This window comes from Parasteatoda tepidariorum, chromosome 7, assembly GCF_982258835.1.
Source record: "Parasteatoda tepidariorum strain Cologne lab strain chromosome 7, Ptep-v5.0, whole genome shotgun sequence".
NCBI lineage: Eukaryota > Metazoa > Arthropoda > Arachnida > Araneae > Theridiidae > Parasteatoda > Parasteatoda tepidariorum.
In genome coordinates, this window is record NC_141761.1 from 48,921,717 (window position 1) to 48,993,805 (window position 72,089).

A 72,089-nucleotide genomic window follows, 5' to 3' on the forward strand; every position below is an offset into this window, starting at 1 on the left:
TTAATATTGAATAATAGTCAAATTCTGTAACAAATGGAAAACAGCACAGATAATAACATAATATGAAGAAGTGGTGATCAATGAATATTACAGACAAATGCATAAAAATAAGGTATATATAAATGATCATATCTTTGTGTATTAATGATCATATTAAAAGATTTCCAAAGGTATTTATTATGTGCCATAACGTTTTAATGATTCTCATAAGCTACTGAAACACCATCAAATCAACATGTTTTGTTAAATAAGTTTCATATATAGTTAGATTTGTTGCCGTCAAGGCTTTTTTAGAATATTTATCCAACCCTAAACACTCTTTGCGATTATGGGGTGTGTAAAAATGACTTTGAAACAGTGTTGCGAAATTTAGATTACGATAAGCAAAAGTCTTTATTTTCGAAAAAGATTTTAACAGAATGAAAAACATTAATGATTTTTAAGTTAAGTTCCAGCATAATATTCAATTACTTTCTAATACATCAAATAAACAAATTTTTATTGTTTTAACATTTAATATTGAATAATAGTCAAATTCTGTAACAAATGGAAAACAGCACAGATAATAACATAATATGAAGAAGTGGTGATCAATGAATATTACAGACAAATGCATAAAAATAAGGTATATATAAATGATCATATCTTTGTGTATTAATGATCATATTAAAAGATTTCCAAAGATATTTATTATGTGCCGTAACGTTTTAATGATTCTCATAAGCTACTGAAACACCATCAAATCAACATGTTTTGTTAAATAAGTTTCATATATAGTTAGATTTGTTGCCGTCAAGACTTTTTTAGAATATTTATCCAACCTTAAACACTCTTTGCGATTATGGGGTGTGTAAAAATGACTTTGAAACAGTGTTGCGAAATTTAGATTACGATAAGCAAAAGTCCTTATTTTCGAAAACGATTTTAACAAAATAAAAAAACATTAATGATTTTTAAGTTAAGTTCCAGCATCTCATTTAAAAGAAGGAAACATGTTGCCACTCGAGGATCGGAATCTCAAAAACGATCGACTTAAAACGGAGAAAGAAATATTGACTTCACTTTTGCCTTTCTTTGAAACGCTAGTCTCGTTTGTAATTTGGTTTTAGTTCATGTTTCCAATTTCTATTGGCTCCTTTCAATCAGAGCCTTAAATGAAAAGAAAAAAAAAATATTCACAGATGGAATTGAGAAAGAAAAAGCTGAATCAAATACTTTCAGCTCTTCCTCAATCCTTTGGCAATCAGCCAAGCCCCAGCATGAAAGGAACAGAAAGTGTGACTTTCAAACTTTACAGTTTTAAGTATCTCGCATTGGTTTTTCTTTAGAAGGCATTTTGAAAAGTCAGCGATTTTTTGAATCAATAACTTTGAAATAGAATAAAATATCGAGAAGTTGATTTTTCTGGAAATTAACTAGTTTAATTTTCAAGTCTTCTGTTGGATGAAATTTCCTATATTAAAATTAATGATAGGAGAAAGAGCAAAAGGAAATTTATTCCTTAGGGTAAAGCAGAATCTCCGAAATATATTGCCAAATAAAATAAAAGTTTCGATAAAAGTTTCCTTAAATTAGTGTTGGTTTTCTCATGAAATGTACTGGAATTTTCCTCTGCCTAACCAAAAGATATAGGGGAGAGTCGGGTAGCCCCGCCCACTTAAGGAGTATTGCTTATATTTCTGTATAATATTGAGTAATAATCAATATTTTTGTATGTTTTCATTGTTTTATCATCTAATTAAATAATGCAAAAGAAATAAACCAAAAAAAAATAGTTTAGCTTAAAAAAAATAGAAATTTAAAAAAACATGTTTTTCAGCTCTTTTCAAAATGTGTCGGGTAGCCCCGCCCAGTTACAAAAATTATGTTTTTTTACTGTTTTTTCAGGCGTAAATGAAAATGACCAATGTATTGACAATAGATAAACCTCATTTATTATTTTTATCACAAAATTATTTTATTTATTACATATTTATATACTTTTAGTGAATTCTATCATTTAATAACAATCATTTAATAACAACAATATTTGTTGTTAAAAATGCATATGATATTCAAATTTGAAGCAAACAAAATAATAATCTTTGCAACCGTACATTTATCGACGAAATAAAATTGGGCGGTGATACCCGACATTCATGTGAGCGGGGCTAGCCGAAATCCAATTTTTTTGTAAATTTGTAATTACTCGAACAATTTTTCACTTATAAACTTCTTTCTTTGTGCAAATTAAACTTAAGACTACATACTTTCATGCTGTTTGTATAGAAAAAATTATTTTTTTAGTATTAAAATGAAGTTTAATCGAAACATTCAACCAATTTTTCTTAATTTCATGACTACTGTAATCAACATATTTTCAAAACTATTGTTTACCATGTTAACAGCTGCATTTTGAAAATAATCTTTTTTTAATATAACAATTAATGTCCGATGGCCCATTGACTTAAAAAACTATTCTATACATATGAAATTGACAGTAGGCAGGGGTACCCGCTGGGCGGGGCTATCCGACTCTTCCCTAAATACTAATTAATAAAGTGTCTTAGTGGGAGCAATTATGGGTGCTGATGATTTCAACTGATAAACCAAGAACATGAATACTAATTAATAAATAATCTTAATGGGTTCAGTGTGAAAAAAAACGGACCACCTAGGGTAACTTTTGAACTAATAATCAGGTCTTCACGTACTAGGACTAAATTTCAATGGTTCGAGAGGATGACCTCAAAAATACTAATTAATTAGCATAGACGATATTTTACTTTGCGAAATCAAACACAAAAAAGCAATTTTTCTGAATTAACATACTTTTTTTGTTGCTGACTGATTGGAGTTGATATTTTCAACTCACGGACTGAAATGGTTCCTAAGAAATTGAATTCCGAAAATAAATTTTATTTAAAAATTCGATTTCTCAGAAACTTGATGTGACAAAATTTGGCGTGTTTCTTAACGGATATTCCTAAATGAAGTTTCTCTCGAAGAATTGTTAATTGGAAGAAAAGAAATTGATTGCTAGAAAAAAGCATCATATAGAACATAATATAATAAGTTTTAAATTTGTTAGTTTATAACGATAAAATATTCGAAAAGAAAATCTAATTAGATAAAAGAGTTTACAACACTTACCTTCATTCTAAATTTATCTCACGAATAAAGAATGCATTTAAATATGTATTTAACACTTTGAAACGTAGCTGCCATATTTGTTTGTTTACGACGGTATCAGACGGAAAATATGCCATGTTTCAGAAATGATAGTTTTGTTTTCAGAAAACATTTACATATTCGAAATGAGTATATCCGTTTACCCTTTTTTGAGAACTTCATTTTTAACAACGTATATTTAGCTAAAATCTATTCTATATCTTTATTTTAACTACGACTTTATTCATGATGATTTATTATGATTTTTTTACTGAAAAAGTTAAACCAGGTAGCTTTTCCTCATAAATTTATGATATTTCTGTTACCCAATCAGTTTCCATTGTTGAAATTAGTCATTTTAAGAAATTCAGAAGATCGCTCTTTCCTATCAAACTTTGTCTGTGGAAAGGGGTTGGCAAAAGTAAAAGGGGGTTGTTATTTTTTGAGCTCTAATTTTGAGAATTATAGCTTTGCACAAATTGGCTCCATTTAAGTGGTTGCCTTTAAAATAAATTAGAGCTTTCGTTTCTTATGAATACTTTAGTATTTGAGGTAAAAAAAGCGCATGTTAAATATCTCTCGTCAAATATTCTCACCAAAAAGAAATAAAAAATGATTATTGAAATGCAACTAATTATTAGCGAGAAAGTCGAGAATTAAAATACCAAAACCAAGAAACTGAGAGGATGGGGAAAATTACCACTCAAAACATCTTTCAATTTAAACTACTACTGCTTTAACAATATCTGTACCATTCTCAGACATTAAACTTCGACATTCGACAGCTTATCGTGTCCCTTTGGCAAAAACATTGGAATCTTTAACCCTTTCGCGTCGAGTTTTTTTTTCTTTTTTTTTTCTTCTTTTTAACAACAGAAAAATTTTGGTGTCACAATTTGAGTAGGGCACACTAGAATGCTAAAACTAAGATGTTACATTTTCAGGAAGATTTCAAACGCTGATTTAGGGCCGGGACATAAATGTTCCATCAGTCCTGACAACTGGGACATATGTGTCCCAGTAGTCTTCAATGAGTAATTTTGAGAAGAAAACCAATTGTCACATAGGACTGTTGGGATAATGTGTTCCCACAAACCAAGACGAGAGGGACACATATGTCCCGATAATAAAAACGGAAGTGAAACGTTGCCACTTATCAGTTTATTAGCGGTAATCCGCTTCGTGAGTTACTTCTCTAGCCTTATATTTATACATCAATCAAAATTTAATCGAAAATAGGCGGTATTTTCCAAAACAAAACTATTTACCTTAGTACAGTATGGAATGAGCTGCTACAACACTTCAAACACGCAGGAATTGCATTATGTACGGTAGGGACAGATTTGAAATTCTCCCATTAGACAGAAGACAATTATTCCCATTAGACAATTTGAAGCGTTTCTGTTTCAAATTTTTTTTTGAAATTTGCTTGGGATGTACGTATGTGTCCCGTTAGGCGCGAAAGGGTTAAATTCCGAATAAACTTTATGACATCGAACTAGTTCCGAACCCTGTGACAGTATTGTGTCTACATAATGCAGACGTAAAGCTTAATCGTCTCAGAATTGGCCACACTCGACTCTTCCAATTTTATCTGTTGTTCGGAAAGCCTCCTCTCCAATTCTAAAAATTTTAACCAATTGTTCCAGTTTTAACCAACATCGTCTTATCTTTCTAAAAAACATTATTTTATGTATGAAGGATTTGTTAGCGAATATTCATTATCAATTCATTATTTGGCATTTTTGTAGGCTATTGAGGGATTGTATAGTACTGTTTTATCTGATTTTTTTTCACTTTTATTTATTACCAACATGCCGTTTAACTTATTTCGTCTATTTTATGTAATTAATGTATTTTATGTATTTAGCAGATTTTACTGACTTTTAAATATACATGCCTTGTTATTAACAGTTTTATTACATTCATATATATCAAAAATAAAATTGTAGGGATCATTTTTCTTTTTGGTCTGCATTAACGCACTGTTTGGCGCAGCATATTCTCCTTTGGATCTTGTGGCATTAAACTCAACATTCAATTCAGTTCAACTCTTTCGATTTCAACTGGCAAAGAAAAAGGTTTAGGTGATTTTGATTCCACCTTAGTGTGACTCTTGAAGCCCGGTGGCGGAGTGGTAGCGCTTCGCGCTGGCTTGCCACAGGTCCTGGGTTCGATCCTCGGGCCGGGCAAGGTTGACTCATCCTTTCATCCGTTCAGTGGGTCCGTTCAGTGGGTTTCATCCGTTCAGTGGGTAAATGAGTACCGAGCAAGCTTGGGAACTAAACACTGTGGCTTTCGCGCTAGGCTGATCATCTAACCAAAACATCTGCTCCTGCACCCTAAAGTCCAAGGTCAAGAAAACTGGGATGGGCACAAGGCTCTTTGGGCTGTCGTGCCACGGAGTTTCAAATTTAGTGTGACTCTTTGGACTATAATAACACTTTGGTGTTTTGTTAGGATATTATGCAAGTAAATTTACCACAAGAAATTACGTATAAAATAACAGTTTTTTTAAATACGGGTATTTATTAATACTACCAACATTTTTAAAAATGAAACTTATCTGAATCAAGCTTCACGAACCGATTAGAATACCGAAAGCTGATTTAAATATATATTTCCTTTACCAAGAATCGTTAAATCGTTACTTTTTATATTAGAGTACAGTTGTCTTACTCTAATATAAAAAAATTTGACGTTTCAAAATGCTTCGGTAAAATGTTTTTTTAAAGGGAAAGTAATTTTTAGTAAAACATTTTCTCCAACAATGAAGAAAAAAACATAATGATTGGGTACTTTTAATCGAAACCTCAAGAAACGTATAATTTCTCTTCCAATGACTTTATGCTCAGAATTTCTATGATATTTTTAAAACCCAAGAGAAGGACTTAATCTTTAGTTGGAGAATATGTTCGACATTACATTTTTTTTCTTACATTTGCTGTTCAGAATATCCAAAACTTTCTAAAACAGACATTTCCTCACAAAATAAAACGCATCTATATTTATAGAAGCGAAAGTGTTTTTTTTAAGAGATCTAAAATATTCTGAGCATGTCTTTCGGGAAACAATGTCTATAACAATTTTTTCTCAAACTCATTTTTTTATCAACCCGCGTTTGTGTGAGTGACGGGAGAATCTTACAATAAAAAATTCGCCCACTTTTTAAACTATCTAGAACACTCAATTTTTAATTAGAACCTTGAGTCTCATTACAATGCAAATTTCAAACTTTTTCGGATGTTTACAAGTAGAATTTATTGCGATATTTTCACCAAAAAAGAAGTTCTTGTCAAAATTATTTACAATTCCTTTCCGAGTAGTTAAGGCCCTAAAACTTTCATTGGGGCTCTGTCTTAGATGGTAATATAAGTTCAATCTTTTCTCTTAGCACTATACACCGAATTTATAGCAGTTTTATCAACAAATGAAATTTATTTTAAATGAAAATTTTTGATGTTTTCAGAATAACTTCGATTTAATAAAGTATTTTCCCATGTCTTTCAAAAACGATTCATCCGAAAATTTTTCTTCGGTTTTTTCTACTTCGTATTTTTTGATGCATAATAGTTTCTAAAATTTTCATTTAGCTTAATTATTTATATCCCTAAATTATTTAACTAATTAATTTTAAATAGCCAAGAATTGCATTGAATATTTGAAATAATGAACATAAACAGATTGCAGGTCGGATATTATGGAATTTACCAAAAAGAAGAGCCTTTTATTTAGATTTTTTGGTACTATTCCATTTCCGGAGGCCATTAAATGTTATTGGTGGCGCTAATGCTTAATGATTGCACTTTTGGTATTGTGATGAAATGTAATATGTATAATGGTAATAAGTAACAAACAATAAGCAAAACCAACCCGTGAACCTTCCTAAATATGCTGGGTACATTTCTTTTGAATTATTCAAAAATATATGTAACTTATAGATCAAACGAGCTGACAAATTAAGATATCTTTCAGGTTCTTAATGTGAGAAAGATGGGTACATTATGTGGAGGATGAATATGGTGCGTGTAAAAGATGGACACAATTCATCTTACGTACTTGTAACTTTAGTTCTCAGCTTGAAACGAATAAAATAACACATTTGTCGTCTCCTCCACTTTACTTCCAGCTGTCTTTTACTCAAATTTTCTGATCAAAACAAATACCAAGTAGCACTTAGAGATAAGAAGCCTTGTTTATTAAAAGTTTCTCTGTTGAGATAAGTTTCTGGAGTCCAAAGTTATCTTTAATCAACTGTCAAAGTTCGAGATCTATGCCGAAATTTCGAGCTCATTTTTTCTGTTTCTGTCCGATTTTTTCTGTTAATGTCAATTCTCGGATGGCGGTAAAATAATTTGACTCAGCCGTTAAAATTGTTTTTTTGTATTTGTTAAATATGTTGATTATATTAGTGATTTTGGAAGAAAATTGAAGGGTAATTTCGAAATATCAATTTTCATTCAAACTAATTTAAGGTTTTTCCTTTTTATCCAAAAAAATATCTTTCAGGGTGTTTATAGAAATCACTGATAACTCCTGTTAATCCAGGAATTTTATTTCAGCTTTTTTCACTTGAATATATGATGCTGCGATGCGTAACATAAAAACTATATCGGGTAAGACTGGCACTTTTAAACTAATAGTGACTGCACTCTGATTTTCTTAACCAAACAATACTTTTGAATAAGTTGCGTCATAAATGGCTAACTACAAATGCGTAATTGCTAACAATTATCTACAATTTGACTTTGATCCCCACCTGACTTATCAGCATTTCGAACATCGAACAACACATTCCTTTTTACCTTTTCTAACGCTATTAAAATTTACTAAAGTGAATAAAACAAGCTTTTTCCTTTCAGTTTCGTATTTTTATACTGTTCTGTTGCTTTTTTTAATGGCTTTCTTTACGCTGACGTGCCCTTCAACCCACCCTATAGGTCAAATGAAATTGTGATTTATGCACATCTTCCCCTGACTGAATCTATACTAGTGTAGGTATCTAATACAGATACTCTGATATATCTTGTACCGTTCTATAAACAATACATATAGCCAAATAACTTCATAAAATATTGTTGATAAATACCAGACTTATACTAGTCTTGAACTAAAATTTGTTTTAATGAGAATTATTAATCTAAATGGATTAATATAATTATAAAATACATTAATAAAATAGATTGTCAATTAAGTATTTTCTTTAGATTATATTCTCATTAAAATTAAATTGTCATTGAATAAATATGTGCATAAATAATAAAAATCCCTTTATTAAACCCAATGCGTAATGCATAATTAAATAAAGGAAATAAAATTCGCTTCACAGCGAAAATTATGTCCTTGCAACAAAAGCTGATTTTGTTTAATGATTTATTCTTTAAAACACGCATCACTTGAATTGCAGTATTCGAAGTAATAATGTAGATTTTTTGAATAATTAATTCGTTTTCCCTAATTATTACCTGATGTATTTTCATTTAATGAATTAAGTTTTTCAGATGAATTTTAATAATGTGCTCGACAGTTAAACCGAAAGTGAAGCAAGTATAATCATTTGCACAAAGTTATGTAACTTGAAAATAATTTATTTTATCGAAATTTGTTTTAAGAAAATACGGCGATATAGAACTAAAGTGAATTGGAATAAAAGAAAATTTTTTTAAAAATAAAATGAATAGTTTTATCTTATTAGATTGGAAAATTTTTTGCCTATAATTCTTTCACTCTTTTTAAGAGGGGACTTTCCTGTTTGGTAAGAAATGGCAATTTCATGCTTGCTTGAATATAAATTGTCCTAATAGTGTTTTGGTACTTTTTCTTGAAATTTCCAATATTCATAATTGGAAAGAAATACAGACAAAGCATGTTTGCGTGTTTATACTGTAAAAATTTAAGCTTGTTAGTATTTAAATAAAATATACTTATATTAAATTTAAGCCCGTTAGACTAGTGAATAAACATAATGATGCAATGTCAATCCCTTTTTTCATTAAATAATTGACTTAAGTTAACTTATTATTTGTTTTTCATTTTGTATAAAGAAATATAAGCAAATTAAATAGTTTATAAATGCATAAGTTTTCTATTTCAAAAAATTTCTGCACAATAAATTAAGTTAACACAATATTAAGTAATTCCCTTTTAAAAAAAAGCATAAAACCATTTTTTTTGTCTTTCAGAGTATGCAAATTTCATTTTTTTATAGTACTTTCTGTGTGAGGTAAAAATACTTAGACAAAAAGGGTCTCAAATTAATCTTTATAACAGTAATGACAACAATATAAACGTAAGTTTAAAAATATAACAAACCAATATCGAAGTTTAATTACTATGAAAGCTTCACTAAAAATTACAGAATCTGCATGATTGCCAAATAAAGCTTAAAAGTGGTTCTGTGATCAACTTTACGTCACTTTTAAGTTTTTTTCAGCAGTATATGCTTATAATATTTTTAATATTATAAAGAGTTTTAACGTTTTAACAGCTTTTGCTTTTATCGTTCTTGAGATTTATTCCTTAAAGTTTAAGAAACGTTTCTCGGTTTTGTGTTACATTGCAACTTATAACCACAAATGGTTTTATAAATATTTATATGAAAAAGTTGATTGGGAAAAACTTTGCAAGCACAAATGTCATAGCTTCAAAGCTTTACGATTTAGCTAAAAATATTTTTCAGAGATCACTGAAGTTACAATAGTTTAAACGCGTAAAAACCTGATAATAAGTAAATATTAACGTAGATAAAATCTAGTGAAACTAAAGTTTTTGATATATTAAGAGCAAATGACAGTAGTTTGCCATTATCTGGAAAAATATATGCAAAAACGAAAATTCTAAAATAATATAGGAGTTTCTTTAGATGATCATATATTACTCCTGACTATTAAATACTTTGAAGTAAACCGGCTTTTAATGAGCGTTACTTCCTTTTAAAACCATTTAAAAACCCTTTCAAACTTCCATTAGTTTAACGCAAGAATAAATGAGAATAAACTTCTAAACCACATCTCATGCTCGAAAGGGCATCCGTTCTGTATTTAATAGTTAACATGGTTTTTGAAGCTCTTACGCCAAGGAAAATAAAGAATTTCAAAGTTTAAGAACCTTACACTTGTAGCAACGCTATAATTTAAGCTATCTATACCATATGATCTTTAGAAAGGACAAATGACTTAAATGTTTTAGAAGTTATTAATTTTGTTTCAAAATCTCAATTAGGCAACATTTTTACGCTTAAATTAAAACGATCAAACTCAATTTCTTATTCCATTTTTCTTCTTCAAATTTTTAAGAGTCCGGGTAATGCAGCAAAAGTAAATTTTTAAATATTATAAAATTAGACGACAAATGTTTTTCATTTTGCCAAAACTGTGGCTTTCCTCAATAATGACGTTTCGCGCTATTTTCAGAATAATCACAGAGGGTGCTGGTTAAAGAGAGGCTAAGTTGACCACACAGCCATGAGTGACTGTTTTTATCTCAAAGCAGTTATGAAAATAACGTATTATTTGCACAAATATATAACTTCGTGCGACAAAAGAGCCTTCGAAGAACAGTCTTAAATGTATACAGGATGTTTTGTGACCAAATACAAAATTCAGTGAGGGAGAGAAAAGGCATCACGTGGCTGAAAACTTACCTTAGAACATGGGAATCGCAAACCAGGTAGAGAATGTGAAAATCGCGAAAAACCCATTGAGGCTTTAACGTCAAGTGTGAAAAACTTTAGTCCTACGAAATTGAAGTGGTACTATACACTTGATAATGTAAACACTTCTTAAATTGAAAAAGTGGAGAAGTCCACGGTCTTAAGGGCTCGTATGACTCACCAAACGAGAATCAATCTGGACGAGCACGAAGAAAAAAAAAACGCTGATAAAATTATCGCACTGTAAAATTATCGATACAATTATCGTACTGCATGGTAAAGAGTTTACTAGTAAAAGAAATAAAGTTAGGACTGGTATTCATTTAAAAAAAATTTTGTTCATATTTTTACGGTTTACAGAAAATTCTGATCTTAAGAAAATATAATACTTAATACAACATATTTAGTAAAAATTAAAAACTACAAAGCAAATTTAACCGAATAAAGGGTTTTTATGCAATGCTTTAAATTATCATGATAAAACTACCATATTTAACCAAATTTTATCGCGTATTTTAAAATTATATTTTATTGTTCATTTTACCAAAATCATTATTAAAGCGCTTCGGTAAACATTACCGAAATTTTTTATGTTCCCATGGAGTCAGAAACATGGTAAATTTCACCATAGTCAGGAGGTTTTCACTTAATTTTTACCTAAGTTTCAATAATTCACGCCTGAAAAGTATTGAGAATCAGTTCTAATTTTTGAGTGTTTGACACGTGTAGATTTTTATAATTTAACTCTCCGTATTTATAATTAAACTAGCTGATGAGGTGTTTACATTATCATGTATAGCTACAAAATATACTGTAAACACGCTAACTACAAAAATGATTTATCTGATTATTTACAATAAAAGTTGTTTGAACTGACTCTTGCTGACATTGTTGCACAGTTTACAACGACTCAAAAAGTGCGTATTTAGCTTGAACCCTGCCATCACAAAATCCTACAAAACGTAGCGCACACAAGTGCTTAATCCCTTCCTTCTCGCTCCCGTGAAAATGACGGGGTGAGGTTTCACCTTCTATTTCTCGCTCCCGTGATGTTTCCAGGTTAGAGTGTTCAGTAGTAACGCGCCAATAAGAGTAAAACTAATTCAATTTTTTTGCCCGGAAAACATTTTATTTCTCATTTTACACACCAGATGGCAGTACCAGGTTATTTTTAAGGTTATTGTAGATAGTTAGTTTGTTTTTAATTAGATGTCAGCACTAATCAAATACGTAATACAAATACAAAGGCCAAAATAATGGGCACTTTTATGATCGTTTTCTTGAAAATTAACCGATGGTTAAGGGGTTAATATAGGTAAGACAAACCTTTGACTTATCTTCCGTTTTCTCTACTTTAGAGTATGCGCGGTATTTCCGTGATTTTCAACTACTCAACCTGGCTAGCGACAGCACGTTTCATTTAATGTGTTCATCCTCTTGATGTCTCTTATCAATCTGAATTTGGCGGTTGAATTGCGAAAAACCCTGTCTAACACGCATATCCAATCCACAATCTTTTATAATCAACTTATCCAATTAGACTTATTGCTGTGCTTTGAACCACCATATTGCTCAATCTATCGCTAAAAGCCTCGATGAAGCATATCATTCGCGTCATGTATGTGTTAACGGCAAAGTATGAAACGCCGGCAATGTATAGAATGATAGGCATTGTATATAATGCCGGATGCTTTTAGGCAAAGTATGAAATATGAGAAGTATTACATACTTTTCCTAGGCATTGTATATAATAACTAGACATTCTATTGAATGACAAATGCCATTTAGGCAAAGTATAAAAAAACGACCTGATGAGGTTATTGTATATATGCATTTATGAAAATTAAAATATTATTCTGAAAAAATAATGAAAGTGCCATTAAAAAAATTTATTCAAAATGTGTAAAGAGAAATGAAAGTTGTACAAAACATAGTTTATGCCTTTCTTGTTAAGGGAAACAAAATTTTTATATAAGAAAATAAGAAATCGACCTACTTGTTGCAACATGGAAGGCTTGACCGACGTTCTGAATTTGACATTTTGGAGTGACGTTTTGACGAATCAGAAATGCATTTTATACTTTGCCGGTTTCTCATTTGGCATTCTTTAGAATGTTTAAGAAATGTGTGGAATATAAATCATTTCGTACTTTGCCGGCTAGTTTTAGGCATTATGTACTATGCCTAGGAATTCTATAGAATGACAGATTTCAAACTTTGCTGGTAACATATGCAATATATTACATAATCCACAGACTCCAATTAGAGCAATTATTCCACATTGAATCGGGTCATTGCTCTATCTTTATCCAATTGTCATATCACTCACATAATTCTTTTTTTAATCATATTTCTTTTTTTAATTTGTAACTAATTTGGTGAGGTTAAAGTTTATATTTTGTCTAGAACTGAATAGACGAGCACTTCTTCTAAAAATCAATATTTTTATGAATTAATTTTTAATGGGATAAAATGAATTATCAACTGGTTAGTGAAAAGTTTTTTTAATTTTGTTATTTGCAAAATTGTTTGATGCAATTCGTTTTAAAACTATTTAAATGTAAAATTATCGAATTTAAAACATCTAGTCTAACTCCTCTTATTTTGAAAGAATTATGTTTCTTTTCTTATAGTTTAAGAATCAAAATCAAACTTATACAAACAATTTTTTAAATAGTTTTTTTCGCTGCATAAAATAGACAGGCAAAATGATGTCAACTATTTAACCTATAAAAACTTTTCTAATTTTTCCAGGGACGGAAATACTTTATTGAAAGTAAAAAGTATAAAAGAAATTGAAAACGTAAACGCAACAAATTCGCAATTTCCTTTCTTTCTCTTGATTTGATGCTTTTCAAAGACTACGAAATAATTCAAACTCTTTGATTTCTCTCTTTCTCTTCTTCTTTATTTTATTCGATTGTATAAATTTTCTTCTTTTTAGAGGACCCGATTCAAAGGAGCCAACAGAAATTGGAAACATGACCCAAAACCAAATTACAAACGACTTTAACTCGGTTGAGAAAGAAAAGAAGTGAAGCCAATACTTTTTCTTTTCTTTTTGCGTTTACTTGATCGTATGAAGCTGCAACTCTCAAGTGACGTTATTTCATCCTAGGACTTGCGATACATTCGCTTCGCTGAAACTAAATTATTTATTTTCTATTTTGGATTTTGAGAATTGCTATCTTTTCAAACTTTTTCAGTTTTTCAAACTAATATAGATTTTCAGTCTAAATTGGGCTCAATATTTTGTGCAAAAGATATCCACTTTAATATTTATTTTAAATAGATATTATATTAAATAGATAAAATTAAGAAAAAATTCTTAAGGAATTACCTTACCTAAAGTAATAGCTGAAAACCATTAACTTATAAAAAAAAGTGTATTTGACCTTTATCGCTAAAGGAAGTTAAAAAGATTAGCTAAATGACTTCCAAAAATAGAAAAAAAATATTTATAAAACATGCTGATTTCGGCAGAGATCTATATTTTTCAAAAGTTATTACAAAATATTTAACAATTTTAATTAAAACTTATGTGATATAGTTGCAAAAAAGATTCATGATGTATTTTTTTATTTGTTGCTTTTAGATTGCGATTATTTGATATGATATTTGGGGATTAAAAGTAGGTTAAAATATCTCCTTTTAAAACTCTATTGATCTCCATTTTGTCATTTTTTTATGTTTGGTGATAATATTCAATTGAATATTGATTGGAAAATACTTTGGACAAAATATGTGTAACTCAGTTTCTTATATATTCTCCAAGTTTTAGGATAGTGAAATTAATTCATGTTGTTTGATTAATTCAATGCATTTAAAAAGTATAAAAAGTAATTTTCTCTTTAAAAAGGGCATTTTTAGCATACAGTTAGTTAATATATATATATATATATATATATATATATATATATATATATATATATATATATATATATATATATATATATATATATATATATATATGAAATTTCTTAGTGTCAAATGTGATAATAATTTAATAATGTAATATATATACAATATAGCATGTGTTAAGTTATAATTTCTACTTATCCCTCTGATGTGGAATTATCCTGGAGGAATTCACACATATTATAATTTATTATTTTTTATTTGCAATACAAAAAGATTCTTTTATATGTTTAGGAAGACGCTAAGATCTAAACTTTCTAAGATTAATTTTCTAAATTAAAAATGAATTGAATATTAAAAGTTTGGTTTGGTTTTAGGTCGCTGAGAAATCTCGGGTTGAGTTAAGAGAAGAGAATCCTAGAATTTAAAAAAAAAAAAAGAAAAATAACCTGCAGTCTGAATATTTTGTAATAGAAAAAGTATATCTGTAGTAATATTTCCACCAGAGTAAAGAATACTCGCGGCATACTTCCGGTTTGAATTTAATGGATATATTCCAAAAAGACGTGGCAAGAAAACATACGAGTTTTAGATGACTGTGGGATGTGTTTTCAAGAAAAGGACATTTGTCAACTTAATGCTATTCTGACAGCTTGAAAATACAAGACTGCGGCAGAAAATGAATACTCAGAATTCCTTCAAGATCGATTTTATTTTGTACAATGACCAACTATGTACAGTTTTACGTGCGATTTCATAAGATATTAAGATAATATGCTTTAACATCTTCTGAAAATTTAATTAAAAAAATAAATAGATTGTATAAAAATATACATAGAAACGAAGGTTATATAACTAAATTTAAAAAATAAATTGTATGATGATAAATGAATTAGTTTGATCCGCTTGAAAAAAAATCAATTACTTTAGTCATAAATTTAACTAAAAAATCGATTTTACTAAGATCGATTTATTGAAGATCGATCTTATTTCGCACAATGACCAACTATGTACTGCTTTACGTACGATTTCATAAGATATCAAGATAATATGCTTTAACATTTTATGAAAATTTAATTAAGAAAATAAATAGATTACACAAAAAATATACATAGAAACGAAGATTATATAACAAAATTTTCAAAATAAATTTTATGATAATAATAGAATTAATTTGATCCGCTTGATAAAAAATCGATTACTTTAGTCATAAATTTGACTAAAAATCGATTTTATTAAGATCGAATTATTAAAAATCGATTTTATTTCGTACAATGACGAACTATATACTGTTTTACGTGTGATTTCATAAGATATCAAGATAATATGCTTTAACATTTTATGAACATTTAATTAAAAAAATAAATAGATTATATAAAAATATACATAGAAACGAAGGTTATATAACAAAATTTTTAAAATAAATTTTATGATAATAATAGAATTAGTTTGATCCGCTTGATAAAAAATCAATTACTTTAGTCATAAATTTGACTAAAAAAATCGATTATATTAAGATCGATTTATTAAAGATCGATTTTATTTCGTACAATGACGAACTATATACTGTTTTACGTGCGATTTCATAAGATATCAAGATAATATGCTTTAACATCTTCCTGAAATTTAATTAAAAGAATTAATATATTAGATGAAAAGATACATACAAACGAAGGTTATGTAACAAAATTTTAAAAATAAATTTTATGATGATAATAGAATTAGTTTGATCCCGCTTGAAAAAAAATCAATCACTTCAGTCGTGAATTTAACTAAAAAATCAATAGCTCATAACTGACTAGTACTAATTAAGTTACAGCTATGTATAGTTTCGTATTTAATGAAAAACATGAAATAATTAATTTTCTATTATATTTTGCTAAAAATAAATAATTAGATTAAAAAATTAAGAAGTTTCATATTTCAGTTTAGATTTTAATTATCGACTCTGCAATCAAATTGTTTGCATTAAATATCTGAAAAAATTAATTTAATTAAATATTAAAAAATAAATATTTGAATTTGATTCAAAAATATACATAAATGAAATTCTTTAAGCTTAAAGCGTCATATGAAGAAAAAATATTTTTCCTTCGTCAAAATTCACGTATATTTTTAGGAATAATTTTTCTCTGAAGTAATTACTTTAAAATTTAAACTTGCTCTTTGTGTGTGATTTTTTAAAAATAAATTAGATTTAACAATATAGGTAAACTCATCCGTTTTTAATTCAAACATGAAATAATGATTAAAAAAAACCTACTTCAACAGGAGTGTTCCCGCACTCTGTTACATTTACTTTTCAACTTTTATTTAAAAAAATATTTAATTTTTTTAACATTTTCAAAGATGGTTTCGTAAGATTATGTAATTAAATTTTCAACGAACAAGGGGAAACTAAATAAATAAAAGGAAACAACCTCGCAATACAGGTACCATTTTCTACTTCAGCGCTCAGTAATTACCTAGTTTTTTGCTTAAAATTCCCATCAGTATATGAATAGGTTAAATTAGTAGTTCCTTTCAAAATGTTTTAAAGGTAACATGTTAATTAAGCTTTTTTTTTACTTTAAATTCCACCAAATTGGTTATTTTGTTTAATCTCAAACCTCTTTCATAAAAAAGCATCGTCAGTAACGTACTTCTTGGTAACTTAATTAAAAACTAATTATATCCCATTTAAATTTTATTACAAATATTTGCTTACTGGAAAAAGACCATTGTAGCCATGTTATTCTCTTTCTTTCTCGAACCATATTAAAGTGCCGTCCGTTGCTGATTTTATTCCGTTGCTGATTTTATTCCGTTGCTGATTACAAAGTTACAGTTATGTATGATAATGACATTTCGGGTAAAATAAATCTATAATTCTGGCAATAAAAACCGAAATATATGGCTATTAAACAATTCATTTGGAAAATTTTCTTTAAGTTGGGTAATGGTTTACTATATATTCTGGTGTTTAAAATTATAGTTCTTATAACCAAACATATATGTAGTAAAAAATACAAAACGAAAAAATTAATTTAATCGAATAAATAGTCATTATGCCACGCTCTAAGGTATCATGATAAAATTATCAAAATTTATCACATAGTATAAACCATATTTTAGTGTTAACTTTACCAAAATCATTACCAAAGCTCTTCGATAAAAATTATTGGTCTTTTTGGTAATCATATAGATCCAGAAACACGGCAAATTTTACCATATTATGGTAGTCTTGACCAAATTTTTCCCCAGTTCAAATTAGCGATTTTCTGAATGTTTAAGACATATTTCTTTTCTACTAAAGGATATAAATAGTTGGAAATAAAGCTTGCTTCGGTTTTTTAGCAATCAAATTGTGTCTCGTATATTCATCTTCAAAGGAACTTCCAAGATTTAAGGCCCTCCATCATTATAAAAACAGGTTTGCATAAGGGCAACTATCGTGTAGTAAAGAATTGAACTAGCTATATTGAACTTGACCGAGAATATTGAACTTGGATATTAAACATGAACGAGCTACCTTGAGCCTGAACTTGAATTGAACGAGCTATGTTGAACTTCGAGAATAACACTCGTAGAGTTTATAAAATTCTGCTCTCGAACGGGAATAAATTAATTTCATATTTGTCTGTTCTAACAGAAACTCAAACAAAATATAATATTTTTAATTGACGCAGTTAATTGCCATATTATTGTTTATTATTGTATATGTATATATATAACAAGACGTAAGAAAAAAATAGTGAAGTGAACTGATTGAATATAGTTTTCAAACAGACATTCCGAATTCCTAACTCTCTAGGAAGACAGAATGCATTTTTAGATTCCTAGGAAACTAAAAATATAAAAGTAGAGCTGCAATTTATTCTATTGGAATTTAAAGCATGACAAAAATAAATAAATAAAAAGTAAATATTCAAATTTTTACATGTGCATAATGTAAAATTTCTTCTACGGTAATAAGGAGATGGCTTCTTTACATTATTTAAATATTCGGTCGTCTTGTTTGTAGAACCAGAAGGGCACGAGTACAAAACTTATATATTTTAGATTATCGACGACTGCATTTTCGAAAAGAACACCTGTGTCAACAAGCCCATCCATGGACATCCTGGATTTGTTCTGGTAAAGCAGAAAAGTTGAATTTGAATCTCGATTTACATATCGACTGTTATGCTAATGCAACTTTGGCACTTAGATTGAATATCTTAGAACGTGACATCTTGGTGAACTTTTATGGTATGACCTGATCTCATTTTGAATTCTTTGCAACTTGAAAATAAATATTTAGAAAATATATATTAATATACATAATTTTAATATTTTTATTGTTCTTTAATGAAAACTACTTTTTTGAAAACTGCTTATTTTCTATGTATTCGCATAAGGGTTCTATAACTGAGGAATATTTATTGCTTTTTAAGTTTTCCTAAAAGAACTTCTTCGAAAAATATTAAATATTATTTAATAGTTTTGCAGATTCTTTTGTAAAAGAAATGGATTTTGAACTTTGAGAAAAATAAGTTCTACACATTTCCATACAGTGTTAAAAATTTCTCAGAAAAAATGGTTAAATAACAATTTATTTAATTGTCATTTTACCATATTTAAACATAACAGTGAAATAATCATAAATTAGATGGTGTTCGAAACTGTTAACCGTTAGAAAAGCCGTTTATTAACCGCCCTCACTTATTACGGTGCAACATCCGGAATTTTATCTCACCTATTTCCGTACAACTAGGTTCATATTGAAGCCAAAAGGTCTAATCTGTCAATCTCATAACTGACATAACGGAGATTTTGAGTTCCCGCGTTGATACCACGATGTTTTCACCATTCCCTTAGACTCATGAAGAGTTTCAAGTGTTCTGCAATCCCCATTTTTGATCCTGGTCTAATAGAATACGATACTCTCCGTCACGCATAGATGGCAGCACCATAAAGCTGCTTAACAAAAATAGCTAGTATTTCCCAACTCTTACGATAGGTGAAACAACCTGATAAGACAATTAAACCACATACCATGGTTCATTTGATAAAACACAACTCAACCACAACCAATTTAAAATGCCCACTACCTAATGAAAAGTCTAGGTACAATATTCAAATAATTTTTTTACGGTTTTGAAGTCATGTTAGTTGCAAATGGTTAAAGAACAATGAATACCAAACTATACGATTTTTTAACCATACCAACGGCTTTCGAACCGTAAAGGTAAAAAACTATTCTTCGCCGTAAACTTTTAGGCTAATTAGGTGGTCAGACTGCTTATAGTTATTTTACCTTAATTTTAGAATGAAAATTCTAGCATTGTATATTTAAAAAAACCTGTTACAGAATGGAAGTTTTACGATATCTCCTATCCTTAGGTGTGAACATATGTTATTTTGGGTTTTGTGAGCATTTTGGAGAACAGATGGGATTAAATATCGAATTTATAACAGCACAAACTAGAATCATAAAAATTTTATTATCATGAAAATAAACAAAATTATGAAAATAAGCAATAATCATGAAAATAAGCAATGAAAATGTCAATTAAGAACATAATCAAAATTAAAATATATTTTAAACTAAGTACCGTGCTTCTGAAAACGCAGTTTAAAAATAAAAGTAACGGAACTGGCCATACCTGATGTGAGGTTTTGAGGAAATCATCATCGGGAGACCGTTTTAAATTTACATCGCTCTGTAACATGTTTTTTTTTCTTTTTTTACTAAACTTTTTAAGCATTAATGTACAAAAACAAACCTTTAAATTTTGCTTAATTTATTATATTATTTTTAAATTTTAGCTTGTATGAGATGTATATAAAATAATTTTTCACATTCAGGAAAAAAATATGAAAAACAAAAACGTCACGGTTTCTGAAGGTTTTGTTTAGTTTAAATTATTTTAATTAATACTTTACAAAATGTTTTGAAATGAAAGTTGGCATTTTAAAAATAAACACTGTTGTGTAAACATATTTACCGTCTTAAGTAACTGGGTAAGGCATTGTCGCATCCCCGTTGTGGGACTGGAGGGTCATGGTGGTTAATGCCCCACAATTTCGTGACTAAAGGCATGATTGAGGTATTATGGACAGTACTGCGCACAAGCTGCCTTTACTTCCCAGACAGATAATACCCATTGATCTGAAGCTGCATGGATTTCTAGCCGCCATTGCGGATCGAATCCTAGTTCTCCGCAATGACATTTTAGTGCCTTAACCACTGAGCTACTGTGGCCAAAAATAGTAAAAAAATTAATTAGTGAATATCAGGTTCAAAGGATCCGTTGAAATTAAAACAAAATTGAAATGCAAAGACTAACACAACTGCTGCAGGTCATTCCAAAGAAAGGACTAAAAAGAGCTTTTTTTTTAAAAAAAGCAAATATTTTCTAAAAACAAGCGAGAAACTATGTTTTTAACAGATTCTTCTTCTTCTTCAGCACGACAGCCCCTTACAGGCCTTGGCTGCCTCAACCACGCGTAGCCTCCAACGCCTCCTATCCATGGCGACTTTTTTCCAGTTGTTAATCTTTATTACTTTGAGATCTTTAGTAGTGTGATCCAGCCATCTAGTTGGAGGTCTTCCTCTGGCCCGAGATCCAGAAGGATTTTTAAAGGTGACTATTCGTACTGCATTTATTCTGGACCTCATATGACCAGATATGGCCAATGGCCAAGCCATCTTAATCCATTGCTTCGGATGACCTGCTCTATCTGTGGTTGTCCATAGAGTCGATATAATTCAAAGTTGTATCTGATTCGCCAACAGCCTCTTTCCTGTACTGGGCCAAAAATATTTCTAAGGATTTTCCTTTTAAAAACACCAAGAATACGCTGAGTGTCTGCGTTTAGTGTCCATGTTTCACTTGCATAGAGCAATACAGATAGAATAAGAGTCTTATAAATTTTAATTTTGGTTTTTTGACTGATTAGGCTTGATCTTAATTACTTTCTTAGTCCAAAGAAACACTTGTTTGCATTTTAATTCGGTTTTCTACCTTTGTTTTTATGCTGATAACAGATAACAAACTAAATAAACAGAACGTTAATAATGATAGTTAATATTAGTCAATAAATAGGGTAATATTATTTTTGGAGTAGGGTAAGGCGTAAATAAATAAAAAGAATACATAAATGTATGGGGCTGAGGGATGGTCTAGAATTATTTATATTTCTTTTCTATATATTCTTTTTTTGTTTCACAAAAAAAAGAATCTTCGTGAGGTTCTACATTTGTTTACGTAGCTTCATTTCCAAGACAAGAATAGCATAAACGTGATTTTTTTTTCTTAATTTTTTATTTCCAAAACTAAAACTTCTATTTTGTTTTTTACAGCTCAAAAAAAGCAAGATCGACTTTTTTTTAGAGCTTTGCAGGGTTTTTTTCTCATAAAGTTGCCCAGAAATGCGAGGCTTTTTAGCACCAGCCTGGTAACTAATGCAGGTCTACTGTTCGCACCTTGGTAGAAAGCCTGCTCTAAAAAAAATTTCTTTTTCAAAAAAGAATATAATTATAATAAATCTCTCAATTATGTTATGTTGCATATTTCCGACATTCTCTCAAGGGTAAGTTTTCTATTCTTAAATGTTTGTCCTCGTGGGAATTTTTTCTTTACCCAAGTGAAACCACACTTTATGTAGGAGAGTTTGGTAATTAAAATTTGTTCTACAATATTCTTTTATTTAATTGTTTTAAAGAAACCGACTAGATGAAACAGTTATTTACGTATTTATGTAAGAAGTTAGAAAAATTTAATGAATAGAAGTTCTGCAGTAATTTCTTTACCAAATAATTGTACAAAAACAACTGCTTGTTAAATTCTATACTCCAAAACGCATTTTCTTAAAAATATATCAGTCCCTGCATTAAAATAACAAACTCTATCTAATTCCACAATGGTTTCCTTTACAAACTTTTTCTTTTTGTAATAGAGTGAATGTATAAATTTTACAATCAAAAAATGGAAGCAAATATGTGTAGAATAATTAGTAAAGCGAATTATACTAATCTTTGGGACAGGAATTTTTCTCATTATGTTTCGGATTTGAATACAAGCATCTATTCATCAAGACTCAATTAACTCTCCGAAATCCTGCGATAAAAAAGAGAAATATTTCTGAACTGAAGTGAAAACAATTCACTGAAGAATAAAGAAGGTGGCAACTCATTGTTATGAAATCTGGAGCTATTTATCTGTCCCTTACTGGGACAAATTTCAAGGAAGGTGAAGAAAACTTCCAGGGAAACAAAAGCTTTAGATATGACAATGATAAATGCATCGCCTCCTTAAAGCCTGACCCCGATTTTTATCTTTGTCGCCTTATACTTCGTCAAAGATTAAAGAAAGCGACAGCCAGGCGACTCCTGTTCCTTCAAGAGTTCAGAAGATTACAGTTTCTTTTCATTAAGCTGAAGTTTTTATTTTTTCAAATTTGGTTTTTAAAAACATTTTTAATGTATTTTGTCATACTTTTAAACAAACTTGTTATGCTGCGTCGCTTTACGTTTTTCCCTTTATCTTTTTATGAAAAGCGTAAAGATTGCTAAGATATACTTTCTTTTTAATTTGTATCTTACGCTAGAACGCTTACTTTTAATAAAACAAAAAATTCAGTGAAATAAATTGAACTAAACTACTGTAACATTTATGTTTAAACGTATGCTTGCATTCGAAATAAATAATTTGCTTTTTTTTAGAATTTGATTAACAAGCATTGTTTTAGCAAATATATAAATAAAAAGTTGTTAAAAGTAATGTACAGTCAAGTAGTATTAAAACTGCATTATTGTTTAATTTCAAATAAATTGCTAACACTGGGGAACAAATTTTTACTGGCATTCATACAAATACTTGATTTTGCCTAATTCGGATGTGGGGATTTCAAATTTGAAATTAATATTGCGCCTTAAGCTACAAATTTTTTTAAATGTCATTTTAGTGTATATTTTATCAAAATATAAGCATTATTTAAAAACATTATTTATATTAAAAACGTTACATAATATACGAGAGGTCATTTAAACTCCGAGACAAACTTATAGAAGAGTTGGAGAGCATCACTAAAGTTAAAATTGCATAGTAACTTATCCCCAGTAGTGTCATCGTTCGTGGGTAGGGGAGCTACCCCTATTACGGACTGTTCAGAAGTACACAAATAAACAGTTAATAATAGGGAAATGCACCTAGCAATGTAGGACGTCATTCCCGGACAACCGTTCTTAAGCAATTTTAATTCTGATGATCTGATGAATTGCCATTTCTTCCTTGAAAGTTTGTAGCATATTTATGTGATATATATACATATGTATCATATGCCTGTTATATTTATAATTTTTAATTTTGTACGTTTCAACAAAATCAGACAGACTAAAATGGTCATTAGAAAACTGTTGCTTGGAGAAAGGAACCAATTGCAGATTTGAAGTCAATGACGGGAAAATATCTAAAATCCGTTAAAAATTCTTATGCAAAATAATAAAAAAATAAAGTTCCCTGGTGTAATTTAATAAAAATTTTGAATTCCATTTTTAACCTAATTATCCTTTTGTTACTCAATGTAAAAACTGTTCACAGAGGAGGGAACTTCTATAAAAAATTTCCAAATACTAAACCCTTTGTCGAATTAAAATTTTTTTGGTGAAAGTGCTTATGTTACACTCATTGTAAAAGAGAGTTATGAATATTATCTTCACTGCTTACTGGTTAAACAACGTGTAATTGTTTTTGCAACATTTTTATAGCTATTGTTTGCAAATGCAGTAATCATTATCTCGCATTGTTGATACTATTTGCCTTAGATAATAAAAAATTTCAGTTACATCACATTCCAAATTATCATGTAAGAATGATTATGAAAGAACTGGAAGAAATGCATCCATTCAAATCAGTTTTAGCATTCTCAATAAAATTATGAGTATATTGAGCCTATCGAATCTACTTGGAAAAAAATTAAAGTAAACTATGTAATTGTCAAACGTACAAACGAAAGTGCATTTTGAATGTTTAGAGATTTTTGCTACATTTAAATTTTATTTTCAAATAGGTAAGATTAACTTTTCTTCTGTTGCAATGCAACAAACTAGTGATGTACTCTTGGTAATGTAAGCCTGATACAGCTACCAGATCTTCTTAAGTTCCATAGTTTTGCCTCTGGTTGCAGTATTCTTCTAAACAGACTACGTAAAACATTCTAAATCAAATTACGTAAAAAAGCATTCAGTGTGCCGGTATTTTTTACCGTAAAATCCATTTTTACCGGAACATGCTGCGGAACAATAAACAGTGAGATTTTCAGCAATAATTACCGTAAAATCACTGAATCACTCTAATTAAATTAATATTACTGTAAAATTTAATACGGTAATTTATATACCGTAAATAATTATATTTATATACGGTAAAATATGATTCTTTGGGTGATGCTCCAAAAATGCTGGCACCTCAATTTGACAGCATATATTATACTGTAGTTATACCGCAATTTTTAGCAACGCAGCGAGCGTAACCGGTTACGGTTACGTATGGCATACCTCCACCACTCGGTTTCGGGTGAGATCTGTCCTTTCTGTGTCTAGGACGATCATCAGTTGTGGAGCTGCACTAAACTGAGGAATGTACCTGATGGCATCTCTGTCAGCTTTTGAGCCACAAACGCAACGGGGCTGGTAGCAACGGACCAACAAAGGATAAGTAAAGATAAATATTTTTTCCCTTTATTGTCTCAAATTCCTTACAAAAACATATGAACAAATATTTAAAAAACTGGAATTATCTTAAAATGTCATGGAAAAGACATTTCAGTGTCGATAAAAAACATTCTCAGTATCGTTTTCTAAATGGACATTTTGTAAATAAGCTACAACAGTAGAAAATTAGAATGCATTTATGCTATGACCATATCAAAAATCGCTTACGAGGTTTATACGGAAGAATGGTGGCGCATTTCAAAAGCTTAAAGCATACAACACAAATCTAAAATTGGACAGACACAATAATAGAGTCACCATTTCTCTGAATGCCCGATGGGATTGTTCTTTATGGGTTTTAAAATTCCACAGAGTCGTTTTATTACCATATTTTTCGAATCTATGCCTTCTAGCATTTTTTTGCCACGTAGACATCTGAAAGGATATCTCACAAAATCGCTGAAAGTGCCATTTCGAGATAGGTCTTGAAATAATGATAAAATTAAAAAAAGAAAGATGGAAATATCTGAATCGATTTTCGTTTTACTTCACTGCGCACAAGAGCTTGCTTCTGGGTGACGAATCAAATTTACTTTTTTCTTTTCCTTTTTTCCCCCTTTTTGCGATTTTTTCTTTCTTCTGAGATTCTTTGCATCCAAGTTACGGGAAAATTCTATTTCTGATTCTTACATAGAAAACGAAGAAATGTGTTGGTATTTTTTAAACATTTCCAACAAGTTTGATTGTTACTTTAAATATGTTACAGTAAATTCTTATATATTGAAGGTGTATGGAACATAATTGTATGATTCTGGTTGCTAAACTTTCATTTTTGATCTCTTGACAAATGTTCGAAACAGTGGAAATAGCGAATTTCTTTAATCGAAGCATAAAATAACCAGTCTTTTTTAAGGTTTTATCCTGAATTACATAGTTGTCATTACATACAATGGATTGAAATTATATTTTGTTGATCCGTCAAAATATTTAGATAAAGAAAAACAGAAATTTAAAATTGCTAAGTTATTTTGTGAGTAAAAATTCTCAGAATTTCGTCAAAGGCAAGGAGTATTAAATTCATGTGTGGCTGAAAAAGTTTTCTATTTTTACCCGCAACTACTTCTACTTGGAGCAACTAAGAAGTAAGTTAGCTTAAAATTATTGGCACAAAGGTCACTTTGCTCGAGAGAGATTTTTAGTTTGCAACTTTAGAATTTTTTTTTGATAATTGGAAAAAGATAACAAATTTGCGTAGGTCGGTTGCTGTTTATGGGCTCAAAAATAGACTATAACTCTTTAAAAGAAAGCAAATGGTAACTGAAATTGCTAAAGGAAACGGTACTGTAAACTATACCTGACTGAAATAAAGACAGAAGAAAAAAACAAGAAAAATCAAAACAGAATCATCTTGTATTTGAAGATCCTGTTTCCAGTGCAAAATCAAATCACCTCTTATTTCTTTGCTCTTTGTGAAGTTTTGATTATGATATGAAGTTTAAAATACCCCATACATTTACAATTAGTGTTATCAGCTTTTATTTCATTTTCCAAAAAAAAGAGAATGAAATGTGATTGCATCACTTTCAAGTTACTAAGAGTAATTTTCTACAAACATTGAAATTCAATTCATGAAAATATGTACAGTAAAGACTTCATAGCATTTGAAATGCAATTTTGTGCCTATTTCTCTTATTAACGATTAAATTAAAAACTCTTCGTAAATTCTGATTTATAATAATTTTTGAAACGATTGTCATTTTTTACAGTTGTCTATGAAACAAACATAATCTATGTTACATGCAAGTTTTTGTAATATAAATTCATTGTTAGTGAATATCTCTAAATTAATTAATAACATCTAAATTTCGAGAATCAAAAAAATCATAATCATCCTTTATATTATACTGGAACCAACTGTCCACACGAAAAAGGACCGTTTAATAAAATTATAAAGGAAACTTAATTTTGACTGTTAGGCAAAGTTTCGAAATACTGCCATTTTAAGAATTAGAAATCGAAAAGAAGTAATTAAAAAAGGAATCCAGGAAGTTCCAAATGAGAGCTATATAGTTCCGTAATTAGTGTAATGGTAATTAAATTTTTTGTAATGTTATTAAGTATTCAAAATATCAGTTGCAATCTAAATGAACTTGGGAATCCATTTATTTGTTCATTAAAATAATAGTGGTTTGACACTTCATTAACTGATAAGAAATTATTAATGATGATTAATATTTAAATTTCATATTGCTTTTTTTAAATGGTCGCTTCGAAGTGCGTTGCATTTCGTTAAAAATTCAGAAATTAAAGCTTTTAAAAATATTAGGGTGGAATAATTAAAAAGAAACTTTTTTTTTAGATTTGAGCATGTTTCTCTCTATAATAAAAAATTGCAAGAGTTACCACTACTGCCATTGTTTCGGGTGTTCTACGCATGTCACATTTAACTATAATGGTCAGAAATGCGAAATTATTATAATAGTTAAAAAATGGTGATATAACTAACTATAATAGTTAGAAACACAAAAAATATAAAAATATAGTAATTAGAAACGGGAAATCAAAGATTAGTAGAAAAATGTACAAAAGTATGAAAGAATAGAAATAAATTACAATCAATATTAAGATATAACAGAGTCTTTAAAGATTGAACGTGCTGCAAAAAATACCATGCGGGCCGCTCTACTTACCGCAGAAATGCATTTACGAAATAGATTAATTTACAGAAAAAGCTATTTTCGTTAATGAACTTAACAGTTCTTTTCTGCATTGTTTCGAAAGATACAGCAATTTTAAGTGCTTTTTCGTATTTTTTTTACTATACATTTTTTTAGCCAAAACTATAAGACATACATATTTGAAATTAAGTATCTACAGTTAGACTTGAGAGTGAAAATTACCACATGGGCCAATTTACAGCCCGTTGAAATGATACTGCAAAAAAGAAATTTGACCATTGAAAGAGTCATTTTGTTTTACTAACTTAAAAAAGTTTTTTTTTTTTTTTTTGTTGATATCTCTATTTGTAGGAAAGTTGTTGCAATTTTAACAACCTCACTTAACCAATATAGGCTATATATGGAATCGTTTAATTCATCCGGTATTTTATAGCCACTATTCAGCCAAAGCTTACCCTATATAGAATTGTCCAATTGATTGGATATTTTATTGCCCATATTTCGCCAATATCGACTCAACACAGACTTGTCAAGTTCACCCGTTATTTTACAGCTACTATTCAGCCTGCGTCGGTTCGTATAAAGTATTATTTAATTGTTATTTTATCATATTCAAGCAAAACAGTCAAATAACCATAAAAAAGATGGTACTGACTGTGAAAAAAATAGTTCATCGATTTTTTTCTTTTAAAACGGTTACACAACCAGGATTTTATCCACAAACTCGTTAAAAAGCCACTTAGTTCCTTGCTTTTCAGTGCATACCCTACCCGAGAGGGATAATAAGCTAATCTCGTGACCGGATGAATGGGGGTTCGAATCCCATTGTTGACACAACAATGTTTCCTCTATTTCTTCACTGTCATCCGTGACTCTAGTCTACTGGAATACGAAACTTTCATTTACGCATAATGGCAGCACCATACAGCTGCTTATTACGAAATTTTCAAGTATTACCCATCTCTCACGATACCATCAAATTAATCAATTACACTATATTACACTGTTCACTTGACAAAATATTACTCAACCCCTAATTCCAATGCTACAATTTCACTTCACTTTTAAAGTTTTGAAACTATGCTTTATAAATTGTTACAAATTCCAATATTTTAAAAATAATGGTTTTTTAATCATATCAGTTGTAAACGGTTTCAAAACCATAAAGGCAATAATTTTCTTAACCATAAACTTTATGATTAGTCAGATGTAGATACTGGTTCTAGTCATTTTACCGTAATTTTAGAATAAAAATGTGGATGCGTTTAGAACATGCGTATACATTTTTTAAAGACCTGAATATTTAGCCTATTGTCAAGTCAACTGGGATTAAACTTTAAAAAAAAGATATTATTAAAAAAGATATTATTATTGTTCAATGATAAATCTTAATACAGTTCAACACACTCCAGAATATCGAAGGAGTTCATAATCTTTCATTTTAAATTATAATTTTTCAGTACATCGTCAACCCTTAGGATGATCTGTTTTGAAAAAAAACTTCGTTCTTTAGCAATGATCGTAAGTGTTTTAAACTGTATTTTGATCAAAATTAAAAAAAAAAGTTTTCTGCACCTCAATAACTTATGTTGTTGTTGTTGTTAATTTACGTCGCACTAGAGCAGCACAATGGGTTATTGGCGACGGTCTGGGAGACATCCCGGAGGATGATCCGAAGACATGCCATCACAATTTTGATCCTCTGCGGAGGGGATGGCACCCTCGCTTCGGTAGCCCAATGATCTGCGCGCGAAGTCGAGCACTTTACGGTAGCACAGTTTAACGAGGACCAATACCGCACACCCTCGGTCCCTACGCAGACTGATCCAAGTGGTCACCCACCCGCACACTGACAGCAGCCAGTGATGCTTGACTTCGGTGATCTGCTGGGAACCGTGTCTTAACGATCAGTCCACTGCGGGACTCAATAACTTATGATATATTGACATATGTATCTAATATTAAGATGTATTCTTAATGATTCGAACTTTAATTTTGTTAAAATATTTGTGCTAACTATGTTTTAAGTTCCGAAATCAGCACCGTACTGCTTAAGTTATTATGACCATTTATTCCAGATTGTAAATACCACCACATTTTGAAGATACGGAATTTAAATTGGACGTTAAAAAGGTTGTTTATTCAGGGAAGGTATTGTTTTTTCTGATTTTGTTTTTACTCCATTAATGATTTAAATTTGATTTTAGTATATGAAAATATAACTCTTTATTCAAAAATTATCCAGGTGTTCTCTTTTTTATTCTGTTCCTTATTCTCATATTTTGAAGAGAAAAAAACAATGTGCAACTTTGTATTTAATATACAGAATTATATTTTGAGTGTTAATTAAACTGTATTAAATAATCTAGCTTATTCCATCTTTACTAAATGTATATGCCCATTTCGTGGTAACTAATCGTTGAAATTCAATTCAACCATAAAAATAATCTTTATTTTTGCTGCACTATTACGATATTCAGAAAAGTGTGATGTTTCTTTTCTTCCTTCTGAAATACTATTTTTTTCAAGATCTTTTTTAAATAAAGAGACTAAAATCGAATTAAGACGCTTAAAATACATTAAAAGTTCTACTATTTAGCATGATTTGTTTCTTGTTTCTATTAATTTTATCACTTCCGCTGACTTTCAGTTTGTGCCCTTATTTTGAACATTTGTCAGAATTTTTCCATTTCATGACATTTAATTAAGTTTATTTTTATTTTTCTGACGCTTTATACGTGACTCTGTTTTTTTTTTAAATTTATTTTTACACATTATTCTACTGGTAAAAACAACACTTCTTAAAAACTGAAGTAACGTATATTTAAAAAATATAATCCCCATAAATTTGCCCTTTTTTTGAAGTCACATATTTTTCTGTCATATATCACGAAAATAAATTAAGTTTCCTAGAAAAATGGTACATAATGACATTCTGGAAAATTCCAGAATATGTTTAAATAAAAATGATCAAAAAGATTTCTTTAATTTATAAGTAATACATATTTTTTTTATATATATTATAAATGTTCCACTTTTATTAAGCAATATAGTTTCAATGCTTTCAGTAAATCAAACTTAAGTCTTTCGAATGTTATTTTTTTTTCGTATAAAAACTTACTATTTTAATGGATAATTTTTCTTTTATATAATTTGCAACATTTTTTTTTTAATTTTAAAGACTTATTTTATAGATACATCAGTTACATTACTTTTAATAGAAAAATAACCGTGACTTTTTTCTTGCCTACTTAATAATGAAATAAAAAGACACTGTGTTTTGAGTCTTCATCTAGTGTAAATTATGAAAACTTATTAAAGACATCCAATAAACATAACTATGATGGTTATCAATTATGATTTTTATACAAATATATATATATATATATATATATATATATATATATATATATATATATATATATATATATATATATATATATATATAGTGAAAAATTTCCGAACAGTGATTTTGAAACTCCCATTTTGAAAAGATAATTGTATAATAAAGGTCAGTAAAAACAGTATCAGAATTTCCGTTACCTTACTCATGTTTAAAAATTGTTTTAAATCTCTCAAAAACGTAAAATGATTTTTTTGCTCCCTCTCGAAAATGTTTTAGTGGTGTGATTTAGAAAACATTACAGCATTACAAAATGTAAAATATTTTCTCAATATTTTCTTTAACATTACTAATATGTATTTAAAGTGTAATCTTTTTGCTGCTAGAAAATAGAAAAATTTAAGACATATTTAATCAGAGTTATGCATGACTTTCCCAATAAGAATATTCTTTATCATATGGCGTAAAACTCATTTGTTTCCTTTAATCTATTAACGCTACAAATTAGAATGACGAAAATACCTACGCAGAGAAAACAAATCTGGTTAAATTACAGTATTATATTGTAATGACATTTCTGGGAAACCGTAATTCTGAAAACTAAAATTTACGGTGATTTAGACTATTAAGTAATACTTGGTAACCGTTTACGTGGTAACGGTTTACAAGAATTTTTAGTTATTATTACACACATTTTGTAAAAATAAAAAAATAAAATGGAAAATGAATTTAACCGAATGAATGGTTTTATATTATGCTTCAAGGTATCATTATAAAATTGCCAACTTTTATCATAGATTATAAAACCACATTTTATTGTTTATTGTATCACAACCATTACCAAGGTCCTTCCCTAAAAATTTGCGAGCTTTCTGGTGTTCCTATAGAGCGAGAAATACAAAAATTTTTACCTTTTTCTGGTAATTTTGATAATATATTTTCTTTCAGTGTACGAAAAGTTAGTTTTGGATGCAAGACTCAAAATTGTTTAAAATACGCCTTGAACAAGGTTTTAAAAGGAAAAGACATAATAAAATTTGAGATTAATTTATAAAAAATAGTTTCTTGAAGTAACAGTAAGTTTTTAAGATCATTTTTGCAGGTTCCAAATTACGAGATCAAAATGAGATATATTTATGATTTTATTAGAAACTCAAAAATTTTATTTCATTGCATTTACTACAGTATAAAAAAGAAAAAATTAATTTTAGTATTTTCAATGATGTCTTAAAATACACAAGGTTTGAAAATTCTTTTCTGTAAATAACTGTTATTTAAAAATATAATCAATCATAAATGTTATGAATTTTATAAAATTTACACACTAAAAATTATAATAAAAGCAAATTTTGCATTATTCCAATCAGCAATTTTTTTCTTTTCTGAATTCCGGATGAGAAGACACCTGATCGTCTCTTTGAAGACATTTCCCACTTACAATCATACAAAGTAAAAAAAACTATTGAGAGAAACTGTTTCTCAGAAGGGATGAGTGGTGATAATAATTTCCGTTTGAAGAAATGAGCTCTTGATGTTGACGATAAGAAGAATTCCTAATGTTCGCCTTGGGGCGAGCTTTGGATTGAGAAGCTGATTTATTTTGAGTGGAATTCGCTTCCAGTCTCAGAAAAGGCTTGATAATCATATAGTCTTTGATACATATTTCATCATTTATAATTTTTTAAATTACTAGCTGAATGCCGTTCTTTCATACGAAGGGAATAAAATAAGGAAACAATCAATAACTCAGTGCTAAACACCACTACGAAATAAAGCACAAAACTAACCGATTAATGAAGCTTAAATAATTTCTAATACTTTATTTTTTTATTATATGTTGCCCTTCCCGGTGGCTTTGCCTTAAATTAATCAAAACAAGTTTTTCATAGTTAATGGCAGCAAAATAGCTATTCATATTAGATTCAGCATCATTTCTTATGCTACTACTTGCAGCCATGATAGTCAAAATTTACCACTATCAAGTAATTTTCTCTCGAACAAATCCCTTTCTAGGGACCGTAAGACAGTTATCCCACAATATCGGTTTTATAACTGTACATTGTTTTGATAATTACCAAATATATCAATATAATACTTTATACCTACATTAGTATATTTGGTATGGTATATAACCCTTCAACTTTAAACTTTTGTGTGAAATACATTTATCAGACCTATCAAACTAAAGCTGAGTATTATAAGACCTTGATAAGGACGTCAATGCATGATCATTTTTCTATCTGATCTTTAATATATTGTTCAAAATATTTATAGATAATGGTAAAAAAAAGCTCTTTCAATTCCAATTTATTGGAATATTAATGCATTATCTCTGTTAACACTGGAAATTTCTTAAACTACGGATAGTCGGTTGCAGAATTTTTATTAAAATTGCCTTAAATACCATTGTAATATGAGTTCGTATCTCAAAATTTGATTAAGCGTCATCTGTGTAAGATGATTTTATACGGTTCTCCTAAGCGAATAAGCACCTACTCTCCCCTAATTTTAGCAAATACCTTATTTTTTTTATTTCAATTAATAAATATTACCATTATCATTTAAGCATTGGTGTCAATAATACACCGATTCTTTCACTGTTCTCCAAAAAGAATAAGGGTTTTTTTCTCCATCAACTTTGCTTTTTTATTTTGCTTTTCTTCTCAAGAAACATGATATAAAAGAATTGCTCTAAAAATTAAGTACGTGATATCAACGAATTTTAGAAATACTTATTTGGTGATGCAGTCTTCTCATACTATCCTATTAACATTGTTTTTCGAATTTATTTGTCACAGCTAGTACGTGCAATGAACTTCTTTTTTTCTTATCCAAATATCTATAAGCAAGCAAATATCACTGATGTTATCTTTAAAATAATCGGAAAAATAGAATTTTCTGTAGCCAAATTTAAAACATTATCTATTATTCAATCAATCAGAAAAGTCCATTTGGTTTTTTGCCCATACAGCATGAAGGTTTCATAGTAGAATATTCAAATATTGATAAAGTGACCATTCCTGAGATTCAAACTATTTGTATGGCAAATTTCATCATCATCATTTTCATGGGCTGCAATAGTGTGCACACCTAGAAAAACACGCGTTTTGGGCTAAGAACAGGTGTGAATATGAAAATACACATTCTTTCAGCAGCAATACTAGCACAACTTAAAAGTAATCTTCGTTTAAGCAAATTAAAGCATTTCTTATGCATTTTCCTTAGCAATGAACAATGAAAATTTTATACCCACTTATCTCAAAACATGATTTTTTGAGTTGTGCGCTAATTCAATTCAGCCCATGATATATATATATATATATATATATATATATATATATATATATATATATATATATATATATATAAAAGTTTTAATTTATGAAAATTTTGTGGGAGTTAAAAGTGAACTCTCCTAAGCTAACAATAATGCTCAGCATTGAGACAACATTTGTATAATTAAAGGATAAAACTAATAAATAATTTCATTGCTATGTTTCTGTTTTTTCGTTTTCAACGAAATCGGTTTCTGAGAAATACTTCGAGCGAAGAATATTTTGCTGTGCAATTGATTATTCGTTACGCAATTGATTTGAAGGAAAACATGAAAAAAATTGACAATTAATGGGCAGCCATTCATTTCTAATGGGTAATCATTCATTCTCACGTTTTGTCTGAAATTCGAACCTTAGAAACCTGATTAATGAGCGAGTACACTAGCTGTAGTTTACCATTCTGACCTGCACTTCAAAAAGTTTTAAATTTGGATAAAAAAGTAGAGGACGCACAGAATGTATAACTGACTAAGTTGTCAAATATTTGAGTGTTCTCGTTTCGTTATTAATAACTTGCTTTTGTGACGAAATGATTGCCAGAAATAACGAAATAAAACTCAGATTTTGCTGAATTTTCAAAACCGAGAGTACACAAGCTTTTGAAAGTGTACAATAAGCTATGAAGATTAGTATGTCACTACATTACATATACTGCAAAATAATATAATAAAATTACATTTTAAACTTATAATAAAATGTATTTTACACCTTTTTAACACTGGATTGCCCAAGGAAGTCATTTTGACTGCTTTTTAATTTCAATTAGAAAAAAAATGATGTATAAAATGACACAATTCCTTAGAATTTTATGACTTTTCTGCAACATATAATTTTTTTATTGTTAATATTTATTAATAACTTGTTATATAACAGGAAATAATATAAAAATATTATAAACTTATTTTAAACAAATTTCTTTACACATTAGTTATTCTTTCGCAATCCAGTCATTTTAACTGTTTTTGCGCAATATACGTATATACTAAGTTTCAGTCTTTCAAGTGTTGAACTTTAACATTTAAAGTAACTCCAAATCAAGAAAAGAAAAGAAAAGAAACGTTTTGTATATATTTAATCAAAAAATAATATTCAGAACATATCTCGTGGATAAATATAAATGTAACATATATAGAATATAAATGTACAGAATATAAATGAAATATATAGAATATAAATGTAATGACAACTGTAGAATATAAATGTAATGACAAATATAGAATATAAATGTAATGACAAATATAGAATATAAATGTGGACAAAATATTCAAAGAATATTTTGTCCACATTTCTTAAATATTTTTTGTTACAAAATGGGTATGAAACTACTTCTGGATTATCATAATACGTGATTCAAGTAAATATACGTTAGATAATAATCAGACAAATTCAAACTTCACTCAAAGTATAAGTTTTATTATTAAATTTTACTCGACAATCATCTTCATCATTCCCGCATAAATATCTTTTGTTTTAAGATAATGTTATCTGAGAAATATTGTCTAATAAGTTATGGTAATATTCGCTATGAAACTTATTTTTTTTGTGTTTCAAATGCGGCAAATTTACTTCGATTTCTGACTGCAGAGTTATCAGATTACGAAGTTGATTGCCCAGAACTCATCAACTACTTCTTGAAAAAAATTTAAAAGAAATATTTAGTTTTGAAAACATATAGGCTAAATTCAGGAAGTTTGCGTAATCCAAAATTTGAATCATATTATAATGATATTTTTAATATTCAAATTTTATGAGAAATTTTAAAAGCCAAACACTAATGTAACATTATTCTAAATATTTAGAAATTGTGCATTATTCAAAATTATATATTCTCTGCAACTCATGAAAAAAGTTGCATCATTTAAACAAAGAAAAACTTCTTATGCATGCATTTTTTTTTAAAGTTCGAAACTCGAATAAGGTATTTAGCAGCCTAGTGTGATAGTTTTCATGAGAAAAAAATTTAAAATTTCCAGTTACTTGAAAAAACACCTGATCAAGGAAAGGCATTTCATCTTGATATCGGGGATTCCAAAAATGGACAGAGATTTTCAAGATCATGTACAAAAAATAAAAGAAAGTGGTATATAATATTCGCGAGTTTTTGCTTAGTAAACAAATAATTTTACCTTCACTAAATTCCAAAATCAGTTCCAACGTTTGTCAACAGTTGCCGCTGGTAGTTCAGAAAACTATGAAACAACGTTCTCTGCTGTATGCCAATTCCAACTAAGACATTACATTGTAAACCATAGCAACTTTGCACGGATGGCTCGCATCGACCAAAGTGCTGACGAAAAATATCCTCAGTGGTCGACGGATTAAGGTTTAAAGTTCCCTTTCCTCTAGACTGATCGTGGGAGGTTTTCTTCTTTTTTCCTCTCCGTGTAACACAAATGAGGGTTAGTTCCATAAATTGTCCTCCACAAAGGCAAATTTCTCCTAATCCGAGAGGTAAGTTCCTTTGTCTTCTGGATTGGGTTCAAAATTACAAGGCTATGGAGTTGAACATTGATAGTCGTAAACTCAAAATTATGTCGGCTGATCAGCGACAGTTATAAAATTAATAAAATAAAACTTTGCATGGATGTGTGCTAATTTTGTTTTTAAATTGTGCTACCTACTGCTACAAATGGGAGTTATTTTGAAAGCTTTTTTTAATAATTTATCTCTGTGAGCAGCATCATTTTATGCAGTTCTTTGTAGCTATAAAATTTCCATAAATTTTAATTGGTTTTCCTAACAGAACGCACCTTACTGCATGCTTCCATCTCTTTTCTTTTTTCGTCAATTGATTTTTCAAAGAAAAAAAAAAGTCATTTTTTGGAACATCCGGTATGAACAAATTTTTACATGAACTCAATTTGCACGATATTGAATAGATCTGATCATGCTCAGTTGGAACAGGATCAATGTTTAAATGCTGAAAATTAAATTGAAAAAACGGGTATCATTATGTTAATGTGATGGTGGTGTATACATTCAATTTTTGATTAAACAGCAGATTGGATAAGCAGATCGAAGCAAAATAAAAATACTATTTACTTAATATATAAGAATAAAGTACTAAAAAATAAGCATATTCTAAAATTCCTCGCAATTTGCATGCACTATATATTACAAGTTTCAATTATATTACTCAGTATCATAAGTTTAACTTTTCTCCTTTTTCAGTAACTGCTTAAAATATCTACAATCTAGGTGTTTTATTTTATAATAACGGAATTTAAAGTTAACAGATGATGAAAATAAATATTTACTCAAAATATAACTTGCAATGGGTTATTACGAAAGCATACTATTTGGGGCTGAAATGGACTACAATTTCTATTTCTACTAGAAAAATGTTTTCTATCAAATAAATATATCTTCAAAAAGAGTTATTATGACAAACAGCTTCTGAAGCAACGTGAAAGTGTAGTTGGATATCATCATCTATAATCTGGAATATCATGTTGACAGGATGATCATATATATTTTTCTCCTAGGAATTCGTCAAATACTTCATGTGCTTATTCCTCAGTAGTTACAAAAATTGTTCTGCTTTTTTGATATATGTTTTCACAAGTTGGGGAGATAAAAGTGTCTACATTATTAGCATTATATTACAATATTTTTTTCTGAAATACTGGAGAAAAATAAAACTTATTGAGATTTGAAGGAATGGATTTTGTATTAAATTAAAACTGTATTACTACAAGAAGTGATTTTAGCATTTTCTCAAATACATTTTCAAAGTAAACATTAAAAAATAATATTAAAAACATTAGAAAAGGCACGATAAAAGATTTTTCCAAGTTCAATGAAAGCAGTTTTAGTTCTTCTAAATATATTTTTGAAATGTTGAAAATTTAATTTCTGGTTTTAAAAAAAGTTAAGTACTTGAAATATTATTTAATGAAGATAAATAGTTTTTGCTCATTTAACTAGTTTCCTTGAGTTAAGTCTCCGCTTTTAGATTTTAAATCCATTAAAAACAAACATTCTAATTATTGCAAACAATTATTTCAGTTACAGCAGTATGCAAAAAAAAATTAAATTTTTCTTAATAAAAACATAATTTTTTCAACGAATTTAGATTCAATAAATTAAAAACACACCCATTGTAAGTTTTTTTTAAAATTTTCTTATTTGTAATAATACTATCATTCGAGATAACTTAATTTTTTTGAGACATTTGCTTGCTCGATAACTTTATTTTAATTCAATTATATATATATATATATATATATATATATATATATATATATATATATATATATATATATATATATATATATATATATATATATATATATATATATATATATATATATATATATATATATATATATATATATATATATATATATATATATATATATATATATAGAGAGAGAGAGAGAGAGAGAGAGCCCGGTGGCTTAATTTACCCCAATATGAAGTGACTTAAGAAATAGGTAAGAATTTTTTCAAAGTCTTTTAAGTAGGCAATAGCGAAATAAAAAAAGAAAAGTAATATACAGTGTGCACAAAAATGGACTATTTTAATAACTTTAGATCTAATAACCTTAAGGGCTTAAAGGGGGACCTCAAATATGCTAATTAATTAATGCAGACGATACCTTAAGTAATGACTTCGTACAAAAAATGGATTCTCTTTGAAATAAATATACCTTTTTTTAGACGGATTTAGGTTTCTGACCCCGAAATATAGGAGGTAGCCGCAATCTGAGTAATGTGGCTTTTCGGCATTTTTTAAAATAATGTAATTCTCAAAACGTATAATTCTAAACTCGTCAAAATTCATTGCTATAATGATGAAAGGCTTTGCTGCTTCCTTCATTATCCGTATCGGGTTGTATAGTGGAATGTATATATGTTCATTTAGGCCAATATTGAATGAATAAAACAATAACAGTTGAGTTTCCAGGAAATGATGTACAAATCGTTGAATGTGAATTTTTAGGTTTTATTAATCATAACTTAAGATTTCGATAGTGGCCACTTCATCAAAAAAATAAGAAATCCCTTAAAGGGATAAAAAAATAATACTCTCTATTGAGAGATCATAAAGACAGAACATTTCTGACCGTTAGAAAATTAAGACTGGGGAGGCCCCCCAAAAGGGGTCCCAGTCTCACCAATTTAGAAATTCAAAGTGAATATATTTATTCTCAACGGACAGAGAAAGAGTATGGGTAGGAGATCCAAAATTTGGCGATTTATCATAATATATCATAGCCAAAAACAAAGCCAACTAGCATATCCACATGGGTTTAAAAGAACACCTTGGCGATCACGAGTCGCCAACAAATTTATGTGAATTAATATAACCATGCAACCGAAACATTTAGCCGTTGGAAAATTAGAATGAAAAGTTATAAATAGATTTTTGTTTTCGGTTAGAGGCGACAGTGAATTTGTATGTCTGCATAATAATGAAATAAAAAGAAAGTATCCGTTACATTGATCTGGAAGAGAAGAAAAATATTTTATGTTCGTTTAAAAAGATTAAGTTTTTGATTTATTTTAAAAATAATTCTATTAATAAAAATAAGCTTAAGTAATAAAGGATATTTTAAAAGATAGAAAATAAATATGTGCATGCCAATTCTGGCATCACATATATCCCCGCTGGACACAGAAAAAAAATATATATACATATATATATATATTTTTTTTTTTAAATTGGATCTCCCCCATGTTACAAAAAAATTTTATGCATTGAAACATAATATATTCAAGAAACAAAATATGAAATATACACTTATGTATAATTAAATATCAAAGTAAAATTATTATTCAAGAAAAAATTTTAGAACATACAGTTGTAGTTCTAAGATATACTTTTAACACTCAAGTTACTAAATATCATATGTAAATGTTCTGAGCTGTACATGAAAAATTTTTGCTGAGTATTTAAAATGCTACATTTGCTGAGCATTGTCATGACCTGGCCAGGATATTTTTAATTTCTCTCAACTCAGAGAGAAGAGCAAACTTACAATATTATTATTTCTTCATTTTTGTACAAGTCCTTTTCTTGAGAAAAATAATTTACTTCAGTTTTGTTTGCCTCCATTATTTCAAGCTTATATATTTCAGCATGAAAAAAAAATCTGAACATTTTATTATGTTCATCTAAAAATTTATACTCAGCATAAAAATCTCTTATCTTTATTTTAAACAATTATTAAATAGTATAAAATAGCTCAGTTTAAAAAAATTCACAAAAAGTTGCATTAGTATTTCACAGTAAAAAGTATTTAAATCAAAAAGTAGTATTTTGGTGTGTATTACTTGTATTAAATAACCCTTTTCTTATGCACAGGAAAGTATAAATATTATCTTATTTCAATTCACATTTAAAAAAATTTAGGACTGAGTAACATGTCCAATATTGTTAATAAAAATTATTGTTGTTACATTTTTACAACTTCAAATCCATGTAATCTTTACAGTTGTTCTCAATTTGAAAAAAATTATTATCATTGAATTAATTATTCATGTTTATTTACATTGTAAGAAAAAATTTATCTCTATGTCACTTAATGAATTTAATTACCTGGGCCCTAGTAAAGAAAATCACCATAAATCATTCCGCACAGATGCCTCCATGCAACAATGAGATAGTTTAATCAATATAGATATCAAACTTATTTATAATGTACTATAGTACCTGTTAAATGTGAGCATGTGGTTGAAATTCAATTATATATATAAATACAAGTATTATTTATGAATTACATATCCTATAAAATACTTCAAAAAAAATATTCATTATTTACCAACTAATCCTAGAATGCTTTGTGTTAGCATCCACTGTGCATAAGGGTTAAAGATTGAAATATAAAAATTTGATGAGTTCTTAGAGTAAACAATTTCTTTCATGTAAATATTTATATTGCTTGAATATTTAATCAATTATACAGTTCTTCATATTTAAACTGCACAAAATATCTTTACACCAAAATTTTACTGTGATTGCAACTTATTTAAGTCTTTGTTCTCATTATCACATATGAAAACTAAAAAAATATATAACTTGAAATGCAAAAATAGTAAATATATAAATTGAAAATACACTTGAAATAAAAATATATTTATATGAATGGAAAAAAAATGTTTTACTTTATATTTGTAAACAAAATGTTACTGCCTTTACAGCAGGAAAGACTCGAAAAATCATACATCTTTCATTCACAAAATCAAAAAAATTTCTAAACGATTCTATTCCTTAAATTGTAATGAGATTTATAATTATCATTATTCCTAGAGACATTATTATCATTTAAATGTTCCTTTCTTTTATTCATTAATAATAATCTATCAATATGTATTTTAAAAATTCTACCATGATGATTACCTAACATTTGAATTGAATATGTTACATCAGTATGCTTTTTAATTACTTTGTAAGGACCAGGAAACTTTTTGTTATATTTATCCCTTGATTTAATATACACAATATCATTGGGTTTTAAGCACCTGAGTTTTGATTTTACATTATTACTTTTGTTTTGTTTACATTGGGCGTCTGCAATATTTTCATAAGTTTTATCATACATTTTATTTAAATCCGAAAGAATTTTATCCAAATAATGACCTTTATCTATTTGTTGTACTTGAATATCGGGATTATAAGTATCAAAAATTAATGACAAATTTCGACCGAAATGTATTACATTAGGTGAAAATCCAGTTGTGCTATGCTTAGCACCATTATACAAGTTTTTATGAATTCTTGCTGCATTTTTAAAATTTATGCCATCTTTCATTAAAGAATTTATTGTTGATTTTATGCTGGTATTAATCCGTTCACTAACAGAATTAGCGGCAGGATGTGCACAAGTAGTGTGATTCATTTTAATTCCTAATGATTTTGAAAAATATTCAAATATTTCTGATGTAAATTGAGTACCTAAATCTGTTAAGATCATATCAGGTCTGCCATAAGTGCAAATATATGCAAAAAGACAATCAGTGACAGCTTCGGTAGTAATTTTTGTTAATGTAAAAAGTTCTAAATGTTTGCTGAAATGATCAATAAGAGTTAAAATATATTGTTGATTAGAAAAAGGTCATACTATGTCTAAAGAAACAAATTCAGATGGTCTTTTGGGAATAAAATTATTTTGTAAAGGAGCGTGAGGTATTCTATGATGTTTATTTTCCATACATTTGGGGCAAGATTTAACAAAATTTTCTGTATCTGAATACATACCATACCAAAAATATCTACATTTTAAAAATTGGTAAGTTTTCTTAATTCCAAAATGTGGAAGATGAATTATTGCAAGAACTTTAGATATCAAGGATTTAGGAACAACAATGACAGGAAATTCTCTATCATTTTCCATGTGCACATACATTAATAATTTAGTGTCAGAATCAATAAAGTAATGTTGATTCGATTTAGTGAATTGTTTGTTTTCAATATTGCTATAAATTTTCTTGATATTTTTATCCAATTTTTGTTCAATTAAGAATGTTTGATTAGAAATTTCCAAAAGGGGGTCTTTGTTTACATTGGTATTATTTATATAATTTTGTTCATCATTTGCATTCTCAATAAAAGGAAATATTTCATCATTCACTTGAAGTAATTGAGGATTACTACATATGTCCTGTTGGGGAGGTTCTTGTTCTAATCTACTAAAATAATCTGCCAAAACATTTTTAACTCCAGAAATGTGCTTAAAAGTAAAAGAATATTCGCTTAACTGAATTAACCATCTAGTTGTTAAGTCCATGGGAGACGAAGTTTTCTTATAATGTTTAAGGGGTTTACTATCAGATAAAATAATAAAATGTCTATTATACAGATAATGTTTAAAAGCCAAAACTGATTTTACTATAGCCATTAATTCGATTTTGATGGCAGGGTACTTTCTTTCTGCATTTTTAAGTGTTTTGGAAAAATATGACACAGGAGACAGTTTACCATCAAATTCCTGTAACAGTACACCAGAAATAGCAAAATTTGAACCATCTGTATTTAAAATAAAATCTTTATCCCATTGTGGGAGTCTTATAAATGGTTTATTGAAAAATATCTCTTGTAGAGAATTAAAAACATTCTGATGTTCTTGAGTCCATTTGAATTTAACTTTAGGGGAGGTCAAATCAATTAGCGGTTGAATTTGCTTAGCATAACATGGTATTAAATTTCTATAATATCCACAAACACCAATGAATTTCTTAAGTTGTCTTTTAGTTTTTGGAATAGGAAAAGATGTAATTTTAATAACGTTTGATTCACTTGGTAAAACTTTTTGTTCTGATATTTTAAATCCTAAATAATCAATTTCTTGAAGGTGAAATTTACATTTACTTGGGGATAGAGTTATATTATATTTAGTTAAAACAGAAATGAGAACCTTAAGTTTTTCTACCGTTTCCTCAAAAGAATTACTTGCAATGACTATATCATCTTGATACGCGAAAATTCCCTCTAGTCGAGTTTCCTCAATTATTGAATCCATAAGGGCCTGAAAAGTTGCAGAAGCTGTTTTTAAGCCAAAAACTTATCTTTTATTTTTAAAAGTTCCCCAAGGGGTTGTAAATGCTAGTTTATCTTGGTATTCTTCAGGGAGGTTCAATTGCCAAAAAGCACTAGGAAGATCATATGATGAAAAGAATTTATAATTAGATAAATTTAGAATAATATTTTGAATCTTAGGAAGTGGGTAAGCCGAATGTTTAACAATGCTGTTAATTAATCGTAGGTCTAAAGCTAATCTAAATTTTTGTTTTCGGTTAGAGGCGACAGTGAATTTGTATGTCTGCATAATAATGAAATAAAAAGAAAGTATCCGTTACATTGATCTGGAAGAGAAGAAAAATATTTTATGTTCGTTTAAAAAGATTAAGTTTTTGATTTATTTTAAAAATAATTCTATTAATAAAAATAAGCTTAAGTAATAAAGGATATTTTAAAAGATAGAAAATAAATATGTGCATGCCAATTCTGGCAGGAAGAGCTCCCATTAGATGCGTGTACTTTAAAGTATCAATTGCATCTGAATCATTTAAGTTAGGATACACTTTATGGAAAGTTATGTTTATCCTATGAGCAAGGGATCTTATTGTCTCCTGAGGTTTCAACAAAATATTATTCAAAGCAAAAATAGATGAATTATCATCTTGTCTAAAAAAATCCAAAAATTTATGTTTTATTTCAGTCAGTGGTTTCATTTTAACCAATGAAGGTTCTTCAATATAAAATTTTAAAGCATTGCCTGAGATTAAAGATCTAAAAGTTGCAATAGCTTGTTTTTCATCTAAAGAATTTATCTTAACATAATCTTCTAATTGAAGAAAGAAAAACTTTAATGTGGTTGGATCACCAGCAAAGGGTTGAATATGAAAGTTTATATTATTCTTACGTTTAGACATATTTAATAATCAGATAACTTAAAATTATATATAGATATATATAAATGAAAAATAGTTATACCAATTAAAATATCAAGTTAAGAAAAAATAATCAATTTTAAAAATGAAAATATAACAGCAATAATAAATTGTAATCATTAAAATAAATAGAATATAAGATATTCATATTAAATGAAAATTAATTCCAAAAATATTTAATGAGAATAAGAAATAATTGCTTTAAAAAATGTTATGCATTGAAAATATTAAGTACTGAATCTGTAAAATAATCAGTTAGAAATTGAAAAGCACTTAATAATGCAAGAATCTAATTGTGTTAATTTAAAAAAAATTTTACTGCAAAAAAAAAAGCACTGCAGTTTGTGTAAAAAAATTTCTCTCCGATTTTGATGAAAGAGAGAGAAAAAAATTCACTGTTGAGAGTGACACACACACAGTTGACCTTCATCTCCGTTAGCTTTTCTTGAGAAACACATTTTTTTTTTTGAAACACACACCACTGGAATAATTCTTTTGGAAACGACCCGAACACTTTTGAAGAGGGAAAGAACACCACAGAAATTGATTTCAGACAGTTTTATGAGAAACACAGATGACTCGTTTTTCAAACGCACTGGTAGGCTGCGCAGGACATTCGGAAATTATTATCAGGATCTTGAAGATTTGGTTGTTGTTGTGTTGTTGGACATCGGCTGGAGTTTCAAACAGGATGCAAATAGGAATAGGGATGATACATGATTGGCAATTTTCTTCAAAGATACGTTTCCCCGTCTTAAGGCACCAGTTTTATAATGATGAAAGGCTTTGCTGCTTCCTTCATTATCCGTATCGGGTTGTATAGTGGAATGTATATATGTTCATTTAGGCCAATATTGAATGAATAAAACAATAACAGTTGAGTTTCCAGGAAATGATGTACAAATCGTTGAATGTGAATTTTTAGGTTTTATTAATCATAACTTAAGATTTCGATAGTGGCCACTTCATCAAAAAAATAAGAAATCCCTTAAAGGGATCAAAAAATAATACTCTCTATTGAGAGATCATAAAGCCAGAACATTTCTGACCGTTAGAAAATTAAGACTGGGGAGGTCCCCCAAAAGGGGTCCCAGTCTCACCAATTTAGAAATTCAAAGTGAATATATTTATTCTCAACGGACAGAGAAAGAGTATGGGTAGGAGATCCAAAATTTGGCGATTTATCATAATATATCATAGCCAAAAACAAAGCCAACTAGCATATCCACATGGGTTTAAAAGAACACCTTGGCGATCACGAGTCGCCAACAAATTTATGTGAATTAGTATAACCATGCAACCGAAACATTTAGCCGTTGGAAAATTAGAATGAAAAGTTATAAATAGATTTTTGTTTTCGGTTAGAGGCGACAGTGAATTTGTATGTCTGCATAATAATGAAATAAAAAGAAAGTATCCGTTACATTGATCTGGAAGAGAAGAAAAATATTTTATGTTCGTTTAAAAAGATTAAGTTTTTGATTTATTTTAAAAATAATTCTATTAATAAAAATAAGCTTAAGTAATAAAGGATATTTTAAAAGATAGAAAATAAATATGTGCATGCCAATTCTGGCATCACAATTGCAAACATCCATGTGTCACTATGCATCAAGATTAAATATAGAAAATTAAATATTGTAAATTAAATAGTGACACACCGGCATCTTGGTAACTCTTTGTGACAGCAACTCTCAATGTAGAAATAAGGAGTTTCTATTCTTAGACGCCACTTTCTATGATCAATATGTTCATATTCTTGAAGATAACATAAATATTTAAAACTTATTCTTTACTTTTTTTTTCTCTCTGAAATTATCTGTGTCATTTTTATTTTACTCAGTGAAAATAGTACCTTATCTAAAAGTCAAAATTTTCTTATTTCGTCTGCATAATTTGCTATAACTTTTTTTTCTTAACTCTTTGAAATTTTTTGCAGTAGTTTTTTTAAGAGATTCAAAGGGTGGTATGATTTGGGGATTTAAATCACTATGGACATAATTATCAGTGTTAAAAGAAAATTTTCTTTTTCCCCAATAGTTCAAATCTTCTTCTTCTTAATTAATATCAATTGTTATTTGGTCTTTTATTAAAAACTTTTAGAAAAACGTTAAGTTTAATTAGTTAAATTTAAAATGAAGTCGTAATTAAAATTTCGGATGAAAATTACAAAGATCGAAATATATTAAATATTTAAATACTAAATTAAATAAAAGTGTGTTTGTCTATTAAAATTAAAAATGGTACTTATTCATAGCCGGTGTAAGTAAATTCATCTATTTATTTACTTATTTTTATGTTTTTTCTTCTTATTTTCCTTTAAATAGCCGTCATTTTAAAAACATAAAATAACAAAACAAATTGAATTTATTTGTACTTGATTGGCAAATTCATCGCCTGCGACGGCGAAATGGAAAAATGCCTATAAAACATATTATAAATATTAAACCAATAAATTTAGCTGAACAGCATTAATATTTTAGGAAAAATTTCACATTTTTTCGAAACACAACAATATTGTTTTTAATTGTATTATCATATCATCTTATCGATATAACAAAAATAGGAGTTAAAGCTATTTAATTTATGTAGATTCAATATGATTGAGATATATTATTTCGGAATTTATAATATTTTATGTAAATATTTTATTTTAATAAATAATTCTTGATATTTAAGAAAATAAGAAAAAATATTTTAATTTATCAATTAGATAAAGTAAAACAATCAGACTGCAAGGTATATAAAATGGAAAAATAAATATAAATTTTAATGAATTAGATATTTAAATTGTATTCAATTTGATTCGTTAATTATATTTCATTAATAAGTAATAATGTTAATAAGAAATCTTTAAAAAGAAAAATATTTGAAATAATTGTTAGTTTATTGATATAGACCAATTATTCCTTTACAAAATGGATCACAGCAATTAAAATTTTCATTACAGACATTTCGAGTGACATATATTGAAAGCTAAATATACAAAATTCCACATAGGCAAAAAAAAAAAGGACAATTTAAAATATAATGGGACGATTATATCTCTTAGCTTGTCTTAACATAAAATTTATAGTACTCAGTATCATTTGGAGTATCATAAAATTTCATAAAATTTCAGTATCATAAAATTTATAGTACTCAGTATCATACTCAGTATCATTTATCTCTGGCAATTCTATGCAGACCATTTATTACAATCTCCAACACATAAGTGATATAATTTAAGGCCTAGTTTTGACTTATTAGAGCATCCAAAGGCATAACCTGTCATTATTAATTTTAAAGTATGAAATGAATAATGTAAAAAGAAATGCGAGAATAGAAATAATAAATAGAATGCAGTGATGCGTCACCGTTTAAATTAGGCAACAAAATGGCAACTTTTTAACCATGTGATTGGCGACAGCCAATCAGACACGATAGTGGCACAAATGTCCAAGGAAAAGAGTGACGCTACTTAACTAATTAATCTTGGGCTTTGAGTATGCTATAGGCGAATAGTTTTTGATAAAGTTTAAGTACACTGTTTATCTTGCATTTAAATTATTGCATATGAAGTCAACAAACTAAAATGAATCAAGTCAAAAACACAACTGGATTCAAAAATAAATTACTTCATTGGTTAAGCACTTTGCAAAAAACTACATATTCTATTTAATCCTGTATTCAATCTATAATACAAATATATATTGAAAAATAGACAACTTGAATTATCATTATGTTGCTTTATAAAATCTGTATCTTTTAGGAGAACAATAATATAATATAATTTTTTAAATATAAAATGCATATTAGTAGAAATATAAAATGCATATAGCAGAACACTTTTCAGCATTCTCAAGTGTCTGAACCTACTTTTACAATATCTTATTTTCAAATAACTTATTTCATTTTTAAATATTTCTTCCTAGTATTTGTGGAATGGGATTTGAATGGCCTACGTAAAAGAAGAATGGCCCAAAGTAGTACTTTGTGACAAGTTTTGAAGTGATAGAGTTTAAAAAATACGAAACTGTCTGAAATGATTTTCGTTTTACTTGGTTGTGAAAAGAGACTGATGTTGGGCTACTTTTCAAAGTTGCTTTCTATATTTCTTTGCTCTTTCTATCTTTTCGGCAACGAAATTTCAAAATTTCTTCTTCGGAGCAGCGGTATATTAGAATTTAGGTTTTTCTAGAGATAAATAAATAAAATACGAAAGAAAATGGTTGATGTGTTTCTAAGGTGAAATTTTTGTTTTGTTTTCAGAACTACTAAGATTTACGGAACTCACTAAGCTTTACTGAAGAATTTTAGTGAGATAACTCAGCATTAATATTATCTTCGTATATATTAATATTTCTTAATATTATCTTCTTATATAGAAGCGTTTATCTTAATTAATTGCTAAATTGAACTGCTTATATGGATTTTGATTTAGAGAAATTGTTCACAAGTGTCAACAAATCAACTAGGTTATTTGTATAGTATAAGGAACTATGTGTGTGTGTGTGTTATTTAAACAGTCACACCAAGTTAAGATATACCTTCTTATGACAAAATATATATTTGTAATATAGATACAAAATTGAATACAAACATTTCTCGAAAAGCAATTTAATGATTTTATGACAAAAAAACCGTGACAATTAACGGCATCTTTTCATGGACTAAAATGGGTAAACCCTAAAGACCTTATATCAGACCATATATTGGTCCTTTTTATGTCTATGTATACATTAGCAGCATGCAAAACTGTTTGTATTTGTTCCTTAAAAGCTTTATTGTATTGATTCATAGAAGAAACAAAAATTATCAAATCAAGAATAGTCAGAGGTAAAAATGTTTCCTTCTTGTTTGTTGAAACATCGCATAAAATATTGACTCCTTGTCGAACATAGGAAGTTAAACCATAAAACTACCCACGAATCACAGCCTTTTCCTAGAACATCATAGTAAACACACCATATAACCGTGTAATTATTTTTTTTCTAATAGCGGGCACTTGGGACTATAACCGTGTAATCTTGTTTAAGAAAAGCGATGTTTTTAAAATTAATTAAACGCTAAAGTTGCTGCAAATTTGAACTAAATTATGACTAAACATGTTCAAAAGTTTCAAACAGAATTCTTGATAAATTTCTGCATTCAATGTTTTTACAATTCCACATAATATTTCCATTTTTTTCAAAATTATTGAGATATTTTGAAAGACTATAATCACAGTTTCCGGAAATTGCATTTATAATTTCGTTACAAATATTTGTACAGGATGTGAATTGAACTGAAAGATAAACATATAATTTCTTATTCAATAACAGCAGTTTTGAAAGCATTCGTTTTTATAAAAAAAATTAATTAAGAAAAATAGTTCTTTTAGCACACAGATAAAAAATTTCTGACAAAATTACCGAACTGTATAGTAATCATATTTCTGTTAAAAAAATATTTCTTGTTAATAAAGTCAAAATATCTGGTATTTGAACCATTCATTTGGCAATTTTTATGTTCATATAGTGACAATATGCAGGAAGTTTTGGTTTTCAAAATTATTGTTGTTATTATCACACATTCAGTAAAAAATTTAAAACTGAAAAGTAAATTTAGCCAATTAAATAGTTTTTATGTCATGCTCTGAAGCATCATGATAAAAATACCAAATTTTACCATATTTGCCAATTTTTATCACACATTATACAACTATATTTAATTGTAAATTTTACCAAAATTGTTATAAAGAGCTTTGGTAAAAATTACCGAGCCTTTTCCTGTTTTCATAGAAACAGAAACACAATAAATTTTACCATATTCTGGTAGTTTTGCCTCTAATTTTTTTCTCAGTGAAGTACAGAGAGCAAAGATCGTTCGAAGTTTTATTCATGCTTATTAGAAGTGAATTCAGCTTGAAAAGGACTATCATTTTTTGTTATTCACATGTAAATCAAGCTCTTAACTATTTCCACAAATTTTGGAAATAAATAAAAAGTATTTTAAAAATTTCTATTCCATCTCTTTAAAAATTTTTGAATAAAGAAACATAATATTTAGCAACATAATCAACTCAGTAAGAAAGGGCATCGGGTTTTAAGAATTATTTATCAGTATCTCAGTATAAGTGAAATAAACTAAGCTTTTATATTGCATTTACATTTAAACGTTTGCTTAAAAAAATCACACTTTATGTAATTATAATTTTTTAAACTTTTTTCTGAATATTAATTCATATAAAAAAAGCAGATATAATAACAAATAAATAGTTTGAGCTCTATATGTAACTTTATAAGTAATAGCAATAGCTTTAGATTATTATTTTTATTTCTATCGAACAGCTTTTAATATTGGCTAACGAGAAGATTCAGAAGAATTTTCTAAGGCAATTGGAAGATAGATTGCTTGCAATTTTCTGTGATCCTTTGTTCATTACATGTCATGAAATTATAAAATAATTTTCTTATGTTTGTTAATTTGCATTAAAAAAGTGCATTAATTTGATAAAGCTAAACAGTAAATATTTTATAATTCAAGACACAAATATTATTTTTTATTAAATTAAGACATTCTTAATAGTTAATTTTAAAGAGTATTTTTGATGATTCAATTATGAATAACATTTATTAACATTTAATAATCATATTTATTAGCAATGTTCATTGATTTAATAAGAATTTTAATACATAAACGAAAATCATCAGTTCTAAAAACTATTTTTTTACGGATACATTAACATAAATAATAATACTAGAAGTAGAAAACAAATTAGCGATTAGCGATTGCTTCCTAAACATTACTTATAAGGAACTAAAAAAATATATAAGTTGAGATGCGAAAAAAAAGCAAAAAAAAGTTTAAAACGCAGCATTATTGATAATAAAATATCCTATGGTAAAAAAAAATTGGTTTGATAGATATGACTTTCAATTGCGTATTACGTTTTTAAAACGAGTAAATTGTTTTTCCTTATGCATCCATATAAAAATCAATGTCTGTGTGCATGCGTATATGCCCCTTTTAAACTCCTATACCATCTGACCGAAAGCGATTAAATTTGGCGTAGAAAAAGTTTAAAGCACGTGGAAAGTCACTGTCGACTTTAAAACATTCTACGGCTAACCGTTCAAGCTGGATAAGCTAAAAACGAAACAGAATTTTCTGATTGGGTAAGCTTTAGTCACTGCTTTAAATTTTACTATAAGCGAATCAGTTGTTCAAATATTTTTTAAATAACATCAGCTATTTTTTCCTTAACTCTATTTAATGAAAAAAGTGCATTATCGATACTTTAATATTTAACTACTTTTCATTCGTTATGTCAGATAAACTCAATGAAAAATATATTACAGCAGGAGCATTCAGGATTACGCCATCAAATTAATATTTTCTTAAATTATCTGATACAACATGTTTATTTTGTTTATAGTTCTTTTAAAATATGTTTCTATAAAACTAACCAATTTAAAATCAGTGAAATTTAAGAAATGCATTGTATTCAAAGGCAAAATTAATGGAAAGTAGTACTAATTTGCTAAAGAGAAACGTAAAAAATTACCATACTATTACTGAGGCCAATGAATGTTAATTAATTTCGATAATATATGCATATTGAAATAAAAGTAATAAGCTAGACAAAATTAAGAATTCTACAGCGGGTTTTCCGTATTTGCAGAAAATATTTCTCGTCTGGTGGCAAAGGGAATGTATTAATATTTTAATGAGTTAGAATTAAAAGATCTTTTTCTACCACTATTTATATATAATTTTAATAGTAAAGGTTAGATAGTGAGAAACGATCAAGCTCCTTATCAAGGTCTTATAAGTATGCTATTTGTTTTTAAAATTTCGGATTTAGTTTGCTGCCTCTGATAAATGTATTTCTCACAAAACTCAAATGTTGAAGGATTATGCAATAAATACCAAGTATATGTATAATGTGTTATATTTATATATTACTATCAAAACTGCACCAACACAGAGCAGTTTTTATACAGATTCTGTGGAAATAAGTAAGTTACAATCCCTTTAAAGGACCATATAAATTTACTTGATAGTGGTAAATTTTGACTATCATGAGTGAACCGCGAACAATATCATCACACCAAGTGAGGCCAAATACAGTCACTATTCTGATGGAATGAACTATAAAAAACGTATTTTGCTTAATATAATAATGTAAAGTGACCGAAAGAGCTACAAATAAAAATAAATGAAAAAATTCATATTATTTTAGCCTTGTTAATTGAAAAGCTTAGTGGAAAAAACAATTGAAGGACATTTTCTGAGAGACTATAACCAAAGTAAAAATAAAATATTGCACTATCAAATTAACTGATTTATAAAAAAGTCGGAACTAATAATTTTTAGTCTTATTTTTTTAACCATTGCCTAATTTGAAAACAAAAATCCAATAAGCATACTAAAAAATAATGTGAATTAGTTATTTTAAGATAAACAGGAAAGCAAGGACAATTCTCCTACAGTAAACATACCCATATTTATGCAACCTTTTCTGTTGTTGTTGCTATTTTCACTGATTCCTAAACATCCCTAAAAGCATCATTTAACTGGTTCCACTGAACTCTTCAATTGTGTCGTGCTATCAAATCTGTGCATAATATCATAGTGTATATTTAGTATTGACTAATTGATATTTTTTGTTCAATCGCACGAAAACAGGCATTAAGCTAGTATATTATTAAAAAAATTAAAATTCTTCATTACTAAGAATCAACCGGTTTCTCCAATTTTAGAAATTCAAGATCCAATTGCAGTAAAAAAGTACCGGCAATCAGGGTGTTGTACTTTTACCGTAAAGTCCATTTTTACCAAAACGTGTCAAGGAACAAGAGATCTGATATGCATTAATTTTTACAGTAATAATTACCTTAAAATTAATGAATCACTCTAATTAAGTAAACATTACTGTATAAGTAAGGTATAGCATTTTACGATAAAAATGGATTTTATGGATGATTCATCACTGGAGCCAGTATTTATATTGCAATTTTATCCGGAATGTTTTTCAGTGCTCCTATTAAATAATAAATGTTAATTAGGAATAAAGTTTGAATACCAGTGATGGTTGGTCGATTCGTATACTGTTTTTGGCTCATACTTAACCATAATGATAACTAATAATTTCTAAAGTGGTAGACAGAAGAGAAAGTCTGTTAGAGAAGCTATTGCGGAAAACTATAATTTAAAGTAAAACATTTAATGGAGGCGACAGCGTTCTTTTTCTGTCAAGTGGATTGGTTATAAAGCTACTAAATTAAGCAGTGTTATACTGTCGAAAATATAATGAATATAATATAAAATTGAGTGTTATTGAATATCAGCCTTTCATCCCTTCAGTGGATTGGTAAGAGAGTACCAAGCATGCTTTGAGAACTGAACACTGGGGGTTCCACGTTCGGCTGACCACCTGACCGGAACATCTGCTCCTGCACCCCAGAGCCAAAGGTCAAGAAAACTGAGGTGGGCACAGTAGGCCTTGGCCCTCTATGGGCAGCCACGCCACTAAGTTTCTACTGAATATAGAGTAAAAGAACCAGTGATAGATGTTGAAATAGTGTGCAAGATTCAGTACATTGTAAAAATTCCGGATCGAGTTCGGTGAAATGTAGCGGCATTCAGTGTACTTAACATGAAATAAATTTTCACTACAAAAATTCAAGGAACGAAGAAATCTGATATATCGTAATTTTTACAATAATATTTACAGTAAAATTACTGAATCACTGTAATTAAATAATTCTGTAAAAAGTATGATATCAAGTCTTACGGTAAAAATGAATTTTATGGTGAAATGAATTTTACGGATTAAATGCCGGGGGGCAAGTACTTTTTACCGTGATTTGATCCATAAATTTTTATAGTCTAGACATTATTTATCACACGAATTCACCCATTTATCTTTGGAAAATAACTGAAAGTTGTTTGTTAACATCATTTTATTCTTCTCATTAATCTTTATAAATTAAATATACTTTTCAATCAATAAATACCGGTATATTTTAAAATGCAAAGTAACGTTTAAACTAGTAAAGGCAATAACAAATTATGAGCGCAGAAGTTCTACGCATACTTTATAACACTTTAACTTGCGATAAAAATAAGTGAAACTGAGCTTTAGCAATAAATAAAGAATTTTAAAATAACCAATTCACCAGTTTTTTGGTTTCCAAAATTGTGAATTACACTATTATCTAAAATTGCTAAAAATATAATTTCAAATTAGGTGAAAAATATTTTATGAGATTCTTCAAATAAAAAAAAAAATTGTATCTTTTTTACTAGCAACTTGGTTCTCACTGAATAAAAACCATTATTTTAGATTATTTCTAATTGAAGTGGTTCCAGTATTTCTAAGGAAAAAAATTTTTATAAAATTAAATCCTTATATTTTATTTTATATATATAAGAAAACATAACTTTTAAAATATCTTAGTCAGTACAGCTTTAAGAAAGGCAAAAATTATCATAAATTACAATTAAATTACTATTTCAATTCGCTCTTCGTATATTAATTTCTTTCGAAAGAGTTTTGGCTTTCTCTGAGAATATTTTATATCTGTGTAAAAATATAAAGAAGTATCTATTTGCTTAGCTGGTTCTCGAGAAGCATATGAGAGGCTTAAAGAATACTGATCAACCGAACCTTATTTTTTTATTGCGTAAGTACTCGTTGCGTACCACTGAAGTATGTGCTATGTGCTACCTAGTGGCATGCCAGTCAATTTTGATCTAGGGCAGGGGTCGCCAAACTTTTTTGATCATCGACCCCTATATAATTTTTCGAAATCTCCATCGACACCCACAAAAGTAATTTTCTGCTAATTAAAATAAAACTCTATTAGATACTGTGTTTGTACATTTATTTTATGATTTTAAACATTTATTAAAGTAATAGTACATTGTGTAACAATAGTTTTATGAAAAATATATTAATATTGAAATTTAAATACCTTATTATTAAATAATAAGTAATTATGCATAAGTAGATATAATAAGTCAAGTAACTAAAGATTTACTGCTTCTTGATCAATGAGATGAGTGTGCCTGGTGCTTTTTGCAAGGTTCGCTGTATTGGGTTCAAAATTGGTCAATTTTAATTTTCGTCAAAATTGGTCAATTTTGTAATTTTCGTAAAAAAAAAATACAAAGTGTGCTATAGTTTCGTCGCTGGCTGTACTTATCCATATTATTAATGCTTACCTTCTTTTTTGTGCATTGATAATTAAAATTGATATCTAAACCAAACGAATGGTTTTATCGAAACAATAACTAATTATCCAAAACTATAAAAGTTTTAATAATGACACTGCAAATATTCAACAAAGTTTGCAAAGATAGCTGAAACTGCGTATGATATTTGTAACGTCGATGCTCGTCACACGTGACATTTGGACAAGCGCACATATGCATGACTGCGCTGAGTTCGTGCCACTGCACGGTGGTACGTAAATACTTGTTTCACCCCAATAAATATACGTTTATTAATTTATGTTTTATAAAGAAACTGATATTGAGTCAATTATAAAAAAAATTTCACAAATTTTACATACTTAATTAGATATATGTGATTTGCGTATTGAGAACTGTTTTTTTTTTTGACCCACAATCGACCCTTCCGATGCGGATCGACCCCCATTCGCCCCCCTGTCTCAGATCGACCCCCGCTTTTGTTAAATAGACCCCTGGAGGTCTATATAGACCACTTTGGCGACCTCTGATCTAGGCAATCATTTGTCAGTGGATAAAAAATAGTTGACGTTGGTAACTTAAAAAATGAAAATGCCATTAAATTTAAAATAAAAAAAAAACCATTTTATTTGCATTTACAATTTTCTCTTGAATGGAAAATTTAAATAAAGAAATATCCCATCAAGGAGAAGAAATAATTTAAAATTAGTAGCGAAGCTTGATAACTGCTATTCATTATAAAAATTGCAAAATAACGGGGCACAATTTATTATTTCCAAAGAAAATTATTTTTTTTAATACTCTGGTGAACGAATGTCGTCATTTTTTTCATTATTATGATGGTGATTAAGCAAAATTAATGAAAGGATGTAATTTCGTCTTCTATAAAATCCAAAAGAATTATGCTCTTAAATCATTCTGGAAATCTTTACTTTTTTGATAGTCCATTGATTAATAAAAGAAAAATTGCTTCATCTTAAAACCACATATTCGCTTTTTTTTCTTCTCAACGTTAATCTTGGGAAAATTAATAAAGAATATAAATTTTCCAATCAAATCATTTCTCTCTGCTCCCTCATTATATTTTTTTTCCTTACAATAATAATGGAAAGAGTTAGCATTCTTTTACAATACTCTATGATTAAACTTATTTTGAGATTCTGATCAGTTTTTGAAGTAGATAAAAATAAATAAGATTTGTTTGAAATTTAAAAATAAACAATGTATATATATACTCGTATATATAACATTTGCTTTCCTTTTTGTTTTATTTTCGGGTTTCTTACGAAATAAAATTGAATATAGAGTTTCGTAAAACTAATAAGAATATATTGAGTGAATGAAATAAAGAATATTAAGACTTGAACAAAAAAATTAAGACAACAAGGGAGGATGCAAAACAACAAACATTGTAAATAAATAACAAATTTTGAAAATTTTGGGAAGAAGATAAATACTCTAATAATGAACATATCTGTATTAAATTCCGAATAATATTATTTTTCTTACATTTTAAATTTATATTAGGAAGTATTTTTGCACTTATTTTAGTTCCGTTTCCAGAATTGTTTGGTTTCTTATGGGTTTTAGAAATTCGATATAATTTCTAAATTCTTATCCTACTTATTGAGAAAAATTTTAATGCTCTTAAATAGTTTAAAAGAGCTGGAATAGTGCAAAAAAAAAGGAAATTAATTTAAAAGGAATCAAAGTTTTGAAGTTTTTCTTACCAAAATTATTGGGACCATGTTGTTGTTTCTAATGCCACTCACGAATACCAGCAAGCTTGCTTCATGAAACCAAGCGAATTTAAGGCAAAAGATGAGTTTCTCGTATTTCAGTGGCGCCATCTATGGCCAAAAATACGATTTTTGCCACACACACGTCAAAGCATGTCTTAAAGGAGGGATACATTCATACAACCATTTATTCATCCGCAAATCATAATTTTGACTTGAACCAGAGAATGACCAAGCTCCAATTCAGTACCCGCAGTGGTATTGATTTAATATGGAAGGCTTTTGTAAACCGACAGATTTCGTTTTATTATATAACTGTCGTTGAACAGCTAGCCTAATTTTGGGTTTAAGACTACCAATGATCAACTTCGTACCCTTGTAATTTTGAATCCAATCTAGAAGACAAGGGAACTCATGGAGCAAGTATTTGGAGAAATTTGCTTTGGGGAGGACTTTTTAATGGATCTAACCCGAATTTGCCTTACCGAATTTGCTAACCCATGAGACTATCACTGTGGAAATTTTGCGTCAGAACTGTGGTCGGTGCGAGCCGGGTGCGGATTTCAAATCAATAAGCCATTGCTGGGATTCGATCTCGGTAATATCATTCCAAGGCGAACGCTCTATCCCCTGAGCCACCTCAGCTCACCAGGCACATTTAACGTGCACCAGTCACCATTTAATGCACGGTCTTCGGACAGCGGAGATCGAACTCACGACCTCTTGGACATAGACCCAACGCCCTACCAACCTGGCTGTCACCGCCCTATTGGGGCTATATTTTCCTGCTTGTAATATAATATTCCATTTTTATAATACGAATATGATACTTAAGAAAGTTTAAAGAAATAATAATATCCTCTGTTTTGCATCGATTTCGAAATCTTATTTTAACATTTTAAAATCAAAATATTATTTTAAGCCAAATGTTCCACTTTTAAAGCATTGGTGTTTCAAGGGTTCTAGTTATTCATTGAATTATGTTGTGTGCGTTTCTTTTAATTTCTATTATGGGTTTTATTCTAAATAAATAATGCTTGAAAGGAAAAAATGCTTGTATCTGTTTCAGTTCAGTTAACGTTTCCATAAATTTTCGTATTCATGATTGAAAGTAAGTTGATAAGTATATAATTATTGTCTGTAATTAATTACATTTGTACACTGTAATCAACGCGGAAGTTGGAATGATAATGACATAATATTTACATTTTGCACAGGTTATTCAAAAGTTTATTCGAACAATCAGTCAATCTGTATGATGAATATTGACCAAGTTTGTATATGAATAATCATTCAGTATGAATTTATTATGATTAAATTTAGTCATGACTCAAATTTCTTGGATTGATGCATATCTCTGCCCCCTACGCTAATTCTAAACTACATTCAATTTCTTTAATAAGCTTAAAATAAAACACACTTATTAAGCAAAAAATATGACATATTTTTGATTTATATCGTACAGTTCTGCATAAATTGATCAATCTACATAAATTGATTAGCATATTTTAATTACGCCTAAAGAACAATAAAGATTAAATTCTTACATAACTTTCCTATCATTAATACAATTTATTCACACTAATAATATGATTAAACTCCTATACTAACAAAAAAAAATATCTTTAATAAAGCTTTAAGTCCTGTATTCACTTTTAAATTTCGAATTTAATTGATCATATTATCCTAATATGTATTAAATATGTATTTTAAGCAGTTTTAATTTGCATATTATGAAAGATGCTGAAAAATATTGTCACGAGTTTATTTTTTCTGTATTAAAAATCATTACTGAAACGTAATAGAAAGTCTTGAAAAGTCTATGTTCCATGAAGTAAATTTCATTAAAAACTGCTGCAGCACGAATAGATACAGCAATTAAAATTCTTGATTACATAATAATGTGCTGGGAATATCGCTACGTCCTAAGATCTTCAACGAGATTAAATTGAATTACGCGTGATTCGCTTCTTCTAATTAAATAGCGAGGAATGTTGATTTTGCCCGAGAGTAATTTCCAATTCTGAACTAATAATAAATAGAACGGGAAAGTTCAGTTGCCAACTTGACATCTGAGAATACTGCCAATTATAAAAGACTTGTTTGATATGAGTCATGTGGGATGCATACTTGAGATATATGCATCGCGAGCACGAAACCTTCTGATGGAAGTTATTATATTTAGTATAAGGAGTGTCGTGTTTAAAGTTTCCTTTAAAAATTGAATAAATTTTTATATCACGAAGCGTGGGAGGATTTTTACGGTTGATAAATGTAAATTGCTTATTTAATCAAATGAAAGAGTAATATAAATTTTAATCATGGTTTTGAATTACGTTTGACTCTTAATTGAAACAGATTTGCAGTATTATTCTTAATCGATAATGAATCGATTAAGCAAGGTGATTATAAATCATTTCTGGTATGTTGGATGGCAACAGTCTGGATGAAAAATAGAACAGCTATGGTGAATAAATATTTGCTAACGTTCTGAGTAAGTCTATCTTGTATTAAAGTGATAAAACAACACTTCAATGGTGACCCGGACGTGATGATATTTTTGTTGATCGTCTTAGAAATACCATGCGTGAATTGAATCCAATTGCAATATCTGCGCAAGGATGAACTGCATTTTACGTTAATCCCTCACTAAACACTTGTTCTCACGTGTTTTTAAGAGTGGATTGCGTAAAACCTCCCTTATGTCAACCCTATACAGGTCCACATAAGGTTTTGAAACGGTCAGCTAAAAACCTTACAATTCCACTAAATGGTAGGTAATCTACTGTGTCCATAGACCGTGTAAAGCCAGCATATTTGATTCCTACTACAGAGAAGGTTGAATCAAACTTACGGGTTGTAAAACCTGGAAATTCCAAATATTTATGTACAGAAAAAAATCATTCTCCCAAGGAACCCGACAAAATTGTGACTAAGTCTGGAAGACATGCACACTTTCCCGCAAAACTGGCAACTTATGTTTGTTATTAGCATTATTAACTAAGCAAGATTGTTTAGTATAAAATATTATTTATCAATGATGTAAATAGTGTAATATTAAAAATTTTATGTGAAATATTATGTCATTTCAGAGTAAAGTTCTCTGTCACTGGGTGGATACTCTGTAGTATTATTCTTAATCGATAATGAATCGATTAAGCAAGATGATTATAAATCATTTCTTGTACGTTGAATTGCAACAGTCTGGATGAAAAATAGAACAGCTATGGTGAATAAATATTTGCTAACCTTCTGAATAAGTCTATCTTGTATTAAAGTGATAAAACAACACTTCAGATTATAAATGAATTACTGCAACTTTTATTGACATCGTATTTGGAGAATAATTATTACATTTTATTACGTTAAGCATTTAATACATGTTCTTATGAATTGCATAAATATTAAAATTACGTAGTACAATATTCTCAGGTATAACCTTCTGAATGAAATGACTGACTTAGTTCGTATTCCATTGAGCAATAAAACTGTTTGTTTTGGGAATTACAGCTGTTTGTTTAGAGGAAAAATCAAGAGCTAAAATAAACCAATAATAAAGAGTTTAAGCGATTACAACAAAACCGTAAAATGTTAAGATTCAAAAGAACATACGCTTTTACAACTAAGTATGGAAAAACTGGAATTGTTTTAAAATGGAGTAAATTTAAGTTTCAAAAAGTGTACCTAGAGATTCTGCTATATAAATACAAACTTAAGCTGCCTTACCCACTCAAAATAGCTGGATCTCTAAGTACTGTGAGCAAAGCATGTACAGAATTACTAGGTCTCTTCCAGGCTGAGAGACTCCTTCCTATGCTAACAAAGCATCGCAATCCCTTCAATAATTAAAAAAATAGCGTTCTTTATATTAAAAAAAACATGCTTTGGTGTTCTTTCAGTATTTAGACAAGTAAACAATTCTAGCTATAGTAAACTGATCATCAACTTCTCAGTGACTTACACAATCATCTAACAATACAGTTTAACGTGGATAGAACTAGGTAAGTGATATTTTAGTGAATTTGAGTAAATGGTTTTATACGTTCATCGTTTCTTGTTATTTCGCTCAATCTTAGCGTTTTTAGTAAATTTATAGGGACACAGACTCATAAAATTTGTTTTTTTTTTTTTTAATTTGGCCGAAACTCTTTTATAAAGGAGGATTTTTAATGATTTTTGCATTTAGCATCTGCTTGCTTCTCATCGAATGAGTTTAATATTTCTCAACGAATACAGCTTTGCTAAAAACATATATTTTGGCTTATAATCAGGAAATAAAGTTTTAGCAATCACAAGATGTAACAAACTGGTATCAAGTATTACATACCGAAGAGCCATTACATTATGACCACCCTCCATCTATAACAATGGGCTCGCCATCTGTAACAATGGCCAGATTTTCATGGTTTCTCGCTCAGGAACAATGTTTTCATGGGGCACATTAGGACCCATAATCCTCATAGAACAATCCCTGACGTCTGTAAGCTACTTGAACATAGTTGCAGACCAGTTTCATCCATTCATGGCAAAAGTTTTTCCTGCGGAGGATGGTGTTTACCAACAGGATAATGCACCATGTCATTAGGGTCGAATCGTCGAGGAACATTCCAGTGACTTTCAAGTCATGTCTTGACCCCCAATTCACCTGACCATAATCCAATAGAGCATTTTTGGTCCTACTTGGAAAACCAAATTCGTGCTGCCACGCTATTCCCTCGCAATGTGAGGGAATTGCAGAACCAGTTGGTGAGCGCTTGGTACCAGATACCTCAGACTACCTATCAGCACCTTGTGGAATCAATGCCACTGCGGGTGCTTGCAGTTTTGAGGGCTAAAGGTGGTCCTACATGTTATTAGCAGGTTGTTCATAATAAAATGGCTGTTTGGTGTATATTCTTGTTAGCCCGAAAACCGTACAAAAACGATTCAGAATCATCGTGAGCATAATATTTTCGGAGTGTATGTTACCGGTATTTATCTCTTTATTTGGCTTGAATTTGGGAATTATTAATTTAAGTTATTTTTTTTATAAAGTTGATTGTGGCCAAAATTATTAGGCATTTGGTTATATTTCTAAAGGTATATCTAAGACTATAAAGAAGTATTTTTATTAGCTTTACACAAAGTATCTACTGCTCTTGGAACACATAAATTATTTTCAATTTGTTCATTAAAAATTAGTAGTCTCATGCAGAAATTACACTTTTTACTTGACGAAAATGTTCATAAAACTGTTTTTGGTATTTATTATGGTAATGTACGCGATCATAATTATTTACGCGACTCTCAATTTTCTTCTTAATATAGGTTACCACTTCACAAATTTAGCAGTCAATCCACTCAGTAGAAATGCATTTTTTTTTAATTTCAACTTCTTAGCCATAAGTCTAGAAGACAAGAAATCATGTTTAAAGACCCAGGTCTCATTCACCTTCGAGAATTTTTTAAGCAAAACTAATTAGCATTTTTGCATAATGGAGGCAGAAAACATGAAAATTTCTCATGATTAGTATGATGGCAATGAAACTATAAACCAGAGTATAATTTGTATCAGCAACGTAATCTCTGATGTCAGGAAGCAGAATAAACTTTAACCTCTAATCTCTGTTATTCCTTGATGTAGACTTAATCTTTCACTGAACTTCATGAAAAAAATTGCCATAAATTTTATGAAATATATTTAAGTGCACTTAACACTTCAGATTTTGCACTTAATATTTCAAGTGTACACACACAACTTAACTATACATGATGAGCCTCTTGTTATTTTCAATTTAAAAATAATCAGAGAAAAAGAATTACTTAGTAAATAAGTATACTGATATTATGTTAACTGGTGCTGTTTTAATAGGTACTAGATATATACCAATATAGGTAACCACAATACCTGATATAAGTACTGTGGTAATAAGCTTTATATGGTTCTCAGATTTGGATAAGTACCAGAAAAACTTGTTGATTATGGTAATGTTTGTCTATCAAGGCAATATCCTCAAGCCTTAGCCCAATGGCAAATTATACTGAATATGGAAAATTTTCCCCGACCCGCCCTTATTTAGGGCATACGGGTAAATCTATACATAATAATAAACGCGGCTGTGTGTCTGTCTGTAATCACAATATATCGCCCCAGAAGCCTCGCCCAGGCTCGAAACTCGGCACATAATTGTGTTTTGACATAATGAAGAAGTATTTTTTTTCTTTTTCAAAAATTTGGATTAGTTTTTTAGTTATCAGTCATTTTGTAAGAAAATCTATGCTTTTTCGTCTTCAAAGAGCCATATTCAAACAACTATTAAAAAATGCATATACTTTTCTCCACTCTTATAAATGTATGCTAATGCGAACCTTACAATTTAAATATTAATTTTCGACAACTTAAACCAATAATATACGAAGGAATTAATAATTTAATTGTAAGGTTCGCATTAGTTTACATTTATCAAAGTGGAGAAAAGTTTAACTTTTGTATTAAAAATGTGGCAACATATTCGATACGTAAATAGAACGCTTCGCCAAATCGCTTTGATATATTTGTCGCTGTTCATAATTGTTATAATAAGTTTCACTTCTTATTTCCACGCTTTATTTTTTTTCTTAAGCGAAGGCGATAATTTTTGTGGCGATATAGAAGTAGAAATTGATACCATAAAAAATTATATAGAAATGGAAATTGATACCATAAAAAATTAATTCGTTTTCGTGTTCTTTTCATGTATTTAGCATTTTAGTTTTTTTTTCTTAAGCGTTGTAGCTATATAATATATAAAATAAGAATTTAATTGTTTTTGAAGGAACGATCACGAGTAGACTATACTTGAGGGTGCCCACGCCAAGTTGTGATCGCGATTGATCACCAAGCTGGGCGATGTAGAAAACCAATCGTGATTCTGATTGGTTTAGATTTTAATCGTGATTCTGATTAGTTTAGAATTTAGCGTTGTTTTTAAATGTAATTTCAGAGATCCGTTAGTTCTACTTTGGATACTGGCTGGTAAGGTTATTTTTGCTTCTGGTACTAAAAATGAATACTGTCAATAAGATAAATCTTAAGTTTCTGTACGATTTTAATAACAATGAAAAAAAAAACAGTGATTGACTGGTATATGAATGAAGGTTTAATTTGTAATAGATATAAATGTCCTGTTCGTGGGTTACCACGGCGTTCCGGGCAAACAAGTATGGCACATAAGTCGCCAATTTCGCCAAGGGGCACCTTCAAGTATATTTTTCCCACGATCACACTTACCTTGGATCTCTTTGGTTTTTATATTCTTTATTTTAACAGTTTTTATCAAATGTAATTAGTTATTTTCAAAAAGTTTCAGTTTGCAGGTAAGCACTTAGATTTTAATATTGAAGTTTCATGATTGGCTTTCATAGTAATTGTTGTTCTAAAGTATTCGTTGACTTCTTAAAAACTCGATTACTGACATGGCAGAACCGCCTTCCAAAAAACTTTGTATTTTGTCTTTAGCGTGGCGGACAGCTGGCCGCCTTAGGCGGCTAGTATTTAATAAAATCAAAAAAATCCAGAAAAAATTATACTGAATATGATTTTTATTTGATGTGGAGAACGAACTTCTGAAAACACGTTTTGCTTTTTCTAATAATGTGAAGCTACTAGGAAGAGCAACAAACAATAATAAATTATAAAAACAATTTTTAACGTAATTTTTTGAATATTTATTTCATTTCTGTGCTTGATTTCATTTTATGCATCTTTACCGAATTATACATTCCTTAATTTTGTTTCAACCCACACAAAAAACGAGTATTCAACTAGTATCAATAATAATATACTTACCTTGCATAAGCACAAAATAATATTATTTTATAACTGTTATCAAATTAAATTTATTAACAGAACAGTTTGTCTGAAACACAAGGTAATGGAAACAATAAGCAAAAAAAATATATGTTGAAGCCATTTGAGGGCTATTTTCTTTAATTATTTATTCGTGAAAATAATCTGGATTCCTCCTTAATACTTTGGAATCTTCAGTTTCAAGTTTTCCATTTTTTCCAGTGTAACTTCAAACTCTCCACGCCCTAGCATTCGAATCCGAGAGAGTGATTTTCTAGGATTGTTTGTTAACTACTTGTGACCAAGTCTCTTACCTGATTCTTCTACCCGAAGAATTCTCAAATGAAGTCACTTACCTGATTTTTCCATTGAGCTACTTCAGAATCAATAGATATAGCAATATAGGTGAATATTATGTATTTAAATAAGACTAAAATGAGAAATTCTTTTGAAATTTTTTTTTTTCTTTAAAAACGAATGCCACTTACCTGGTTTTTCCTCTAAGATCTTCAGTTAGTGTTACTATTCTTTAGATAGTATAAAATTTAACGGTATAAATGATTCAAATTGAGTTGGATGTGCAGTTTTGTAACATGAGGCTCAAGTAGAATATACAACTGGTTAAGTTTCTACCAGTCTATTAGTTTCAAAATGGGTGCCATAACACGAAAATGCTGTGTGTTGTCCACTGACATTTAAAACTCACAAGAATTCTCTGAGGAGTCAAACATCAAAAGGTTTTTCATAGAGAGAGTAAATAGGTTATTTTTAATCAGGCTGATTTAGTAAAGTGTTTCATAAAGTTTATGAAAAACGCATATAGAAAAGAACTACACGCCAAAGAAAAGATAAGCCTAGGTACAAATGTTAAAGTATTTCAAAGTCTTTGTTTTAAATAAGTATTAAGAGAACAAGATTGAAAGCCAAATGAATTTTTTAGAACTTAAGGAGTTTCTTGAGCTCAAATACCGAAAACTCTTCGACCATTTAAAAAAATATTTCTTCTGTTTGAGAAAGAGCCAGATGTCAGTATCTAAAATTGAAGATAAACATTTACCTGGAAATATAGATTTAAAATTGAAAGAAATTAGACATATTGGGAGATATGCTTTGTTTCTTAAATTAAACATAACTACCTGAAAATTAATTAAAACATAAACTTTCAGGGAAAATTGTTCAGAGCTCCCCGAAAGTCTCGGAACGATCAAATATCTTGGGAAGTAGACGAAGAAACATTTGTAATATTTTACAAAATGCTAGCCAATGACACCACCCTACTCGATACTGCAATCTGGTACATCCCATTCTTTATTGCAGATGTGGATACTTCAGGAAAAAGCTACCCATTTGACATACACAGTTTTGCTTTTTGGGTCACTGATGGCGCAGTAATCACAAAATGAAGAAGGGATAAAACTTATTTAAACTGAAGACATGTTGAGAAATGAACTTCAGATAAAAAAAAATGAGAGTAGCTGCTTTTACATTTTGAAAGAAAAGAAATCGATCTAATAACACCCAATTCGAAAGTTTGATCTCTTTTGAAACTCATGACGCAATTATAAAGTTCATTCTGAGAGATATTTATAGGTTTTAAGCATTAGTCAACTGATAATACAATTCCCTCTGCTAGAGCAGTAGTTAATGATTTCTTACCAAATACAGCTGCGGATAATATTTATAGTTGATATATGTATTGACTCGATTGCTAGTAGCACCGTGTGCATTTTGAGAACATGTAAGAGTCATGTGACTCTTTTCCAAAACTGTGACAACATGAAACGTTGATTAATTTCGATTTTCTTTTATTGATAACGTCGCACTACTTGTTCATTACTTGTCGTTGAATCGATAGTGAGGAGGACTGAGTCAATTTCAGATAAAGTTCTGAACAAGTACGGTTAATTGGTTACGAGGTTCACAGTCTTAAAATGGTGCAATTATCTAGAAACAAAATTAATACTATAACAGTATTAATTTATTATTTTTTTATTGCTTTTTACTAGTTTTAGGGTTTTATTAAACTTTATGTCTTAGAAATGAATTGATAGAACATGTATGGCACCTGTTTTTTAATCTGATTTTATCCCAAGCTCTTCATAGTCACTTTTTGAAATTTTTCTGATTTAGGAATTTTGTGGATCGAGGAATATAGATTGAATGTAGCATTTACATTAGCTTGAACGTTGGAAAAAAATATTTTTCTCTGAACTTAAATGTTCAACCGGATTAATCAATAAAAAAATAAAATAAAAAGGAAATATCAATATGATAACTCAGAATTGATGGAATAATGTTTGCCTGCAGCGGTTCAATCTTTTGAGTGTCTCAAAATAAGAGAATTAAACGGTGTTAGGAACTGAGTCTGGCAACACACAGGCATAGACAGGAAAATGGAAAAACATATTCTAGAGTACCATAAATTCGAGGCTCCTATTTTTACCCAAAACAGACTGCTCCCTGAGAGGCTACATATCCAGAAGAAAATTGTTAATTGAATAAAGGTTGAAAGGTAAAAGGAAAAAAAAATATTGAAGTAGTTTTTTGTTTTAAATGAAAGCACCAAAATTAAATTTTAAACTATAAACAATTTTCACGCAATTCTTTTCTCAATATCGATAGAAAATGAAACACCAGTTTTTCAAACAGACGCATTGTTTTATGTGATTACAGCAAATGCATTGTTGTAACATGCCAAAGCTGACCTATCAAGCAATATTCGAGCAAAAAAGTTCACAGGTTAACGTTATGTTAGTATTGTGCTTATGTTAGCTCTTTGGAGTAAAAATTGATGATGAGTCGGCCTGTCTAATTCAGGGGCTCTTACTTGAGTAAAACGTCATTCGTTTCAAAAATAATATAACAAACAAAGTATAACAAATCACTTTTCGTTCTATTCATTTACTTCTGGCAAGTCTGGAAAAATATCACCTGCTTTTGAGCGCTGGAAACCTGTCGACTGTTAATTCTAATTTGTATATTTTTGAAACAATTGAAGTTTAAATCAAGTAATATATTATCACTTCAGTTTCGTGGGATTATTTATTTAATTTAACATACACCTATACTTACTTGTTATTTTATGTACTTGCATTACTAAAATATGTTTAATTAACATGTATGCGTATGATTTTTATACTTTTTTAGTTCATGTGAGCGTGAAAAAAATATTTTCAATGCACAGCGGAAAAATTTAATTAAATTCGAACTAAAACTATTTTTAAATTTATTCATTTCTAATAAACCACAATAAAATAGAGAATATATTATTATGTTGTAATTCAGCATTCCCCTCTATTTCATATTCAATAATATTCTGCATAAAATAAAAAGGCAAATAGTACCAAAAAATTATAAATGAAAAAAAATCACCTTTTCTTTTGAAATCCCTAAAGCTTTCCACAGAACATATTTCTTTAAATTAGATTATCTTCTTCATGCCCAAAAGACCCACTCAAACCGTAACTGAAATATGTAAGGCACTTTCTAAAATTGATGGAGAACTCTGATTATACTTGACGTTTATAAAATTATTAACTCCGAGATTCTCGATAATTTGCTCACATAATCTTGAGGAAAAATTACTTTATTGAATTTCTTTAATCTCACGATTCAATAGACTTGCTTTTACATTAACCTTTTGAAGAGATAATCATATTTTCACAGCATGTTAAGAATTATGGCAAAGTAGGTTTAGCGCTCAATTTGCTATTTTAAATACTTTATTGAGTTAAGGCAGACATTCCGTATTTTTAATCAATAAAGTTGGAACAAAATTACTACCCCGTGAATTTCAGTTGCACTTTTTTATTGTATGAATAATGAGTTTGAAGCTCTCATTTATAAAATATCCTCACTAAACTATGACTCATATAAATCACTATCTTATTAGCTTAGGTTATTTAGAGCAGTGACTTTCAACCTTTCTATAAGGTTCCTAAGGATCCTTATCAAATCAATGGTGGGAAAAAACAAAATGGAAATTACTATTTATAAATTAACGTTATAGAATATTATAATTGGTAAAATAAAGCATGCAATATAAAATATTGTTAACACATTTCCTTCAATATATAATTAAGTAAAACTAGTCCTATCGTAGTTTCTGAAAAATAAGTTACTGAAAAGGTATCAATTTATATGAATTCTCTAAAATTTAATTTAAAGACTTAGGATTCTGAATTTCATTCGAAGGTCTCAATACTTGCTTGCAATATTGTGCAATATTGTAATTCTGATCCGTCAAGTCAATCTCAATTAACAGCGAAAATTTCATAAAAAGAGTTTAATACAGTCTTTTTCTAAGTAATGAAAAGAGTATAAAATACGAAGTTGTTGTTCCTAAATAATAAGAAAAAATTCCCTGAAGCAAAAAGGAAAATATCTTAATTTTTTAGTATGGGCTTTACTGTTTATCCATGTTTTAGTACAATTTATCGAATTAAATTTACTCATTTTCAGCTAAATTATCCAATGAGAAGAAAGTATCTGAGAGGGACACTTTTGTAAATCTCTTAACATGCAGGGTTAAAAGGATTTTTTTTCACCCAATGATAAGAGCAAGGAAATGATGAATTTTTGTGCTTGAATTATAAGAAAAATCTACATAAATTAAAACAAAAATATGTATGGAAGAGAAAATGAAAATATTGAAGTTAAAAGGAAAACATCGATATCGTTTTATAGTAGAAAACGGAGGTAAGCATTCATTGATTTAATGGTATTCTATTGATTGTTATTCATTAGTGCTGTTTTTTTTTATTAAATAAAAAGTTTGAAAGCATTTTAACCTATGTTTAAAATAATATTTTTACTCATTCTTCACTAAGATGCTTAATTTCCGTCGTTATTGTTCTTCAGTTGAAAATTTTCACTTACTGTACCTGAAAAATAAATGTGTAGTTTAAATAACAAAAACTATAATCAAAGAATTTTAGTTTGCAACAATATAAATCATAGAAAACTGGTGATAGTATTTCTTTTTTTTAAAAATTAAATACATATTAAAATTAATTCTTATGTGAATTTTCCATCTCGTAAATAAATATGCTCCATCAAAGAAATGTATCATATCTTTGCTTCATAATCATTTAATTCTTGATGAGTTTTGAGTTTTCCATTAGCAGAAATATTTCCAAACCCCACTCTAATTTAACCCTTGAGGCATGGTTAGGAAAATCTTCTTCTGGGAAAGAACACTGATCCGTAAAATTCCAGAACGCCCACAGTGAAGAACAATCGATCAGAATTTTCTCTTCGTCTGCTAATTGCAGTGATTATTACGTCTCTCGTGCGAAGCTGATGCCTTTTCTCTTATTCCTAAATTATTCTGACCCCCTATTTCTCTTTATTTAATCTTCCGAAACGCCAGTCAAGACCCGAAAAGTTTTAAGGAAAGTTTTGAATTAACGAAGAATGAGAACTTGTTGTCAGTAACGACCATTATCCGCACTGCAATGTAGCATTTGTAAGGGAATTAGTGAAACACCTTATCTTCTACATGTCAACTATGTTCCAAATAAATCGAATCGCGTTGTAATCTTTAGATGATTTAATGGAATTACAATCCGGTTTATTTGGTGGAACTCAAAATGAATCATTTATTGACAGAACTTTCCTGGAGAATATCATTAAATTATGAAATGCTCTGGTTGATGGTAAAAATCATTTTCCAAATTAAGTGCGATTAATTAAGAAGCTATGCTTACTACTGCAATAACAAAAAGATGGATTTAAAAAAAAAATAAAGTACTTTTTGCAAAATTACAAACTGAAATTAATGTCTAACTCTATCAAATTAAATATTACTTTTGAGTGGGATCAAATATATTAAAGGATTCAGTGCATTAAAAAGACACATATACACATTATTGGATTCAATGTAAAGGATTTAATATAAAAGAGCATTTTAATGAAAAGAAGAGAGCAATTTGAAATATATTATACCCCCCGGTAAGAATATTGCAACAACTGAAAAAAGTCTTATTTTAAAGTAAACTGCTGTTTGTAGAAAATGCAACACCATGAAAGAATCATCAGAATCAAATGAAATTTAATGCAGAAACGACTTGTACTGATACAAATAAATGATGAAATTTTCAAAACAAAAGAAACAAATTAAGCGTCCGAAATCAGTATTTGGTGCAGCCACCACGCGCTGCAATAAGTGCTGCTATACGACGTGGCATGGAGTCAAACAGATGTTGAATATCTGCTTGAGGAAGAGAATTCCATATCGCTTGTATGCGAAACCAAAGTTCGTCTTTGGAAACTG